The 58,916-nt window shown below is 43.2% G+C and overlaps 1 protein-coding gene across 3 annotated transcripts; it reads right to left on the bottom strand.

Moving 5' to 3' along the window:
• Nucleotides 1-17,581: 17,581 nt before the first annotated feature.
• Nucleotides 17,582-49,532, bottom strand: BEST3 (bestrophin 3). 3 transcript variants are annotated; one of them, XM_021678597.1, is made up of 9 exons: nt 49,381-49,532; nt 46,173-46,267; nt 45,474-45,707; nt 36,967-37,121; nt 35,666-35,743; nt 35,425-35,577; nt 32,108-32,188; nt 30,251-30,402; nt 17,582-18,623 (listed from the first exon to the last, which is right to left on the bottom strand). In XM_021678597.1, exons 1-9 carry the CDS (start codon nt 49,530-49,532, stop codon nt 17,684-17,686), a joined length of 2,040 nt encoding a protein of 679 aa, XP_021534272.1. In that variant the 3' UTR covers nt 17,582-17,683. The 3 variants fall into 3 exon arrangements, with proteins under 3 accessions (XP_021534272.1, XP_021534273.1, XP_021534275.1); XM_021678598.1 differs by lacking the exons at nt 35,425-35,577; nt 45,474-45,707; nt 46,173-46,267; nt 49,381-49,532 and having other exon boundaries at nt 36,967-37,116; XM_021678600.1 differs by lacking the exons at nt 17,582-18,623; nt 30,251-30,402; nt 32,108-32,188; ... (3 more) ...; nt 46,173-46,267; nt 49,381-49,532 and adding an exon at nt 39,946-40,001 and having other exon boundaries at nt 45,474-45,647.
• Between the last annotated feature and the right edge of the window lie 9,384 nt (nt 49,533-58,916).

The raw sequence follows: 58,916 nt of genomic DNA, 5'->3' as shown, positions 1-58,916 counted from the left end.
CTCACCACCTCACCCTAACCCTCACCGCCTCACCCTAACTAACCCTCACCCTAACCCTCACCGCCTCACTGCCTCACCCTAACTAACCTTCACCGCCTCACCGCCTCACCGCCTCACCCTAACCCTCACTGCCTCACTGCCTCACCGCCTCACCCTAACTAACCCTTACTGCCTCACCCTAACCCTCACCGCCTCCCCGCCTCCCCGCCTCCCCGCCTCCCGGGGTGGAGAGCCAGGGCAGGAGTGACCGGAAGTGGGCACGGCAGCCGCTTTACAGGCTGCAGGTGAGTGAAAGGACCCAGGTCGGGAAAACGGGCCTGGAGGGGATTCTGCCCGGCAACCCTTAGGAGCCAGCAGTGAGGGGACACCTCTTCTGAGGCGGGCTTTCTTGAAGACCGTTTCAGTGACCCTCCGAACCCTACTCTATGGAGGGGGGGATTTGCCACCAGAACACAGATCAGGACTTTCTACCTCACTGGAGTGTCTCGTGGCTCTGTCAGGTTTGGTGCAGCCCTGCGAGTCAATAGGTCCTCCCAACTTGTCAGCCTTTGCCTGTGGTTCTTATCTAGGGGTGGCCTTGCCCTTCAAGAGACAGTTGGCAATGTCTGAAGACATTTTTGTTGGTCACAACTCAGAGTGCTCCTGGATCTAGTGGATGGAGGCCAGGGAGGCCGCTAAGCATCCTACGGCGCACAGAGAGCCCCCACAACAAAGAATTGGCTGGCCCCTGCTGTCACCGCGAGGCTGAGACGTCGTGGGCTATATCCTCATGCCAGCAGCCCTCTCCAGGAAAAGCAGCACCGTATTTGTAAAATGCATACAGTAGCTAGTATTTTTTTTCTTCTAGCCTAGAATATCTTTTTTTTTTTTTTTTCCAGCCATGGGAAAGATTTTCTTTCAATTTAATAAGGTGGAGTAGGATGGTCTAGAAAGACCCACTGTATAGCTATACTTTCAAGAAATTCTTTGGCATTCTCGATATTCTTAGATCTTTCTGACAAGTAAAGGGTTGATAATGTGAAAGTAGCTTTGGAAATTGGAATTGCTTATAAACTTTATAAAGGACTCGTGAAGTCTCTTATAAGTTGCTGCGATTTTTTTTTCTTTGTTTTGTTTTTTTGCAGAGTAGGTAGGGGTCAAGAAGTGGTTGAATCTTTAATGCATTCTCCCGTAGAAACCATGCTATAAATGGTGGCATCCCAGGTTAATCTCCACGAATTGGCTTCATCCATAGAACAACAGAAGTACAGGGATGATACAGTGGTTGCATTCTTACTGACTTCCGTGTATAAGATGGTTTTCAGGAGGAAATGGATTCTAAGCTGCAGCTCAGGCATCAGGCCCAGTAGCCAGAGGGGCTTTCAGAGAATGGTTGATGCTACTGAATTCTGGGGCCACCTGGAGCTGGGCACATCGCTGCCTCATATGAGCAGGGTTCCATTAGCAAGGAAGAAAGGAGAGGTTAGGTGGGAAACCAGCAGTGCCTGCCATGGACGCGTCTAGCGTGTGTGGGTTGGTAGTTTGGTGGATCTGGGGTGGAATTGTAGTTCTAGCATTTCCTGCCTGGATGGCCTTGGAGACGTTGCTGGATCTCTTTGAAGGTCTTTCTACATTTGTAAAATAGAGATGATAAGAATGTCATGGTGAGGATTGAATGACAGTAAATGCCTGGAACGTAGTAGAAGCTTAATACAATGTCGGCTTTCCCCCTTCCCGCTGCATACGTTCTCTCTTATCAATCAATACTTGCTTGGTACGACATCACGTCTTTAAGGAATGTCAATATTTGCCCAAGGTCCAGCTACATCCTTAAAATTGCTGCTAACTTAGAACCTCCTGGGATGGATGGAGCAACCTCACAACTTTTGCAACCAGTGAGCTATCAAAAAGCCTGGTGCGTAGTGGGCAGCCACTGAACAAGGACAGTGAAGCTGATCTTGGGAGGCTCCACCGTGCCTTCAGCTCATCATGGTGTGGAGAGGTAAGGGAACATTGGCACAGCCAGAGGCTGTGACATCATCTCTCCTTGGCTGTCACCTGCCATCCCCTGCACACTGCTGAGCTAACACTGGGATGGGACACATTGAAACTAGAGATGTGCCTGGCCATGCAAGCTCACTCATCCCTCTTTACCTTGTCAGGATTTCTTTGATCCGAGTGAAGCCCAACAGGCATCATCCTGGAGAAGCAGGGACTCTGGAGGAGTTTGGGAAAGACCACCTGCCACAAGTTTTTGCTGGTAGCTTTCTGTGACCCTTCCTTACAAAGTGTATTTACATGAGAGAATGACAGAAGAGCAGTTAATGTGATTTACGGGAGTAGATTCCGTGAGTAGATTGGAGGTCTGGGGACATGAGCTCTGAAAGGCCACAAACTAACCCGAACTCCCCAGAGGCCTAGGACAAGCTGTGTTTTTCTCTTTTTCTCTTGTTGGAGAGTTTCTTCCATCTGCTTTTTTTTTTTTTAAGATTTATTTATTTAATTTTAGAGAGAGAGCATGAGCAGGAGGGGCAGAGGGAGAGGGAGAGAATCTGAAATAGACTTTGCACTGAGCGTGAGGCCCAGTGCCGGGCTCATTCTCACAACCCTGAGATCGGACCTGAACCAAAACCAAGAGTCGCACGCCTAACCGGCTGCACCACCCAGGTGCCCCTCTCCCATCTACTTTTGGAGGGAGGAGTAGCATTGGTTCAATATCGCCCCATCAAAGGTGTCGTTCCGATTGTGGGGCTCCGTTTGAATCCTGCCCAGTTAGAGTCACACTGATGGGAGGGGATGGTGCTGTAGGAAAGGCCCCTATTTGGACTCCAGGCATCTGTGTTGGAATTTCTCTAATTGCTGTGTGCCTGGGGGCAAGTTGTTTAACTTCTCACCCTCTCCTTTCCCTCATCTGGAGATGAGAGGGTTGGACCAGGTGGGCCGTAAGGTCCCATCAAGCTCGGCTGCAGACTCCCCACTGCGGGACTTCAGTGTCCCCACATGCTGTATCGTTCAGCGGGGCAAACGGAGGTAAGTGGGGGTGGGGACTGTGCTTGAGAAAAACATTGTTATTTTTGTTCTAGTTTAAATTCTGGGATACTAAGTTAAAATGGCAATGACCTTGACCCAGCCTTCCTTTTTTATTTTCCTTTCGCATATCTCTGCCATTCCCTTCTCTGAGCCTCAGTTCACTTACTTGTACAATTGGAGTAGTCACACCCACCGCATGGGGTTGTCACAAGATAATGTGTTTAAAGTATCTTGCACATTAGAAGGCACTTGAAAAATGGTTGATATTAGTATCCTTTTATTAGTGTTATGATTAGCTATTGGGCTGGGATTATTGCACGGAGTCCTAATGGTCAGCCCTGGGGCTGTTTCTCTCAGTTCCTGGGCCCCAGCTGGCTTCCTGATTCGGTGTTGGGAAGACCCAAAGCCCATTGAGCCAATTCTATATCCTTTTGGTCCACTATGCAGCACCCCCAATCCTCCCCCCACCATGGAATATTAAAACAAATTAATCCTATGGTCTCCCAGACAGATACTTTGTTTCCGTCCAGCAAGAAAAGCTTTGTATTGACTTTGAATGGTATTCTTTGATATGTTGGCAAGATGCTGTTGTTTGCATAGTATCTTACAATGGCTTCTGTCCCCCTTCCAGGGGGAGGAAGCAGTATACACCAGGTTCCCTCAGCTGGAGGAGGAGCGAGCATTTAATAAATCCTTTCGTTAAATGCTTTGGATGGCGGTCCACAAACTTGCAGAAAATGAGCCCTAAGTCAGGCAAACCAGTGGAAGTGATTTGATGGTCGCTGGCTGTACCTTGGGCAGAGCTGCCCTGCTCCTTTGTCAGAAGCGTGGCCCTGGAAAGAGTGTCTTTCTCTAAAAATAGAGCAGTTGGAGGTGTGGCTACCCCAGCAGATAGTCTTCCCGGCAGCTTTGCGAAAGGCCAGCTGATAAAACTTTCACTCCTGGTGCCCCAGATGACTCACAGCTGTTCTCCAGACCAAAGGGCCCTGGGGATGCTGGCCTCAAGCCACATGTCAGGTGCTTTTCATCAAACACGATGTGGGAGGCGGGAGTCGGCGTAATCAGCTGGGAAGTCTTGCCAGTCCTCTAGAAAGGATTAAGAAGGGTTGGCAGCCTGAGCTGGAAGCACATTCCAAAGCCCGGTGATCTCGTTTCACTTTACATGGACAACTTTTTTTTTCTTTTTTACTTCTACCAAAAATTGGATTTTTCTACCATCAGAAGTTGGGGGATAGTATAGTATAGTGGTTAAAGAGGTGCACTCTGGAGCCAAACTTCCTGGGTTTGAAGCCTGGTTTCTTTTTTTTTTTTTTTTCATTAGTAAACTTTATTTTTTTTGGAGCAGTTTTATGGTCATGGAAAAATTGAACAGAAAGTACAGAGAGTTTCTACATAGCCCTGTCCCCACACAGGCACAACCTCGCCCACTATGGACATCCCACACATGGTGGTACATTTGTTAAAATCAGTGAGCTCACACTGACACGTCATTGGTACCCAAAGTCCAGAGTCTGACTGGGATTCACTCCAGGGGTTGTACATTCTATGGGTTTGGACAAATATATAATGATGCATCCACTATTGTATCATACAGAGTAGTTTCACTGCCCTAAAAATGCTCTGTGCTCTGCCTACTCATCTCTCCCTCTCCCCTAACAGGGGACCACTAATCTTTTTTTATTCCTTTAATATTTATTTATTTATTTAAGAGAGAGCACGTGTGTGAGCAGAGGGAGGGGAGAGAAAGAATCTCAAGCAGACTCCCCACTGAGCATGGAGCCCCACTCGATGCTCGATCCTAGGACCCTGAGATCATGACCTGAGCTGAAATCAAGAGTTGGACTCTTAACTGACTGAGCCACCCAGGCACTCCAGGCAGCCACTAGTCTTTTTACTGTTTCCATAGTTTTGCCTTTTCCAGAGTGTCATATAGTTGGAATCATGGTCTGTTCAGATTGGCTTCTTTCACCTAGTAATATACCTTTGAATTTCCTCTATGCCTTTTCATGGCTTGATTGCTTATTTCTCTGTAGTACCAACTAATATTCCACTTTATTCATTCACCAATTGAAGGACATCTTGGTTCCTTCCAAGTTTTTGTATTTATTTTTTATTTTTGGCAATTATGAATAAAGTTTTCAACTTCTTTGTGTAAATGCCAAGGAGCATGATTGCTGGATCATATGGGAAGAGGATGCTTAGTTTTGTCAAAAACTGCCCACTGCCCAACGGTCTTCCAAAGTGGCTGTACCATTTTGCATTTGCACCAGCTATGAATGAGAGCGCCTGTTGCTCCACATCCTTGCCAGCATTTGTATTGTCAGTGTTCTAGATTTTTGAAACTTTTGATCACCTGAGGCAAGTCACTAAGCCTTGGTTTCCTAGTTTGTGAAATCTGGAAAACAGCACCTTTATTATTGGTTGTCGTGAGGATGAAATAAGGCCACCCACATAAGGTGTGGAGGACAGGGCCGGGGTATGTACACTCTCAATAAATATTAGCTGTGACGTCTGGATTAGGTCAGATTTCTGTTCTCAAAAGCCTTGAGATTCTTGGGCACAAAATGATGTTTATGTTGGGGGTGGATTGCACGTAACAAGAGTCAGCCCTGTGCTGTTTCCCACACTGAGGACTTCATGTTGGGTCTCATTCGAATACTACTACACAGTACATACCCGCCTTGTTCTCCATTTTCAGGTGAGGAAGTTACAGCCCAGAGAGGTTGAGCTGACTCAGCTAAAGTCACCCAGCTAAGAAGTAGAGTCAGGTGAGACTTCAACATGAGTTCATGGGACACCAAGGTCCAACAGTAAGCCCCTTGCGACACTGCCTCCCTCCCAACCTGGTCTCCCTGCCAACCTGCCCACACCTTTGGCTTGGAAATTTAGATTTACAGGGTCATAGTCTTTCCAGACCATTCTTTGGTTAAGTCAGAAGTCAGGTTCCCATGTGAGTATTAATTGCACCCCAAACTTGACACATCAAAATGATGATGTTGAAGTTCAGGTTGACTGTTCTGCTCTTCTGAGGGCTCGGCCAGTCTCTAGTGTTCGTCCATGTTGCTGCATGCTTTCCCTACCTCTTCATGTGGCCAGCTCCCACTCGCCCTCGGGGCTTGGCTACCACATTTAATGCAGTGAGACTTCTGGGTCAGGGGCCCTCTTTTGCTCTTTTAGTGCCTTGTCTTTTCCCCCATTGTAGCTCTTGTCACTCTGTATTACACTTTCATGTCTGGCTCCCCTACTAGGCTGAGCACCACGAGTGCAGAGACTCTAGTGGTCTTGCTCGCTGTTGTATGCCCAGCCCTCAGGACCGCACCGGGCACCCAAGGTGGGGTTAACAGGTATTAGTGCAATGAATGACTGAATGACTGGGCATAAGGGGTTGGTGCTGGACTGCAGCACTGGGTTTGGTGGTTTCTCTTTCCAGGCCCAGTCTGGGACATCGGCATTGACATCCCTCCTCAGACATTCATCATGGTGTTTGACTTGGGCTCATCCAACTTCTGGATCTCTTCTTCCTATTGCAACAGCAAGGCGTGCAGTGAGGAATGACGTGGGTAGGGGTGTTTTAACACTTAGGTAGACTCTTGAGCAGTACAGCTCTTCTCCCCAACTCACTCTGTGAGCAGGGCATGAACCCCAAATGGGCTTAATCCATTCTGTGGCCCCTTATATTCTTGGGAGGGGGTCCCAGAATGACTTTCCTGGGGTTTCAACTGGAGATAAATCAGTCGGTACATGGTGGTTTGGCCATATTTGTTGTTAAAATGTAAACATATTGCTATATCAGTTGGTAAAGAACCATTGCCCAGAGCCTGCTGAGGATTCTCCCCAATGCACCAGCTTCTCTGGCCCCTCTCCTGAGACCCCTTACCTCCCCACAATCCAGGAAATAGAGTGGTGTAACAAGAGACTCTCAAGACCCCGTTTCAGCTCCATGGCTGGTGTCATACTTCTTCAGTCTGAGTTTTTACATAATTTGAGTATTACTCCTGGTAGAGTCCTTCCTGTGTTCTTAGGAAATGGTACAGGGAGGAGGGGAGGAAGGGCCGGAAGAGCAGGAGAGGATTCAGACAGTAGGTCTATTTCCCCGGCATTTGCATAGAACTTAGGATGTGGGAATTTGGACATTCCACATGAATGATGAGTGGTCTCCTGCTGCCCTCTGTACAGACATCTGCTCTCCACGTTCCTTCAGGAGTCACCTATCTGGAGAAGGTTTCTAGAACAATAGCCACCATTTATTGAGCTTTTACTATGTGCTTGGTACTCAGATGAACGTCCACTGACCTCTCCTCACAACTCTGTGGGGAATCTGAACAGTTACCCTGATCTTCCAGATGAGGAAACAGGTCTGAGAAGTTCAGCAGTGCTCAGGTGATTGAGCTGGTCAGGGGCAGAGTTGGGAGTCTGACCGAAGATGCCACAGCTCCACAGGGACTGCCCTGGAGGGGAATAGCTTCGTTCTAAGGTAGAGAGAGGCACAGAGGCTTCTGGCAAGGAAGAGCCACTTTCCAGGAAACTGCAGAAAAGTGAAACAGGTTGATGGAAGAGGGCTGCCACACGGCCACATCCCTATGGTGGCCAGAGGGAAACTCGCCAAGAATCCCAGGCCCTGAGATGGCTGCCTGGGGGATCCCCCTGCTCAGAGCCTCCGTGCTAACCTCTGCTGGAAGTGAGCCAGGCACCAGTCCCCAAAGTTCACCCTCGACACCTGCCCTGAGGGCAGTGCCCTTGGCCGACTGGCCGTGTGACCTGTCCTGAGGTTTCCCACGCTCATTCTCCATAGCAACCCTGGCTCTCTGGGAAGCACACTTGGGCAGGCCAGGATATTATAGAACTCCTGGCCAGGAACTCTAGGTCAGATTCTTCCTGGAGGTCCAAGTACATACCTGTTGCTTTGACTAAGAAATGTGAAAATCTCATCTGAGAACAGAAAATTCTTGAAGAAAACAAATCTTTAAGAATCCTCTTCAGCGAAGAATTTACACTACACCTTGATTTCAGTTATTAAAAAAAAAAAGATGGAAAGGAGAAAAAAAAGGAAGCATGTTAAAATGCTAACAGTTGTTCTGATGTGGGGGGATGTATTTGTCTTTCCAATTTTTCCAAAATAATGTGTTTACTTTTACAAGGAAAAACATACGTGCTTAAATTCCCCCTTTCTTTCTGCGGTGGCTTATGTCTATCTTGAGGCATTTGAAGGGGATGACCAAGAGTAGAGCAGCCAACCAGCCAAACTTCCTCTTCGTGACTTTGAGAAAATCATCAATTTCCTCATTTGGAAAATGGGAAAACAGTAGAATAGTGGGCTTGGTAAGATTAGGATGAGCATTAAATGGGATTATCTGGGTAAAATTTTTATTAAAAGTCTGGCTCATGGTAAATGCTCATGATAAGTGGTAGTCATTATGCTCACTAATTGACTCCTGATGTTATTAGTTACTCTCAGGAGCATCAGTGTTACTGTGACCAGCAGAGGGCACTCCTGGCCCCGGGAGTCCTCTGGACGGTGGGGACGACAGCATTCCACTATCATGAGCCTGTCTTAGGTAGATGGATGTGAGGAGACAGCACACAAATGCCCCTGCCTTGCTCTCTGGTCTCGAAGTTCCCAGCCATGTGCTGAGATAGAAATTGGTGTTAGAGTTGGAAGTGGCTGACCTTCTCTAGCTGTAATAGAAACTGACCATGCTGCTCACAGAAATGCATATGTGATGGATTCCAATCTTTCCTGTGGAGTTCCCTTTGGCAAAGAGGGCAAGCATTTCCCCCTTCAGGACTGGAATCTCCCGGGGATAGTGGGGGTAGAAAGGGGCAGATGAGTGAGTTTGGGGGTTCTACTACTTGGGTTGAGTGGGGGGCAGAGGAGAGGCTGATGTTCTACTGGTCACTGTCTCCAGGAGGCCATGTAGAAAGAGGGCCACACTCTCTGTGAGTTAGTTGGTGACTCCACTATCTCTCTCCAGCCCTGACCTCTCCTCTAATCTCCAGACTTGTCTGATATCCAGTTGTCCACTTGATGTGTCTACTTAGATGGGATTAAATATTCCCCAAATATTCTATAATGTCCCATCCATTCAAGAAGAGAGGAGCAGTTGGATCTGAGGGGCCTGCAAGATGTGGTGAAGGCTGAAGCTCCCTAGCTCTGCTCAGGACAGTGTGTCAGACTTTTTTACTGGGGCAGCCTTGCCTTCTCTGTCCCCATCCTGATCTACCTCCTCACCCTGACTAACATCCCCTGGCACCGAGCACACACACCTGTGGAACTACCTCCTTGATCTCAGACAACACACTCATCTTTATTACATTGTTTTCCCTCCTGATAAGACACTTAGCTGCCAATTTCTTAGATTTTTCTCTTTGGTAAGCAACCCATTTGAAGAAATTTGAAATGTGAACCAAAGTTTTAAGAAACAAATTATGTGTGACTAGGCTGTCCTTAGTTCCAATCTGGTAATGCCCTTGGATTACAGGAGGGGGTGTTTGGTCTGCTATTCAGAATAAGGAGGAGGCAGGCACTGGGGTTATTGAGTGGGCCTGGGAGATTATGTGGGATACCCCTCTTTGTTTTTCCTTTTCCCCCACACCACCCCATACTTCCTTTATTTTCTCCTTTATCATCTTAGACCAGCAACCCCGGCCCCTAGTAAGCCTCCTTCCCACCCGAAGCCCTTCCATGCTTTGGAATGCCTTCCTCTGGTCTCTCATGTTCAAGGCCCTCCCTGGTGGCAGGACTGGGGTGAGGGTGGGGCTGGCAGTGCCATTGGGCAGGTGTCCTGAGGCTGATGGGGGTGTCCTGTGCCCTGTGACCAGGACCTGGTTTCAGGAAGGAACTGCCTGGCCAGTGGTCACTCTTGGGGTGAGTGTAATTTTCTTCTTCTTCTTCTTTTTGGCATAAGATTGGGCCTCCAGAAAGGGGCACACTGATTTGGGGTGACTCAAATTGTTTAAACAGAGAGGGGCCCCGCACATCCTAGTTGTGGCCCTGGTTACTCTCTAGTCCTATGTCCCAAACTTCCTCTCCCAGAGGCAATTTCTAGTGCGCCTGAGAAACTTCAGCAGCCCTCACAGGTAAACATCACGATGAGCCTTGGTTTAGGTGGGTGAAACTGGAGGGTCTGACCCGGGGCTTCCCGAAGTTCAACATGCTAAAATGCTGTCACCTGGAGGCAGGTCCAGGCCGCACTGTTGGAGAAACACCCCCCTTTTGTCCCCATCTTGGACCTTTGCCTCTGCAAGTGGAGTTTGCTGTATGCTTTTGTCAACTCAGTTTAAGGCAGGACACTGAAGAAATTTTGTACCTCTATTTTTGATTCAGGAAAGGAGTCCTTTTTATACCTTCGGGGAAAAAAACATTAAACGTTCTCACATCTTACTTTTGCTCTAAAGTCAGGCCCACTTCATTAAATAATAATAAAGACAGTTAGCAATTATGAAGCCATAACTTTGCATCAGGCCCCTTGTTAATTGCTTTACATCCACTATTTCATCTGATTTTTAAAACAACCCAGTGAAGAAGATACAGGCATCAACGCCATTTTATAGTTGTTGAAATAGAGGCTGGAGCAGGTCAGGTAACTTGACCTAGGTCACATAGCTAGGAAGTGTCTGGGCCTGCCTAGAACCTGTCCCCCAGCTCTTATTCACCATCCTATTTAATACTATGGATATAATAATGGCAGCAAACATTTATTATGTGCTTACTATATGACACACAATATACTAGGAGTTTTGTCTGTATCAACTCATTTAATACTAACAATAACAGGCATTACAATGATCCGCATTTTATCTCCGAGGAAACCAAGTCACAGAAAGGTTAAGTAACTTTGCACGAGCAGCGGTGGATCTAGAATTCGAACCCACACAATCTGCATCCAAAATTTCACATTCATCCCCTTTATGTTCTCTTCTTGACAAAAGGTGATTAGGCCACATTTGAAGTTGAGTTTTCTGAGTGGAACATGTAGTAAAAGCAAGAGCTCCCTTTGCCCCTGCACCCCTGGGGGAGACCACTGATTTGTCTCCCGTCACCTTCCCCGGGGACCAGCAGAAACATGCGTGTCCGCTGACACAGACACGGGAAAGGTGTGAGCCCTGGTTGTGGGGGCTGGGCAGCTGGGGTGCCCACGTGACCCCTGTCCGCTCCCTGGGATCCCTGGAGGCCCTGAGGGATGGGATTGGATACCAGCGGCTTGCAAGTTCTCCATGTCGCCGCCAACTCTGGACAGTTCTGGATCTTAGCAGCGTTGTTTATAGCAGAATTGCACTGCCCGTGTGTGTGTGGGGGGGGTAACAACAGAGTGGGGTTTGCAAAAGCCATGCGTGGGGGTGGCCTCAGGTAACAGAGGTGAGGCAGCTCAGAAAACCGCCCTGGTGGCTGGGGGGGCTGGACCCGACCCCAAATGTTGACGGGAAACAGGGAGAGGCTCCTTTCTAATCTGATGTTGGTCTTCTTACTCTTTGTTCTCCATCTCCTCAGGGCCCCCCACAGGCTCTCTGAGTGTCCCTTGAAGTATATTCTGAGGAAAGTGACTCTGGACTTGGTGTTAGCTGAACACAAAGCCAGTTCCTTATGGCTTTTAGAGGTTTCTTCTCGGCCATCCCTTCCCCACACCAACAGGATTTCCCAACTAGGGCTTAGCTGTTTATTCTTCTACAAGTAGGTAGACCTGCCCTTTTCCTTACAGGGGTGAATCCAGCTTTTAAAAATTACATATCCTGGGGGCGCCTGGGTGGCTCAATCGTTAAGCGTCTGCCTTTGGTTCGGGTCATGATCCCAGTGTCCTGGGATCGAGTCCCACATCGGGCTCCCTGCTCAGCAGGGAGTCTGCTTCTCCCTCTCCCACTCCCCCTGCTTGTGTTCCTGCTCTTGCTGTCTCTCTCTTTGTATAATAAATAAATAAAATCTTTAAAAATTACATATCCTGAGGCACCTGAGTGGCTCAGTCAGTTAAGCATCTGCCTTCGGCTCAGGTCATGATCCCAGAGTCCTGGGATCCAGCCCCGCATGGGGCTCCCTGCTCAGCAGCTTATCTCTCTCCCTTCTCCTTCTCCCTCTCCCTCTGCCTGCTGCTCGGCCTGCTTGTGCACACACTCTCTTTGTCAAATATATAAATAAATAAATAAATAAATCTTCAAAAATTACATATCCTTTTATCTGCCCTCTCTGTAGAGCTGCCCCCTGTTATTCCGTGTTCCATGCAGCTTGCTCGGGAGCTGACCTCAGACTGAGGTCAATGGCTGGAAATAGCAGGAGGGCTCCAGGCCGCCCCCACCCATGGCAAGAGACAGCCAGCCGGCCGGCTACTATGAACAGCAGCTAGAGTTTCTCCAGTGGGAATGACACACAAATGACATGCTATTCCTGGGTTGTCTGGATCTGACATCCATGCAAGGCCTGCTGCCAACGGGGCCTGGTCAAGCGCAGCCAGCTAGTGCCGGAATCCCTGTGGCTCAAGTGATTTGCCCTGTCAGTGAGCCAGGGGGAACACCAAGACTGTACAGTTCACCTGGAGAAGCAGGTCAGAAAGAGGACAGAATACAGGTTTATCATGTGTGGGTGGTAGGTTGGGGCTGCTGGAGTTTATAGTAATACGTAGGATGATGACTTGCTACCGTTGGCTTTGCATCTTCCTATTCTTTCCCTCTTTGCACAGATTAGGGAACTCACGTGGTTGAGGTCTCCGTGGAGCTGTGGATGCTTTAGTAAAAGAACTGCCAACCCAGGACACCCCCCAGGGCCAAATAGGCCACAACCAAGTGAAGCAGGCCCAGGGTGGGGCAGTCGGCAGTGGTGGAGACTGTGGTCAATCAGAGAATCCTGGACAAGAAAGAGCTGTAAGGAACTCAGATTCAGGCCACCGGCCACCAGTTTTCTGCTGCAGACCAAAGTCATATATCCAACTCTGGCTCAGACAATCACATTGTATTTTAAGTGCTTCTGCCCTTGCACTTTCCCTTCATTGGGCTTCTGGGATGCCCCCGCATCTATCCTTGGGTGATGAACGTCTCCCAGCGAGCATATGCAGAGGTGAGGCCCTAAATTCAGCACGTAATTCTCTTAGGGAGGGACCACGTTGGGCACTTTATTAGGTTCTTTGTCGGGAAGCCCATGTGCCCGGATGCTAAAAGTCAGCGGAACTGTTTCAGTGGAAGAGCAGATGATACTTGGTTGTGTTTAGGAGCCAAATTGAGGAATTCTAGTGTTGTGGCTTTACACGGGGACTCAGGACAGGGCTGAGGGTGGCCGTGAACACCCAGGATCCACCCATCTTTGAGCAAACCCTGTTCCAGGAGGGTGAAGACGATGGTGGAAAGCCCTGGAGGGCCCCCTGGGGGGGTGGACTTCCTGCTGCCTCCAGGGACGGTGGCCTCCCGCTGTAACACCTCCTCCTCCGCGGATCCCGCAGCTGGAACCTGGATCACAGTTTGATTGTGGACTCCGCCTCTCTGATTCCATCCTGCCTTCCTTTGAGCGTTGCGGGATCCTGAGCTATCCTTACAACACAGTCGCTGTATCTTCTTCAGCGAGAGCTCCTCATGTATCAGTCTTGGCTCTTATAGTTCAGTCTCAGCCTGTTGGAAGAGCTGGCTTATTTCTAGTGGATTTTTATGCAGTCTAGTGTAACAGGAGTTTACACCCTTCAGGTATTCAAACGGGCAAATCACTAGTCAAAAGACAACAGGAGGGGATGCATTTTGGAAACAGTTTGTATTTAGTGGGGAGGAGTTAGAATTTTATGGAGTTATGACTCAGCTTTCTCTTTTCCCGTTCATACCCTATCTTTCTCCTCTCTCAGATGCTACTTTTCTTCATACTAGTGTAACTGCTTTTCAAGAAATACATGGAACCGATAGACTGCTTGCTTAGCAGGAGGCAATGGGGGGAACCTGCCTCAGTCTATGGAGGAAAATAAAACTGGATACCTATGTACCACTGTAAAGATCATAGGAAAACCTAGGAGAGTAGGAGAGCATCATGACATAGGGGTGCGGAAGGATTTCTTATCCAAAACTGCAAAAGCATAAAACAAAAAACCTTGATGAACTTGATCATGTTAAAATTAAGGATTTCTAGTCAACAAATAATACCACGGGCTTCTCCCTCTCCCTCTGTCTCTCCCCCTGCTTGTGTTCAGTCTCTCTCTCTCTGACAAGTAAATAAATAAAAAATTTTTTCCCCTATATATATATTTTTTATTCTTATGTTAATCCCCATACATTACATCATTAGTTTTAGATGTAGTGTTCCATGATTCATTGTTTGTGCATAACACCCAGTGCTCCATGCAGAATGTGCCCTCCTCAATACCCATCACCGGGCTAACCCAACCTCCCACTCCTCTCCCCTCTAGAACCCTGTTTGTTTTTCAGAGTCCATCGTCTCTCATGGTTCGTCTACCCCTCCGATTTCCCCCGCTTCATTCTTCCCCTCCTGCTACCTTCTTCTTCTTTTTTTTTTCTTAACATATATTGCATTATTTGTTTCAGAGGTACAGATCTGTGATTCAACAGTCTTGCACAATTCACAGCACTTACCAGAGCACATACCCTCCCCAGTGTCTAAATTAAAAATCTTAAAAAAAAAAAAAAAAGAGGGTGTGTGAGTCTTTAAATGAATGGACAATTTTACATTTCTCCATTCCATTTAAAATGTGTTTTCCATGGCTTAGTTGAACCCAGCTGAAAGTGGATGGCTGGAGTGGCAGAGGCGGTGAGCCATGAAGTACACGAGACAATTAAAGAGGGGAGAGAACAGCCTTCTTTGTTTTGTGGGGGGCCGGCCATCCCTGAATTCTTGGACGACAGAGAAAAAGTTCACGGGCCTTTACCTTCCCTGACTTGTGAAAGGCATGAGGGCACAGCTAGCTCCAGAGGTCAGAGAGAAGGCCTCAGGGTGGGCTTGGCCTTGTTGCACTCTGGCTTTAAGGATTGCATCTGATGCACAGCGGAGCCTGTTCTGGGAATGGACAAGCCAAAAAGACTAAGCCACCAGGCCAGGTGGCCATTTAGGGGGTAGAAGTTTCCAGAGCTCAGGGAAAAATGGGCTAGGCAGGCAATGAAATCAGGCACCAGAGAAATCTTTTTTTTTTTGCAGCTTTGGTCTTTGTGGGTAAAAACTCATTTCAGAATGAATAGAGAATTTCTTCATATGATGTGGGCAATTGCTAGCTTGAATTTATAGCTGAATTCAACCACATGGGCTCATTGAATGAGTCATTATTCAGCTTCCAGTGCAAGGAGGAAATGGGAGGCCACCTCAGAGTCTGATGAAATCTTAAGGAAATTAAATAGTTTTCTAAACAAAGGTGCATAAGGGGTAGATGGAAGCAGAGATGAATGAATACTTTCCTAGTCTGGGAGAGTGGACTCCTAGAATCATACATTCTGTTTGTGTATAATTTATCACCTTGAATTTATGAACAAAAATTGGTTATATTTTGAAAGCAGCTAAGTAGAAACTTGTTTGAATTTGAGCAATAGTTAAAGCCAAAGAGAAGAGAATAGAGGGACTTAAGTTGAAACAGCCGAAAGAATAGCATTAAGAGGCTGGGGGAGGGTTAGGGTTCCTGGCTCTCAGCTGCATTACATCATATTATATGATATATACTTGATTGCATAGTCCGTACTAATGCTTTGGGAATATTGGTCCTTTCCCAGGGGCTAACACTCTTGACCCACATAGAGAACCATCAATGTATAGTATTTCTTCCAATGTTATTTCCTTTTAGTCTTTTGAGAAAACCCAGTTAAAGTAAATGTCACTGCTGTCACGCAGCTTGGGTGGCCCAGTTAGATGCAGTGTCTTATAAAAATGTGCTAATTATAACATTGCATGCTGGGAGAAGTTGGGGAGGAGGGTTCTGCCACCTTTGTTCTTTCAGAAAAATGAAGAGGACCATGGCTGGGCTCAAGGAGAGAGCAATGCCCTCCCTGTATGCATGCATGAAAGACCGGGTAGGGGCGCCCGGGTGGCTCAGTCAGTTGAGCGTCTCGTGAGCCTCATGAGTGGCTCAGGTCATGGTCTCAGGGTCATGAGATCGAGCCCCGCATTGGGCTCCATGCTGAGTTCGAAGTCTGCTTGAGATTCTCTCCCTCTGTCCTCCTCCACTCTCTCTCTCTCTCTCAAATAAATAAATAAATAAATAAATAAATAAATAAATAAATAAAATCAATCTTAAAAAAGGAAAAGACCAGGTAGACTCAGGCAGGGAGGACCCAGAGGGCCTGCCAAGGCTGGAGAAGTTCAGGCATGGCTTCCTTGGGGCATCCTCCAAAACTGTGGGCCAACTGCTGGCCGATTCAGGGCCTTATACGTGGCATGACACAGTGAGGGAGCGCACAGGTTAAGAGGTTGGACTCTTGGGTAAACCTGGGTTTTAATCCGAGCTCTACTACTTTCTGGCTGTGTGATTTAGTCACACTATTTTGCTTTTCCAAAGGCTCTGTTTTCTTCATCTTTAAAATGGATCTCTCCATAGCATTCCTGTGAGGATTAGTGAAATCCTCTGTGAACTTTACAGGCTGCTGCCTGGACCCGTGAGTACTAGATAAATGGTAGCAATTAGGGTTACTTTATTTGTTAAGTCATACATAGTCAAGCTTCATCATACAACGGAGATAGTGAGACACAGCATTCTCCACACAAAGTCAGAGGCCCCAACCAACCGCCATCTTCAACAACTCCTTGGAGGGAGTTGGTCAACGTCCTGTCTCCATCGTGCCATCCTGGATCCCCTTAACCTCCCAGCTCCAATATCCTACCTCATGCCAAACAACCTGGCAGACACAGTAACTGGTCCCATGTTGTGACATGATTGGGATTTTTGCTTAAGAGTTCGAGTTAAACCCACTCAAGCCTTGTTATTCTTTGGTTCCATAAGCACTTGGTTATGCAGGTTCCTTGTCCTCTTGGCTTCCGATTTCTCCAGTGTTCAAGGCCAGAGGGTGGCTACAGAAAGAATGGCAATGGCTGCCGTCAGCCCCCACGCACCTTCCACCGGGAGGCCTTAGTGTGTCAGGTTGGACTTTCGGTCATCTTTGATTGCCCTGTGGGAGGCACGGCCAATGCGTCATCGTTTGCAAACCAGGGCAAAAAGTAAGCAGCAGAGTTGGCAAGAGAAAATAGTACAACCTGAAAGGTGGGACAGAGTAGAAGGGAAAGATAAAAGGATGAGAGAATAAAAGAAAACAGAGAAAAAGAAATTGAAGGGAGATGGAGGTTGTGATGCTGATGAAGCTTAAGAATCAAGAAGTGATAACAGTTCTAGAAAGTGGGAGTGAGACGGTTAGAAAGCCTCAAAGAGTCAGTATCAGGAATGAGCTTTTGTGGCATTGTGTGACACATCTCCCTCTCTTTATGATTGAGGAGCCGAAGAAAAGAGAAAAAGTGGGGAGGAGAGCATCCTTTGTCTCCCGGTAGGCAAAACTGGGGAACTATCGTCTACAAGGCCCTTTCCAAATCTAACATAATCTCTGAATTGTAAGTCATATATATATTTTATTAAGATTCCCTGTTTGGTTAAGATATGTCACTGTGGTCTGTGTGACTTCTGTGAAAGTCACCTTGTAACAGTTCTCAGAAGCTAGGATCATAATGCCCTTCAGTTTTAAGTAGCTTATAAATTTTTTAAAAAGTTGACCAGTTCAAAAGTAAGAACCTCGGCTAGAACCAGGTCCTAGAGCTTTCTGGTCTTCCCTTGGGTGATTCTTCCACTGGCTCATTGTTAAAATCTATGATATCTGTTTCCTTGGTGTCCAGGTTTTCCATTAAATACAGCATATCAGGAGAGGCTCGAGAGCCAGCCACAATGTTGATTCCACTGGTCTCTGGGGATGCTTCTGTGTCAAGTAAAAGAACGGTTTCAGGGCTCACGGGGTCTGAACTAAGGCCTGCCGGTGAGGTGGGGCTGAACTCCAGGAACCCCGGAAGGCTCCACCTTTTCAGGAACTTGTCATCATTAGGGTCTTCCCCAGAGGCAAACGTGAGGACGTTTCCTTCATCTTTGGCTGAACTAATCTGGGGACTGGGGTCCCTAGGAGGTGTCCCTTTCTCTGTGGGGCATGAAATCAATCCCACAGGGACCGCCTGCTGTCCAGTCCTGCTTGGCTCTACCCCAGTAAAATCTGCACTCTGGATGGAGGTGGTGGAGCCATCTGACACGGGCACTGGTCCCTCAGCCATTGTGATCAGTACCTCGGGGACCTGCGGCATTTTGGTGGGGGAGACCCTCATGCCGGGCTGTGGACTCAGGCTCTGCAAAGTGCTCGTCTGGCTGGTCTCCCTGATGGTGGACAGCTCCCCCAGGCTGGAGTAGAGCTTACTGCTCCCCTCTGGGGAGCAGGGTTGCTTCTGGGTGCCTGAGGCACGGTGGGGGCTTCTCGAGGGCACATCTAGCAGATCCCTGGCTGGGCTGACCTCACCACTTGGGGGAAAGAACATGGAGCTGTCACTGGCCTGCCGGCCGTAGCTTCTCCTCTGGGGGCTGGAGGGGTGTTCGTGGGCACTCAGGAACCTCTTGACTCTCCTAATCACAGAACGGCGGTGGCCGTGCTTCTCGTAACTCCACAGCCACTCCTCGCCAGGGAAGTTGGACCCGGACAGTCTGAAACACACAAGGACACAAGGCAGGCAGCTCAGCTTCGGGTCCTCAACTCTCTGGGCAGCGCCTCAAAGTTAAGGGCAGAGTCTGGGGTTCGCATTCCAGATTTTGAAATGGAGGAGATTTTAATTTGAGAGAGTCCAGCAGAGATTCTCGGAACTCTTGGTCCCAGGACCTTTTTAAACTCTTAAAAATTACTGAATACCCCGAAGAGATTTGTTTATGTGGGTTATACCTATTGCCATTTATTGTATTGGAAATAACTGAGGAATATAAAAAAAGAAAACCCACACATACAAGAATGTGCAAGCTCACGTTCCATTAAATGTTAAGTGATGACATCATCACATAGCATGGAGCCTCTGGAAAATTCCACTCTACACTCAGGAAAGAATGAGACTGAAAAAGGTAAATAACATTTTAGTGTTGTTACAAAAATAGTTTTGACCTTAAGGACTTGGGTCTTGGGGGTCTTGGTTTCTGGGGAGTCCCAGCAGTTCCCAGACCACACTTTGAAAATCACTAATCTAGAGATTTGGACATTAAAAAAAAATAAAGATACAATGGGTGTTCCTTCACCCTTATTACAGGTGAACCAAGGCCATGAGCTAAGGATCCATAAAACCCTCCAAAATAATGGATCATAGTTAAATTCAAGACCATGCAAAACACAGCTGACATCTGCATTTATTTAAGTACCTTCCATGCATTAATTCACTTAATTATCATATTCATTGTGTGAGCTGGTACTATTATGATTCTCACTTTACAGATGAAGAAACCGAGGTCCAGAGAGATTCCTGAAGGCTGTGTAGCCAGTGGGGGCAGAACTCAGAAATCTGACTCCAAAACCTTTGTTCTTAATCCCTTTTATATACATGGGTATCGGGTAACAAGGGGGAGCCTGGGGGGGGTGCAGATTAATGAGTAAAACAGTCTTTGCCCACAGGTAATTTGTTATCATCACTGGTCTGCTCACCTAGGGTTAAGGAAGGAGAAATGTGAACTCTGTGGAGTGTGGCCTTGCAACGGGGCCTCGCAGTGTGACCGGGCTCCCCGCTGCTGAAGTTTGATTGATTTGGTAATGTTGAATTTTCAACATTTGAGACCTAAAACAAATAATCCTACCCTTTTGAATCTTCTCCTTCAAGGCTGGAAGAAAATGGATAATTGGGATGACAGTGAGGGCTATGGGGTGGTAAGACCAAGTCCTGCCAAGTACATGGTGCATGTACTGTCTTACTGAGGTTCGAGGAAGAGCTACTTAAGCCTTGCCCTTAAACTGCAAATGCTCACAACGGCTCTGGGAGCAACTGTTCTCCGTCCACCCCGGTGCAGGACTCATGTGGACATCCGTGGGGACAAGATGCCTACACAGTGCCAGGTGCACTTTCTGTGACCCAAAGGGGAAAGTTGGAACAGCACGATATTGGTGTAACCTGAAAGGGCAAAGTGAGCAGCAGAGAGAACGTTGTTCCTCCGTGTTTATGAATAAAAGATGGCTGGTTGAGAGGATTAACTGGCTAAATGTCCCCAAATGGCATCCGATTACAACCTCGTGCTGTTATTCTAAAGCCCCAGCAGGGCCCTTGGCTACCAGATAGTCTCTGCCTGCCACCCCCCGCCACCGCCCCCCCCCCCCCCCCCCCCCCCCCCACAGCTGGGCTGTGCACGGCTCCGATTCTGTTGCACGGACTGGGGAAATGCAGACTCATGCCTCAGCGGCCCCGGGCGCCCGGCTCGTTGGAGTTCATGAGGTCAGATCTGCAGTCACCCTTCAGGAGTGCACTCAGTTAAGGAGGGCACCAGGGGAGCAATGGCGCGGGTCGTTCATCAAGATCGCCACGCTGGGCATCTGAGGCGGAGCTGGCCATCTCCCTTCATAGGGTGAGCCTCTGTCCTCCATCTGGGATCTTGACTTTTTATATGGGATTTGTCTTCCTTGCCTTCTTCTAAACCACACAACAGTGTAAGAACGATAACATCTTCCAGGAAACCCAGTTGTACTATTAGTACTTCAAAACTTTGTAAATCCCAAGGACACAATTTTCTAACTATGCACTGATGTGATGGATGTGTATATTCAATGGGGGCAAGAGGATTAAGGCCCTGTGCCACAAATTAGAGAAAAACAGACCAGTTGCAAAGAACAAACTGCAAAAAGGACAATGCTCTTGCTCTTGTTCAATCAATACCGATTCACCAACTGACACCGGGCAGGGCTGCCAATGAGACCCCACTGCACCTTCCTGCCTCAGGAGACTGTGGTGTGGACGCATGAGATTTATCCACTTACCCGACTCAATCTATTGAGCACCAGCTACGAATAAATTAGCTGCATATGTACTGTATCGCATCATTTAAAAGGAGGGAGAAAGCATGTATATAAATAGCTACATTTGGGGCCAAGTTTTTGAGCTGGCTTTTGACATTGAGTAGGAATCGAATGCGCAGAGAAGGGACAGAGTATTCCAAGTGGAAGAAGTGACTTGAGCAAATAAGACAGGGGAAGCTCTAGGGTGTTTGTGAGGAATAGCAGGTACCTGAGTTGTATCAAGCACAGAATAGTTGAGGCAGACAGCTGAAAAGGCAGCCTTTATTGTGTTACAGAGTCTCACATACGAGGTCGAGGGATTTGGACTTTACGCAGAGGCAGTGGGCAGCTTTGGACTCTTCAAGAATGGAGGGCATAACTAGCCATGTGCTGTTTGGTAGTAGTGTGCAAGCTGGAAAAGCTACATGGAAAGCAAGGTTGATGAATGTTGTCATCTAGAAATGCTTTGGATGAGAAACATGATGTGGGAACTTTCCATGCTATTAGTCAGAAGGACCTGTTAGTGGGTCTTTGGAAGATCACTTGGCTGCCTGTGATCTGGGGGACTGACGTGGTGAAGGAGGCCCTCTGGGTGTTTATGCTATCAAAGAGCAGGAGTGAGACTCCCGAGCGTGATGAACCTAACAACCTTTTGTCCAAATGTTTCCGTGAGGGAACGTCTCACTGCCTGCACACGATCCCCATCTCCTTTCTCCCATAGTCATGGTTCCCAATATGACAGCAGAAACCATGGTCTAAGAACAAAATGGTTTAAAGCTTAGAGTACACGGAATAGAAAACATTAAAGGTTTTTCATTTCCCAGTTGGGAGGTTTGGATGTATCTTTTAGGTCCTTTTAGACTTTCTTCTCCTCCTTATTTGGTTTTTAAAGTGTACCTTTAGAGGGTATGTGCTCTGGTAAGCGCTATGAATTGTGCAAGACTGTTGAATCTCAGATCTGTACCTCTGAAACAAATAATGCAATATATGTTAAGAAAAAAAAAAGAAGAAGATAGCAGGAGGGGAAGAATGAAGGGGGAGAAATCGGAGGGGGAGACGAACCATGAGAGACGATGGACTCTGAAAAACAAACTGAGGGTTCTAGAGGGGAGGGGGGTGGGAGGATGGGTTAGCCTGGTGATGGGTATTAAAGAGGGCAAGTTCTGCATGGAGCACTGGGTGTTATGCACAAACAATGAATCATGGAACACTACATCTAAAACTAATGATGTAATGTATGGTGATTAACATAACAATAAAAAATTAAAAAAAAATAAAGTGTACCTTTAGAATGGGGTGAGTACAATCCTGAGGCCCCAGTATAACACCACTTAAAATGCCTCAAAACAATGATAGCAGAAACATTATATTGCTTTACATTAGAGAAGGTCAGCTGAAAAAGGTCTTACATTCTGGAATTCGCTTGGACTTAAATAGGCAGGTAATTAGAGCTAGGAGGACGTTCATGGAAAGTGCCATGCAGCCCTTAGTGTCCAGAAGACGGAATTTGAGAATTGTCTCTGTGGTGAGGAAAAGGATTGATTTCCGGGAGCTTGCAGAACCAGGATTTCTGCTGCCTGGGCTGACTCTAACCAGCTGTGTGACCTTAGGAGAGCCACTTAACCTTTCTGTGACTCAGCATCATACTCGATAAACTACTTCCTCCACCTGCCTCACAGGCTGTTTGGGAGTTCAAAAGGAGTAATAGATGTGGAAAAGCTTTGAAGGGTAGATGATATGAAAAGGTCTCTGTCAGGGACCGGCAGACTGTCAGAGGTGACTTCCAAGTCATTGTCGACTTCTCGCACCTGGTTGGAGGAAAGGATAGTGTCTGCCCGAAGGTGACTCCCTTTTCTCCTCCAAGAGTGTATTTTAAAAGTGTCACTACACCTTGGAGCTGCCAACTGACAATGAACTCCTTAGAAGGGAGGACTCTAACAGTCATTTCATGGTTAGACGAGGGCCCTGAGTGAATGGAGAGGAAGCATTGGGATGGGAGAAACTGGGTTCTTCCGGAGAAGGAAGATGGGGCTGCTCAGGTGGTTTTTGTGCCATTAGCAGACATGGCCGAATCCTGCAGGAAACACTGACTGCACAATGTAAATCATTAATATGGAAAAAATGAGAATGAGGAAGGTTGTGCCAAGTATTGGGCTCTTTTTGAGAAAGGGAGGTGGGACACAGAGAATAGATTATGTTAAGCCAGTCAGGCTAATTGGTGCAAGCCGAGCCTAGGAAGGAGAGCATGCATAATTTCTACAGGTCACACTGGCGCCAGGATTGGATGTGTTCTTATTTCAATCTCAGCTGTTAAAAAAGACCAACAACTCACATTTTCAAAACATCTATTGAGCACTTACAACACCATCGGGCCCACCGTCTCCCTTGCCAGTGACAGATATCTGAAGGCATGAGCAGTAGTGACTTAATTAAGGGCTTTCGAGAAGCTGCTTGAGCTGGTCAGGGCGCTGAAGAACACTTGTCACCTCCTGTTGCCATAATAAGAGGCAGGGGACCAGACTGCTGGAGATGGTGGTGACTTTCAGAATCCTTGGGGTGTGTCTGATATGAAAAGACCAAAACAGCCCTGATGACTTGAGAGATTTAATGCTTTTTTTTTTTTTTTTTTTTGGGGCAAGCTTTTTACAAAGCAACCCCTTTCTCATGTGTATGATAGGTAAATATAGAGCTTCAAAAGGTTGAAGGGTAAAAGTGGATGATGCTTGCCTTTTTTAGTCTGGGCCATGTTTTTTTGTTTTTTTTAATCTTCCCCCCAGGTTTATTGATATACAACTGACATAGAACATTCTGAAGTTTAATGTGTACGATGTGATGATTTGATACACGTGTGTATTGTGGCATGTTTGCCACAATAAGTTTAGCCAACATCATCACCTCACGTGGTCGCCATTTTGTTTTCTTGTTGTGCCACATTTAAAGCGGTATTTTGCCAACTTAAATTCAATTAATTTAGGTCATTTTAACCGACTTTTAATGAGGAATTTAGGAAATTGATGTTTAATATGATGAGTTCTACTTCTCACATCAGATTTATTGTTTTCAAATTGCTGGTGTTACTCAAAGTCAGGCAGCTGCCTTGGAGGGAGCTGATAATTTGCCTGAAAATCTCTCAGGGCAGCAGGAGCACGTGTGGAGGAGCATTTATTCATGGCAAAGCCATTAGAGGCGAAGGCGGTTATTTATAACCGTCTTCACTGCAGAAGCTTGTCAAAGCGGTAGCCCAGGACTTATGAGATGGGAAAGGTAACTCTTATTCTGTGCTGGGAGGTGCGGGGCCAAGCGTTGTGAGGAAAATCCAGCAGACAGAAGGCTGTACCCACCCAGCACTCCCTTGCTGGGGGACAGTTTCCAGAAGTGGAGCATCATGGGAGGTTTGCTTAGCCCAGAGAGGTGCACACGGAACTGGCCACCCTCCCGCTACCTCTCTCTTGCCTCTCTGCTAGTTTGGACCGAGGATTATGGCAAATCTGGTAAAAGAACAGGCATATCTAGCCTCGTGTTACCACTCTGGTTATGCTCACTTAGCCTCCGCTGGCTGAAACAAAAATAAATTGTGGTCCAAAGTGGGGGTTCACTTACAATCCCCCGCGTTTCCACACTGTCGTATTCTACGAGAGTTTTGCTAGAAAAGGAAATTAAGTCATCTATACCTCATATCTTTTAGAAGGTGAAAATTGAGTGCCAGTGGTGAACCTATGTCGGCATATGAAAGAAGCCCTGAGAAAGTTCTAAAATTACAAACTTAATGCCATCTCCTTGGGAGGTTCCATCTCTCCTTCCTTTCTGGTACATTAAGTGAAAATCAATGTTCCAAGAATACATTTTTGTTGAAGTTAGTGATTCAGAAATTGAGGTATTTTTGGTAGTTTATAACCAAGCATGCAATAGTATATATCAGACTGTGTATTTTTTTGTAAAGATAAATATTTGAATATAGTTACCTAAGAAAGGATTACTGACTAAAACATCCATCTAGAAGTATATTTAACCACAATTTAATAAAGTATTTGCTTGTTAAGTATATGTTTTGGTACATTTGAGCTAGTATCACTAAGAATACTTCTGACTGTACCATGCAATCCTAATGCTTTGTGCACGTTGAATATGTATGTATAATTGCAAAAAAGTAATTGTATTATCTCTACACATTCTTAGAAACTTTGGAATAAAGAGAGATAAGTAAAAGTCATTATTTCCGGGTAAAGTGGTTGCAGTTTTACAGTACCAAATAAATCTTAAATAAATCCCTCAGCTCTGAACCAGAAGGAACTCTTACAAAATGTTTATATTTCTCCTCTTTTCTAAGTGCGTCCTGAACTGACTTCTTAGACCCATTCCTTAAGATCACTCTAAATGTGAGGAAGTGGTGACATATTTGAATCCTGGCAGAAAGCCCAATAAAGCAGTGTTCTTTAAATGGTGCTGCAGCCAGAGGTTCAAGGTTCCCAAGCTGAGCGCATGCGTCTACATCAGCAGGACAGTGAGCGCGAGCACAGTCCCATGTGTATACACTAGCGTGATCCACTTCATAAGCAGCAACAGCCCCTCTTCTCCAGGATTTGGAATCCTTCAGCTGTTATGGATAGATATTTCATTTGGGTTTTTCCAATGCCTTTAAGGGATTATTGCTTCTTTACTCTTGGTGGTTTTGATTTTCAAGATAGGATTAAAGGGAGTTATGAGACTTCAGGTCTTTCATGTCCATGTGTTCCATTCCTTGGAGACTTTTAAATTTGTGCTAATGGATAATCCCGAGTATTTAAAAAATAATAAGGATTTTGGAGTGACTCATGATGGTATAATGTGAAAAGCATTCTACCTCCAGCTAGCTGTGGTAGGCTAGGCCTGGATCTTATTTTTTGTTTGTTTTAAAAAGAAGTTTATTTTCAGCAATGCTGGCATGAGTTTAAGCATTCTAGGTTTGTTTTGATAAAGTTTGGTTTATTAGACATAAGTGTTTAGTATTGCCCAAAGAAGACCCATTTGCATTTCTGGGCTTGGGCCGTGTTTTCTTTATGTGTGTCTTATGGACAACTCTTCTTATGGCTGCTTGCCTGTGTTCTCTTCGTCTTGGTTAATAGTGTCTCCACGGTAAAGACAATGCCAGGATACCTTAATTAAAACAGCAGATCACCGCAATGCATTTACCCTCTGCTGAATCCTTATTCCTATCTGTGCTAGCTCCTAATTTATTCTTAAAGATGCACATTAGACTTCTCAGCTCCAAGGAGTTTTGTCTGATTCCCCGGGCTGGGTGAGCATTTCTCTATTGCTGTGTTTACCACATTGTATTATAACCTGTCTCCTCATTATGTCTGTGAGCTTAAGATGTATTTGTTTTGTTTTGTTTTGTTTTGCCTCTGCCTAGCATTTGGTACATAACCTACCATATACCAGGCCCTGAAAGCATATTTTGCTTAGAATAAATGGATGAGTTTTTTGTGTACGTGAAGATACAAGGAAAAACATGATATTGTAAATTTGTACTTGAGATAAAAAATGGGGAAAAACTTACTTTATTTCACTAATGTACATTTGATAAATGTGTAGAAAATAGGGCAATATTTTGAACATGTTCCTGAATATAGAGAAGAGAGGAATTATCTCTAAGGAATTTCCTTTTTATGTGGAAATGAGCAGTGTATCAAATGTGAAGGAAAATATGAAGCAGAGTAATTTCTCAGGTTGCCCCTGGACAGTACTTTTGCTCAGTTATTGAAGGGAATCACCTTAATTTTTAGAATTTCTGGGTCATGGGAATTGTGATCATAAGCTTGAAACATTGATATGAAAAGATAAGGGAACTTTGATTTCTGAATTAAATATACTGGGAACATATATCCTCAATAGAATAAGAAAATAAAAAACTTACTCATCCAGGAAAGGATTTTATATGCACATCAAGCAGCAAACACTTGTCTGAAATGTTTGCATCCATACTCTTTTGACATCTGGTCTTTGTTCTAATGCAAAGGGCTCGTTGGCTCAGTCACATCATCAGTAAAATCACCTGTGCTAAAATAATCCTTACTCTTACCTTCCCTTTTCCCTGAGCCTCAGTCAGATGGCTCTCTTGATACTGACCTTGTATTTGGTGAGTGAACAATACAATGCTTAGGGAATTATCTTTTGTGATTTCAGAGGACATCTATTGCTTTTGTCAGCCTAGCAAACCATTCACCCTCTCCTGGTAATACCACCCTAATTTTCTTTTTCTTTTTTTAAAGATTTTGTCTATTTATTTGACAGAGAGAGACGGAACACAAGCAGGCGGAGTGGGAGAGGGAGAAGCAGGCTCCCTGATGAGCAGGGAGCCCGATGTGGGGCTCGATCCCAGGACCCTGGGATCATGACCTGAGCCGAAGGCAGACGCTTAACGACTGAGCCACCCAGGTGCCCCCACCACCCTAATTTTCTTAAGACATCATCTACTCCATATGGTTGGTTGGGGCTGGCCACACCCCTTAGTCCAAAGATGGACATGTGAACCAGCCTTGGCTAATCAAAACATCATGTCTCCCTGTTGATAGTGATTGGTTCAACAATGGGCATGTTAGCCAAGCCCAGCCAATTAATTCAGTACTTTAATTTTAAGAGTTGGAGAAGAGATGTACTCTTTCCATAGGATTTGCTGAGAAGATAGGTTGTAGGCCTAAAGCTTCTGGCTGCCATCTTGCCATTTTGCCATCAGGAGGGGAGAGCCTGCCTGAAACCTGAGCCAATGGAGAGAAAAGCGGGAACAGAGAGACAGGGCAAGAGTGAGTCCTGGTGACATTCTTTGAGCCTCTGGATCGAGCCACACTCAAAGTGAGGCTAGTCTCTAGATGTGACCCAAGAAACCTCTTTTTGCTTATGTTAGCTGGAGTTGGTTTTCCATCACAGGCAACCAGAAACAGCTTATCTAATAGCACAGTCCTGGAAGGAATCTACAGTGATGGATCAAAGAGGACATTTCTGTGAATTTTCCGAAAGCCTGCATTCTTGGAGCGACTTTTCCTGGGTTGTGAGGCTCCCCTTGAATGGTCCTCATTCATGCAGAAAATCAAGACCAAGTGAGCTTTTGCCTGATTGTTTATTTGATTAACTGGTTCTAGAGGAGTCCAGTTAAATGCCTCCCCTAATAGACTCTGGCCTTTACCTGTGCCTGTTCCCATCCTGCTAACAAACAGTCCGTCTTAATTACAGGAATTCTCTCTGACAGCTAAAAACTTTGCTGCATTCTTAAATATCATATCTCCTAGTTTTCTCTGAAGCATTTTATTTTCTGTCCTAAATTTCCCAGAACTAGCTTAATACAAATAACGGCTTAGACTTGTTTAATTTTTCTATGCCTCACTTTGACATCCACAAATGAGAGATTTACACAAGTCCATACTGACAACGCTTCTATGGTTATATCTGGAGTGTTTTAGGTTTATAATCTCGTTTAATCTTCTCAATAATTGTTTGGGGGTACATATTTTCTTTGAGATCTTGTAAATCCCTAATTCTGAGTTTCTATATTTAGAAATAGGAGAAATATATATCCTAATACTTTCTAAGGAACATGGACACTTACATGAGAATGTAAAATTATGATGATAGGGATGAATGTGCAGATCAAGATAAAAATCTTGAGACCAAAAATATATCATTTTAACAATCCTGTACGAACAACTACCCATGGACAACAGCAATGGAGTCCAAGGGCGCTGACAGTCTAAATAGCAGCACCACCATGATTCCCCGACCCTATCAAATGTGCTGCTTTCTTTTCTCTTACAAATTAGATCTTCAAACACTTTGCATTAATCAGGGATGGGAATGGAGGGAAAGGTTAAAGCCTACTGAGATGTCCAAAAACAAACGCACAGAAAAACATCAGTTACTTTTCAAAATTGAGAAGGATTTCAAAATCCATGAAACTGCCCCCAAAGAATGAATGACAAAAGGCTGAGAAGTGCAAACAACAGTGAATGACTCTTCCTGGAGCACGAGCAACCGGGTAGGGGGAGATGAGCACCCCAGGCTGGAGGAAGCCCTGGCCAGGAGAGTCCCGGCTTAGCAGGCCTTCTCTAGAAGCAGAGGCAAGCCTAGCCTGGAATGTGCAACCTTCTCTAAGGTGTGCTTTGAGGACAACAAGGCAACTCTCCTGGCTCCTAAATCATCTCATTATTTGCCACAACTCCTGAAATTCTACTTTGTCATCTTTTCCTTTGGATCTTGAAAGGCTTTTAGCCTCAGAGGCTCCTTTGGAGGAGGAGTGCCATAAACCATTATTTGTTAGGATTAAGAGACATTCTGCCAAGGTTAAAGCCTTATAGGAATATGGTGGAAGCTAGATATCCTGATGGTAGGGAAAGAGGAGGGCTGAACACTGTGGGGGAGAGGAAAGAAGGTACCAGGGGGCAACGACAGGACATGAACTCACCTCACAAATCTGCTGAGAGCTGGCCTCAAAGAACAGCAAAAGTTTTGCCAAAAGTTATAAGAAAAATCCTGCAAAAGTTTTTTGCCTTTTCTACAATTTTTTAGAGGGGTTCTTCTTATTTTTCTAAATTTGTCCACAGTCTTCTCTTTAAGTTACTTGGAAACTGTGGCATCTGCCTTCAGCAAATATACTTAAACTTCCCCCACATTCACACATTTCTCCAAAATCAAATACATTATCAGATTTAATAAAATTATTCAAAAACTGTGCATGATTTACTTCAGGCCTCGGCCCATTTATTTAAAGCTAAGTACACAGGGACAGATTGTTATGTTAAAACTGCAGAACAGAGACTGACTGGTCTACTAAACATAGTTGAATTAAAATCCTAGAGAAAACTTTTGATAAAACTTATCTCATTCCTTAAGATTTGCTTGTCTCCACATAGTCTAACACAGTGCCTGCACACGGTATACGCTCAATTAATACTTGTTACAAATACATTTAATTATGATAATCATAATTAAATGACTATATAATTGAATAATTAAACTACTTTTCAAATTGGAAGGAAAAAAAAGAGGATAGTTTCATAACTATTGGAAAAGTTTTCTGTGGTATAAAAACAAGGTAAAGTGCAAATTACCCCCAAATACACACACACACACACACACACACACCACATTTAAACCAGAAACTATAGTTTCTTTACTCTCAAACTTCCTTGGGCATATTAATTATATCTGAAAATTTGAAAAGGCTACCCTCCTAAGATATTAATAATTGAGAGCTGTCACGAAAATAAATTCAAGATCAGGACATAAAAAATCAGAACAGTGCCCTACTTATTTTCTAAATATTGATGATTTAAAAAAATGCACTTACCCCATTTCGACTGTTGACCCCAGAAATGAGGGTATGCAGTAGTCAGCAGCTGCCAGTGTATAAGGTGGTCGAGCAGCAGAATCGTCCCAGTAAATGTCCTTCTTCATCTTAGGTAAGCTCATGTGCATTTCATCCACAGCTAAAAGAGAGACCTAAAATCATCGTTTTATTGTTAGAATTAATTCGGTTGTGAGTTGTATTAAGAAAGTTCCAGTGGGTGGATGGGATTTGCAGGAGGATAGAACAGTCTGAAAGAGTAAATATACAAATGTCTATTGTTCAATATTTGTTGTAACCAGGGCTGCCACACAGTTGTACATGTTGTTTACTGCACAAGAGCACTTGGCAATGGGGGTTAAGTGGGGCTATAAAACTGCCCAGACTTGGTTTGTCAAGCCACATTCCCAGAATGGAGCAAGCTATGTTTTACCTGGAGGCAGGAGAGACACCTTTTTCTTCTTTGTTCAAAGTTACTGTGTTGTCTAATGGCTATCCTGACAGCAAACTTAAAGTTCCAGATATTATAGGAAGTTGAAGAGTCTCAATATCCCATTCTGTTGATTCCATAAACATACTTATACTTGATATCATTTCTTATGTGGGTTGATTTTTTGTTTGTTTTTTTTGGAAAACTATATCAGCAAGTCTACACTGCCTGGGGCTATATAGCGGTCTCTTCCTGACTTTGACACACTGATGCATGAATAAATTATTAATCTTCTGCAAATCCAATTTTTACAAAGAGCAAGTGGCCTAACCATTATGCTTCCTCCCTGACAGACTGACAGTGTGATTGTTGGAGAAGGTCAATGGAGAGGAAGTAACCTCTGTTGACCTGAGAGCTGAACCCAGGCAATCGTAGGTCCCTCACCCCCCACCCCTCCCCTGTCATTGGAATGTACATTCTGCTCACTGTTCCCACAATGGAGCCACTTCAAGGACACAGCCTTGGGAGAGCAATGTGTTGTTGAGACCATCTGGACTGAAAGTGTGGCTGAACCCAGTTAAGGCCTCTGTATAAACTTAGAAGATTCTGGCAGGTGGGCATGGAGATCTACCTGTCTTGCGGCCACCCAAGCCAAGTCTGGTCTCTCAGTCCCCTTGCTTAGTCAACCTGCCACCTACCAATCTGGAGTGGCCTTTCTTCCCTCTCTGCTGACCCTCCACGTTCGGGCCAGTTTGTGAACCAACAGTGATCTACGGTGAAACATTTGAACCTCTTTAGGAGCTGAGTAAGAGCCTGAAGCAAGTAGACAAATTGAAATTATTTTCTCAGCCTGTGAGAAAGAGAATGGTCTGAGGAGAGTCCTGCCAGAAAGGAAAATTCTCTCATGCTGGTTCTTCATGAAAAACCTCTCTGGAATAATGCTTTGGGGTCAGGGTCCTGGGGTCCATTTGGTTTAGTTCAGGCAGATTTGAGACACAAGTCGGTGTGGCCCACGTGCCCAGTGTCCAGCTGCATAGTCATCTGACCGCAGGCTCCTACATCACATGAATTCAGGAACTCACCTCACACCAGATCATGTCTGGCTGCCATTTTATGTCCCTGCTAACCTCACTTGGGTGGCAACAGAAAACAGATGAAAGAATGGATGAAAATATTGCTCTGTAGTAAGATGGAAGAGGCTGTGTAAAGCTAACAAAAAAACTTACAAAGAAAATTGGCTTGAAATTCTGCTTAAAAGGGACTAAACTTCACTGCAACGGATGTAAGACAACATACTGAAAAGCCAAACCTCTTTCATCTGTGACTAAAGCTCTGAAGTTCAGGGGCCTGTATTCAGAGTCTGTTCAGATTTGAAACATCACAAGTGATTCATTATTTATGTTTGCACAGGAAAGAGAAGCTCCTCTAACCTGCAAATTTCTGTCAATGCACCAGTTGGTTTCAAAATCATCATCATCTTCTCCAAATGGGTTGATAAGCTGCTCAGCTACCTGCAGTTGAGAACATAGAATAAGTCTATCATGATGCTTGTGAAGACTAAGAATGCAGGCTGAAGGTGATGAAGATGAAGATGATGCCTTTTGCTACTTTCATAATATGAAGCCCAGAGGGGAGTGGGTCGTTTCATGGACACCGATATTTATCCACAAGTGAGACTTGACTCTCAGACCATGAATGAAGCACCTGTATGGGTTTGCTCTCCAGTGGATCTGTCTGTTCAGCTGGGGACAGTGCAGGCCCTCCCCAGGAGAAGCTGTGTACCGTTCAGGAGCCAAATGATTGATGTTCAGGTACAAATCGAGCCAGTGAGAGTTGAAGGAGCGCTGACGAGGTGCAAGGCACTGTGCTGGGCACCTGCAGGGCTACGTTGCCTGTGATGTTAAGGAATTTACAAGGGCCCAGGTGATGAGACAAAATGTAACCACAGGGAAGATAAAACAGCAAAGAAAGACTTAAAGCACAATTAAAGAAAATAATACAAGGACTTTTCACATTTATTGGACATAACAGCTAAATGAACGAGTCAGAGAGCTAGCAAGTCATAAAGCTGGAATTTGTCTCACTTTGTTTTACTCTAAAGGATTTTCTGGTACCTGGTAAGTCAGTTTTCCCATGGAAAAGTTTAGGTAGCTCCTTATCGCATTTTTTTCCACATATTTTCTAATAGTTAATATGAAATGATCTACTGTGTTCCAGATTTGAAGAGACTTGATGAGAGATTTATATGCCAAATATGTAATGCTCCTTTTAAAATTATCCCTTTAAGGGGTGCCTGGGTGGCTCAGTTGGTTAAGCATCAACTCTTGGTTTCATCTCAGGTCATGATCTTGGGGTTGTGAGATTGAGCCCCACATGGGGCTCTGCGCTCAGTGCAAAATCTGCTTGGGATTCTCACTCCCTCTCCTTCTGCCCCTCCCCCCCCTCAAATAAATAAATAAATCTTAAAAAAATCCCTTTGATTTTTATTATCTAGATATGTCTGTATGTGTGTGTGTGTGAGAGAGAGAGATATTTTACATTGGGTCTGGATGGGAAAAACAAGTGTATAAAATAAAGGCACCATTGATTAGTTGAGTTTCTATATTCTCAGACTATTTGGTAGAAAATCTACCTACTTAATTTTTAGGATTTAAGTCTAACCACTAACCACTTAGACCAGCTGTTCTCAATCTTGGATGATCCAAATCACCTGGGGAACTTTAAAGGGCCTTGATGCCTGGGTCCCTCCCTCAGAGATTCTGATTTAATGGAGGTGAGGTTGAGTTGAGCTATCAGTACTGGATGAAGCTCCAGGAGATTTTAGTGTGTGGCTGGAGTTGAGAATCATCGACTTGGAGAGGCGCATCTCCCTTGTAAGTGACAAAACTGGGCAGCACCTGTGCCCCGAATCAGTCAGCTTCACAGCAATATCCATGTCAAAGTCCTTTACTGCAACTTCCAGGTGTTATCCACCCTTTCTGGCCCAGGGTTTTCCTTAACTGGGCCACTGGATAGACCCTAAAAATATTTTTGTTACATCCAGAATTTCACTTTTATGGGATCAGTCCTGTATATAGTATTAGAGTCTACATTTACCTACCCAAATGATAATTATGTTTCTGGATTGACTATCTCAAAAAATATCCTTTACTTTCTTAGAAGCTCCCTTTCCAGGAAATAACTGAGTAATATACTGTGTATAAGGTTAATATGGTTTTGTTTGTTTGTTTGTTTTTGTTTTTACACTTTGAAAAGATTTATAAATATTAGGATGGGAAAGATAAAACAGCTACTTAGAAAGTGAGATATAATACATTGGGTGGGAAAATACTTCTCTTCTTTTAGGGTTGTCTGTCTCTTAAAGGAGCTAAGATTGTATTTTCATGTTTTGCCTTTAAAAGTATTTTATAAAGGAACAGAATGTTAATATTTTAGAGAGCATTTCAGAAGGCAGGAACTGCTAACGGTTCCGAACACGCTGGGCAAACACCTCGCAGGGACACAAAGCAAAGAATAAAAAGCTCAGCACAACTCAGGGGACAGGACAATAAAAGACCAGAATGATCGAGCATTTGGGCCAGCGTGGTGATTTTCTAAGACTCGAGTCTTCTTTTTTCTCGAATGGGAGACGAGAGCTATTAGTTTCTCTTGCTCTTTCTCTGTCTTAAATGGGTAAAAATAATTAAGAATCACTGTCACCCGGCTGAAAATGTTTTTGCCAATTATAAGGGACACGCCTTTAGTTTTTGAAGTGCAGACATATTTATTTTCCCTGGTTACGATTCAAACCAAAAAGTAAAGGCACTGGCGGGGAAAATTTTGCCACAGCCTGGAAGGCTGCCTCAGTGCCCACATGCAACATGTGGCTGGCTGGAAGGTCAAACGTTGGACAATTGGATTTTATTCAAGTCATCTTCAAACTGTCATTAGATTTCAATTAACTTAATGGAGCTCTTTGTGTGTGTGTGTGTGTGTGTGTGTGTGTGTACTTCTCTTTCGGAGGTTCACAGAAGAGCTGGAAGACTCAGGCCAAGGTGTCTACGCATGTGTCCAGGGTGGAGGGGGGAGGGGACGGGAGGGGAGGGGAGGGGGGTGCTGAGGGTGGGGACAAGTGCAATTCTGCACTGATGGTGGGACAAGTCCTTCTCATGGCTCTGACCTGTTTTTAATTTCCTGGCAAACCGAATGTCGTCATAAATCCCGGTGTTTCTGGTTTTGATTCTGATGAATCATTTTCTGAGGCTCAGTTCTGGTTTTGAAAATGGGATGCATTTAATGTGAGACAGCTAGTGGGATTTCAGAGAGTCGCAGTTAACTACGGAGTTGAGCCGAACCAAGATAATAATACAATACTAATGCTTAAGGCTTCTTATTTACTCTCTTGTACTCTGCCTAGCTGCCTACTGTGGTATAAAATATCAAGTTACAGTTACAGTTATTACTTTAATTACATTACAGTTATTACTTTAATTACATTACTATAATCTTAATGGGAGCACACAAAGACTTAAAAATCAGTAGCCATGAAAGAGTGTTCTTGTAATCTCTTCGCTTCAGATTGATGTAATACGGTACTCACCACCTCTTGAATCCCTACTTTAAAAGTAATGACATCTCTGGGCGATTAAATGTTAAATCTACCTTTGAAGGGCTCCTGAATGAGTGACTCAGTAAAGGACCAGGGTGCAGAGTGTAGAACAGGACAGGGATTACAGAGCGGATCTCAGGCATGGAGACCGTGGACTACCTTGAGCCATCCTGCATAGAAGAAGAACTGCAGGAGAGTGAAGATTGGAATGTAAAGGTCTAAGTCATGCCCCGCGTAGCCTTTGGTGGGATCCAAAAACTGGCGTCCAATCAGGCAGGCGAAGAAGAAGGTGTAGACAGCCAGCGTGACAACCTGCGGTGGAGAGAAGCCTGAGTGAGAGCCCAGCGCCCGGCACCCACGGCAAGTAGCGAGGAAAAACCACGTGCAAAGTGTTTGATACCTGGGTGTAGACCAGTGGAATCCCAACCCAGTCATAGCCAAATAAGAGGCTGCACCAAGAGCGATATTTGTTCATTTCCTAAGCCAAAAACAGATAAAACACAGTTTACTACAATGATGGGTGTGGCAACAAATATTTCCTGGGATTCATAATATAGCCATGGCTTTTATGAATATGTCTGTAAATGATGAGGCTGACTTGGTAAGGCTGGTAATTGGTTCTGAAGGCAACTCCAAAAGGAAAATTCTGAAAATGACAATCAACATCATTCCACAATGCAAAAAGGATGACTACAGTTGGACATTTTAAAAAATATTAAATCAGCACTTTATAGAACTATCCCCTACTCTGTTGAATCCATAATTTCCAACATGTATATTGGCCCAAAGTGGTGATGGGAAGGCAGGGGTTAATATTTTAAATAAGGTTTATTTAACAATATTTTAAATAAGGTTTATTTAACAATATTTTAAATAAGTCATTTCTATCCATTTTGGTAAATTTCTGTGGAGAGCAGACTTTTTGTTGTTGTTGTTGTTTCCCTACCTCTTTTGAAAATATGCTTACTATAGATTTTAGAAAAAAAGAGGTGCACGCCCCCACCCTCTCAAATGAGGACTTTACAACACTTATATTAATAGAAAATATCTCTCTTTGGAGCAGGAAGGACTCGAATCCATTGATTTCCCCCCCCCCCCTTTATCATGTGTAAGTTATTATGTAAGACTGGGAAGAAGAGTTAATTTGGGAGTTATTTTTATAACATTCACTCCTTTTTGCCTAATTCAGGCAGAAGACTGTCATGGTACATGTCTATCTAGCCCTTCTGTAAATTTGTTTCTTAGATGAACTCAGGGTTATTTCATTTAATGAAAACATCATTTTGTTTCCTGGAGTATCTGAAAAGTTGGCTTAACCTCAGGAAATTCCAGTTTGCGGGAACTGACTGGGCAGGTTTATTTGTACTCCAGATTTTATTCTAGGATCCTGGAGCCAGGGATGGTAAATATGCCACGTGGGCACCAGATCATTCAGAACTCTTGGCAGCTATTGCTAATCGATTAAGGGACACTTTCTTACAGAGCCTATTACAAAGCCTAATTCTGTTTAGACAGAGTTTCCAAGCAACCACCACCAATCAATATGACTTAAAACCTGTGTATTATTCCTGTCCTGCATGTTGAGGGTTCTGATACTAGCCCAGTCTTTCTGGTTCCTTTGGAACCAGAACAACCTGTTACATCCAGATGCCTGTTGGTCTCTGATTAGCATCTTATACTGATGGTTTGTGATGTACTTACAGTCATCAATGATTGCAGATCAACGCTGTCTCTGATTCTACCTTCCTTTCGGGCTTTAGCTGCAAGATTTCCAAACCAGATGAATGGAACCCAGTATTTCAGATGAGGAGATTTGAGATGGTCAAATAATTTTCTTTCATCTGTTGTCATAAAACCTTTAGCACAAAACAAAAATAGTGCAATTATGCAGTATTAGTTTAGCACTAATACATTTACCATACATATTTTCATGGTTACTATGTGAGCATACAATGGGGAGATATTAAAAATGCATAAAATGAAGGTTCTTGCCTCAAGTAGTTTATACTTGTATTAGAGATAAGGAATGTGTATGTGTGAATGCACACAAGTTATCTAACAACAATATGTAAGGCAAGGCACGGTGGTAATCCCTCACAGAGATGGCCAGTAGGAAGTAAGGTGAATCTCAAGCAGACTCCCCACTGAGCACAGAGCCCCATGTGGGGCTGGATCCCATGACCCTGAGATCATGACCTGAGCCGAAATCAGGAGCTGGACATTCAACCAATTGAGCCACCCAGGCGCCCCTCAAGTATGTACTTTAAAAGCTTGCAGTTTACGCTTGACTTTCTATTTTTTTTCTTTCTTTTTTTTTTTTTAAAGATTTTATTTATTTATTTGAGAGAGAGAATGAGAGAGAGAGAGCACATGAGAGGGGGGAGGGTCAGAGGGAGAAGCAGACTCCCCGCCGAGCAGGGAGCCCGATGCGGGACTCGATCCCGGGACTCCAGGATCATGACCTGAGCTGAAGGCAGTCGCTTAACCAACTGAGCCACCCAGGCGCCCGACTTTCTATTTTTTTAAAAAATTTTTGAGTTATTCAAATGGTACAGAAACCCAAAAGGGCCAAAAGAATATTAATAAGAAGAGTCAGTCTCATTTTCCCAGCCACACAGTTTCCCTCTCTGAAGGAATCACTATGACCAGTGTATTGTGTATCTTTCCAGAGAAATATCGTACAGGCTTAATTTTTAAGAACACAAATGGCTTTACACTACATACATATCTGTCATTTGTTTCTATTTTTTGATTACATCTTGGAGATCTTTTTTTTGTTAATACATACAGAGCAACATCATTGTTTTTAATGGTTAATCGTATACAATGTTCTATTTAACTAGTCCTCTTTTGAACAGACATTTAAGTTGTTTTAAGTTTTTTGCTATTAAAAAATAATGATGCAGGTGCCTGGGTGGCTCAGTCAGTTAAGTGTCTGCCTTCGGCTCAAGTCATGATCCCAGGGTCCTGGGAGGGAGCCTCGTGTTCGTGTCCGGGCTCCCTGCTCAGTGGGAAGCCTGCTTCTCCCTCTCCCATCCCCCCCTGCTTGTGTTCCCTCTCTTGCTGTGTCTCTCTCTGTCAAATAAATAAATAAAATCTTAAAAAAAAAAAGAGAGAGAAAATCACTACCTCGCCAAATGAAGATTCTATTTCTTCAGTATTTGAAGTAAACCTAGCTATCAACGACAAAGCCAATATTTACCAACAGGAGACTCGTTTTAGATAATGCTCAGGTTATTTATATTAGCTTAGAAGGGTTCTGCCCGTGTCTGAGGAATTGGGCTTCCTCTGGATGTCAAAAATAATGAGCCTGATCATTCTCTTCTCGTTTCTCAGTGCATCTCAAAGTTGTTGCCTGATCCAGATACTCTGCTTTTTTTTTTTTTCTTTTTAAAGACTTGCAGAGCATGACTGAACCTTGTTACAAGAAGTTAATAAACTTGACCTGTCTTGGATCTATACTTAAAGATTTGCAGCAGTAGTTCATGCTTTACCTGCAAGCCTATTCTCATACATTTCATATCCATTGGCTAGCAGTTATATTCTTGGGATTTATACTGCAATTTTCAAAAATTATCCCATTTATATACTAGCTGCAATCTCTGTCATTTGACCAAAGAATAACTTTACCTCTGCTTATTTTTTGTTCAAGAGTATGGATCAGTTTGTGCTGGCAAGTTCTTGGCTTCTTAGCAGAACGCAACTATGCAGAGTGAGGGTTTATTCAGGGCAGACCCTAAAGCTAGAGTTAGCCCTCCCCTAGGTAGGACACCCACCAATTGGAAGGGGAAATGCAGAGCAAGGAAAGCTGGTGATTTTTAATTTTTCAGCCCAGAGGTACAGAGTACTTTGCTAGGCTCCATGGAAGATGGGTGACAAACCAGACATTAATGTGTCCTCCAAGAGTGCACAGGCATGGTGGTTTTGCTTTTCCCCGCAGGGTCACATGTCTTATCTAAACTAACCCTGTCTTTGGAAATCAAGTCATTGGTCGATTACAAGGAAATATATATAGATTGTTGGTCAAATCAGTTGAAAGAACGTTTAATGGAATGCTACCTTTATCAGGACTTCAGGCCACTGTAACCAGAGACCAGTGATCTTTCTCAGAATGTGGTCATTTCCCTCATCTCTAGGACTGTGTGATCCACAGGCACTGATCTGCCACAGTTTGGTAGTCCTGTCAATTGGGCTGGTCCTCACACGACCCTGTGACCTTGACCTGTCACTCTCCATGCCATGTACCCTTGGGCCCTATCCACAGCCCTGACATTGCTATTTTATCTTGCTGTTACATTTGCCCAGAGCTTCTTTTGCTTTCTCTTCCTTCTGGCTTTCTGGCCAGTTCAGCTTTGCTCAGCAATTTTCATACTTATCCCAAGAAACCTCCTTAATATTTCAAACCAGAGTTTAACACACCCACACGATGGCAACTTGAATTGTGATTTGATAAAGTAGGACCTCCTACTTTAAGGCAAAATGTTATTGCCCTCAAGCCAAAGGCCTAATTAAGTCCCCTGATAAACAATTATCCAGTCTTTATAGATTTTCATCTGCTGTACAGTTGGTCTATTTTGCCTCAGTTGAAGCTGAGGCAGATGTCTTTTGCTTCTGAGGCAGATGTCTTTTGCTTTTAAAGCAGAGTGTGCAAGTGCAAATGAGACTCTATTAGCAGAAGAACTAAAAGCTCGGCATCTCAGAACCTGAAGGCAGAATGGGTTTATTGCCAGTTCTTTCTAAAAGATAAAGTTGTGCATTCAGCATCTGAGCCCTTCTCAGAGAGATGACTTTTTCAGGAAGATTGCAGTGTGCTTGGCTCATTTTCGTCTCTGTACTGTACATTCAAAATGAGTGGAACAAAGCACTGATTCAACTACAGCGCTCCTTTAAACTTAACGGTAGAAGTTTAGAAATCCTTGTCAACTGGAAAAATCAAAGGGAGGTAAGAGAGGTTGAGGGAGAGAGATGGCATCACATTGTGAAAACGCTGTGCATGGGCAGGATGTCAGACTTCTTTTTTTTTTAAACATGAACCACAGGGGTTCCCAAACAATGATTGGTTCTTCCAGCTGGTGTGCTCTCTGATATTTTCTGATCGGTTCCATTCTATTCTCTTCCATTCCATTCCATTAAAAATGTTGGTTGCAAGCCATTAAAATGATTTAAGAACCCAATAATGAGGGGCGCCTGGCTGGCTCAGTCGTTAAGCGTCTGCCTTGGGCTCAGGTCATGATCCCAGGGTCCTGGGATCAAGCCCTGCATCATCAGGCTCCCTGCTCGGCGGGAAACCTGCTTCTCCCTCTCCCACTCCCCCTGCTTGTGTTCCCTCTCTTGCTGTGTCTCTCTCTGTCAAATAAATAAATAAACTCTTAAAAAAAAAAAAGAACCCAATAATGAGTTACAACCCATAGTTTGAAAAGCTTGAAATAGGATTTGGTCGAGTAAAATCAGTTTCTAGGATAGCAATGCTGACCAGAGACAGAGAACCTTCTCTCTTTTCCTGATATGGGTAAAACATCTCTACTCAGCCATATCCCTGTCCCCTTATATAGTTCACTGCCTTCTACACAGGACACAGAGGAAATAACACCCCCCAAATCAGTGCTCTTAATCCTCACCTGTCCAGGTGGCCCAGAATTTCATTTGCCCTGAGTGACTAGACCCGAGGTGACTTGCTGGTGAGGTTGGAGGAGTTAATAGTGTGCTCTATGCTCTGGTACAGTGCTTCCTAGACTCTGCTGCATATTAGAATGGTCGGGGGGGCTTTTAAAACTCCCGCTGCCCAGTTTGAAAAAAACACCTATTGAATCCCAATGTCTGGGGGTGGGAGCCAGGCATCAGTATTTTTAAAAGACCCCTAGTGATTTCAAATTGCAACAAAATTTAGGAACATCTACCCTAGTGCACAGAATGGCTGTGCCATTTTTAACATTCTCGGCGTGGATCAAACATCCTACAGTGTTTCCGGGAGCTTGTTTGAAATGGGGATTCTTAAGTGCTAAGCCCCAGATATTCCAATTCCACCAGCTGCCCAGGAACGTGCAATTTAAAGTACCCTTGATCCTGGCGCCTGGGTGGCTCAGTCGTTGGGCGTCTGCCTTCGGCTCAGGTCATGATCCCAGGGTCCTGGGATCGAGTCCCGCATCATCGGGCTCCCTTCCTGGCAGGAAGCCTCCTTCTCCCTCTCCCACTCCCCCTGCTTGTGTTCTCTCTCTCGCCGTGTCTCTCTCTGTCAAATAAATAAATAAAATCTTAAAAAAAAAAGTACCCTTGATAAATAAATGTACTCTACGATCATACTTTGAGAAACATTGAGTGGATGCCTTGATTTAACTTTTAGAACTGTGTGGGATCTTCAGGCACTGACCCGCTGAGACTACCCATCCATGGCATTAATTCAAGTAGAGCTAGCTCCGCCGTGCACTTTCTCTCCTGTGTAGAGCAAATGTGCATAAGTGAGTCAAGTTTCACTCACAGGATGACATTCTGTCTGTTCTGGGCACCTCATGTGAGACTATAGGGGTAACTGACTCAGGTTGTGAAAGTACAGCCAAGAATAAAAACTGGCACAGCCACCAACCCCTTGGTCATCTCTCTGGAGCTGAGTAGCTAGAGATTTCACGGAGACCAAGGAGCCCCAGCGCCATGGAATGTGTCCGAAAGAACTTGAACAGCAGACCACAGGGCAGAAAGTCAATACTATACAACATCCATTTGATTTCGCTTAGTGAGAGAAGATCACAGGTTATATGATCTAAGTACGGGGCTAGCCCTCCGGCCAGTGAATCTAAAGGTAGAATTTGTGTTTCAACGGCCATTTGACAACTGGGAGTTTGCTTAGTTGTATTAATGTCTGTTAACCCTAAGTGCCGATAAAAATTTTGATGGGGTCTCCTCAGGCTCTCTCATTATAGAAGAAGCTCCAGGAACTTCATGTTATGATTCTGGGGCTTTAAGAAAGCTGAACAGTGCCCTTTCCTCAGATTTTACTGTTTTTCTTTTCCTCTCTCTCTCTCTCTCTCTTTTAACTAGGTTTCACGCCTGAGCCCAATGTGGGACTTGAACTCATGACCGTGAGATTGAGACCTGAGCTGAGATCAAGAATCAGACACTTTACTGACTGAGCCACTCCAGCACCCCAAATTTTACAGTTTTCTAATCCCTCTTAGGGGCTACCAAGCACAGAAGGAAACGATTTTGGAGAAACAGAAATGCAATGTAGAGATATAAAGTTCAGCTGTAAATACAGTTGTGCTTGTCTCTGAAAATGATTCATGTGAGCAAAGATTTGTAGCAATTTTTACTGATCCTCGAGGCCAAGGACCAGATCTATTCTCACTTAGAGCTGTGCTCCCGTGCTCAGCACGGTGCCTGGCATATCATATACACCCAGAATAAGCAAATGCATGACAGATTTAGCAACAGCTTTAGTAACGTTTCTTTTAGAGGAATGTAGATAATTTCCCGTTACCTATTTTTGTGCTTCTGGTGAGTAATTTTGGGGAGAAATATTTTTTTCTCCTGATCACTGTGAAACACCAGATAAAATGTTTTGATTCAGTCTCATTCCATAATGCAAACACCCAATTAAGGCCATCCCTTGAATCGGCGAAGGTCTGGATTGTGCACCTGACTTGACTTAGATTGAGTGACATCTTCCAGGGCTGGTGATTGGAATGACTGGAATTTTCCAGGCCAGGTTTGTTGACAATAGGCAAAATAATAGAGATGCTTCTGTTACAGCTCCTCTGGTAAATAACTGGTAACAGACCAGTTTAGGGAATTTTTAGCATGGTGGATATTATTTTGCACTCTGTTATTTCTCTTTTCATGTGAGCAGAAATGAAACCATTTTATTTTTAATTTGAGAAATTTAACCTGTAACATCAGAGCATATGTATTACCCCCGTGGGTGCATTTGGTCCTTTTAATTTTCCAGACTATTGGAACTTGACTGTTGAACTTAAAAGCAAGGAGAGTTTGGGGGACTAGCAGGTGAGTGACCTTGCTCATCCAGCTCCGGTCAAGGGATTGCCGGATGCTTCAGAAGGAGATGCTGGTCTTCATTCTCTCTGCCCTCTCACTCAGTTCCTCCTGGCCAGTCCTGAATCTTTGTAGCGGGGACCCTCCGCGAAGCCAGGCGCAGAGGTTAGAGGGAAACTCTGATCGCCTTAAAACCCATTGTTTCTCAGAATGTGATCCAGGCACTCCTTGCCTCAAAGTGTCCAGGGGCTTGTTAAATCCATTTATTCCTGGACACCACCCCAGATCTGCTGAATCAGAATCTCTGGGGGTGGTATCTTGGATCTGCGTTTTTAGCAATATTGATTTTTAATAATATCTGATGTGCACTGAGGTTTGAGAACATGTACTTTTTCTGGGAGGGGATTTTATGTAGGAAAGTCACCTGACAGGAAGTAGGTTTTCTTGTGCTTTCAGCATTGCCTCCAGCCTTTGCCCCAGCCCCGGGGGCCCTGTGCTTTACTTACCAGCCCTCTCTGCCCTCAGGCGGAGCAGGTGCCCTGGCTCTGGGCTCAGGGGCTCTGCCAAACATTTTCCGCCATCCCTGAACTTCCTGTTCTTCCCAGAACCATTGGCACAGGCCAAGGACAGTCAGACAGTGGCGGAGGCATGTGTCCAGCTCGGGGAGCTTGGAAACTGAGCCCGTGTGCACACTGAGTCAGCCCTCTCTGTGGGGGAAAGGAACAAGAGGTCGGTGAGTCGGCTGCCAGTCCACAGAGTGGGTGACCCCTCAGTGTGGTGGGTCGTGGGCAGTCAGGAAGGACCCGGCCTCTGGAGTGGCTCCCCCAGCTTCAAGCGCAGTGGTTCGGAACCTTGGCCCCGCTGCCCAGTGCACAAACTTTATGTTCCTGGGGGCACAAGCTGTCCAACTACCGCCTTTTCTGCTTTTTGTGAGAAACTGAGGAGTGAACGAGAACAGGAGGGACATGTTCACTGTGATGTCAGCGGTGGCCACAGAGGAACCCACACAGGCTTTAGCCCCTCCTGGCTCCGTCAGTTCTGTCCTCCATCAGAGGCTCCACACAAACCAACTGAGTCACTGAAGTCAGAGGGAGGCTCGTTATGCCCATGCATAAAAACCTCCAAAAAGAGCCCCAGAATACTAATCTTTTTAAAAAAAATCTGTTTTCAAGGCCATTTCAGAAAAAGAGATGGGATACAGCAACCTAATTTGAGACTATACTCAATATAAAGGCAGAATCATCTCATGGTTTTTAAAAATGTATTCATTAATATATCCCAACAAACTCTCAGATTGACTAACAACAACCCAGCACAACAACCAACTTTTATTCAGTGCCTGCCAACAATGATCTCATTTAATCCGCATCCCATTGAGGGCTGCTTTAACAGCTTCTCTCCTAAATATTAACACACCAAAGAGAACCATCCTTCCAACATGATTTGTCCTCAGCATACTGTGTCCAGGAGCCCAGGTTGAATAACTGCATTTATTCCTTCTTTTAAGATTTTTTTTAAGTAATCTCCACACCCACCATGGGGCTTGAGCTCACAACCCCGTGACCAAGAGTTGCACCCTCTGTAGATTGAGCCAGCCAGGCGCCCCCAACTCCATCTACTTGGAGGAGTGAGAGAGAGAGAGACAACAGAGCTACAGTGCCTAGGTGAAAACTCACATTGCTGGTTCCTACTAGAATCTACTTAGGTTTTGGGAAAAATATTAACTTAGGAGTTCCAAGCCTGAATTATAATTCTGGCTCTTCCGCTAATTAGCTGTTGGTCCAAGGCAGGTCACAACCTCTCTGAATCTACTTCCTACCTTTCTCATGTTTTATTTATTTATTTTTTGAGGTCCAAATGAAATAATATTTATGAAAATGGATAAACTATACAGTGCTAGAAAAGGTCAGATAATATTAAAATGGTTCTAATAAATATGGTAATTATTATTATGGTATATTTACCTAAAAGCCATGTGACTCCTTGCCACTTAATTTGAAGTTGACTGTTTGCTACTTTCCCTCCTTTGCCCCCAAGTAAACTTCTTGAGAGCAGTAAGTATGTCTTACTCATTTTTGCCTCTTAAGACTGTTTTGGACACATAGTAGGTTATCAATAAATGTTTCTTGAATGAATGAATAAATAAAAGAAAATTTCAGAGGAATTTTGAGGGTTCCCATCCAGGCTGAGAGCAGTCCATGGAGGGCAAAGTCATTCAGAATTACCTGCTTCAACCACGTGGTCCATCGTTGGGAACCTTTTGTACACAGCGGTGCTCACAGAACGGAAGATGAGCAGAGACGTGAGATTTACGTAGCGCATCAATGTCCTTCTGAGCAGGCGCCCATGCTCGTCCCTTCCGTGAACACTGCTGGAGATGAGAAACATCAGCCTGTCTGGCCAGGGCAGATTCACAAACTGGTTCCACCATCGGTTCACTACCAGAGTAACATAAAACCCTGCAAAATAACAGGAAACTCTAAAGCAATTTCTTACAGCAGACATGTTGACCCTGATGCTTTTAGCAGAATTTCAGCCTTTTTAGGGATTGGGGTGTAAAAATACATTGTTATCCGTATCTTATGATTTTGCCCTCCAAAGAAAAAAATTAAGTAATTTGTGCCTGGCAATGCCATAAGCACCCAGTAAGTGGGTATTAGAGTTCAAATATTGACAGCAAAAATGGACAGTTAGTGAAGAGGAAGCTTGATTGTCCAATAACAAATGATGACCTCAAACTTGTTTGGTGTTAATTTAGCCAAAGCAGCCCTGAAGGCAAACCTTGCGGGTGGTTGGGGTTCTATTGCAAAGCAGTGTCTTTTCAGGCATGCCTCCCAGCTTGGACACACTCCCATGCAGAGTCATCCGTGTCATCCTAACGGAGACAGCTGTGTGGCTGCATTCTGCGTGTGACCTATACTTACCAAGCACAAAGGTTACTGGAATTTGTTCAGCATATCTGTCACAGTAAATTGATAATTTTTCAAAGTAACGTTTTTGGGCTCCTGTAAGTAACAATCTGGAGCAAAAATAAAATGCACAGCCCTTTATGATATTATACTTCTGCACCTGCTTTGCAAGTGATATTCAGTGCAAACAATTAAGCACAAATAATTGTAATTTTTTTTTTTAAGGAACAATAACGTTTTTTCCTACCTAAGCTGACGTATCTCAAAAGTTTTTAATTGCTGAATGGTTCAAGTACCAATGTTTTTAATACATAAATGTTATTGGCCATTAGACAGTGGGGTTTATTAACTTTTATTTTTAGATACTTTATATTTTAAGCTTTTATGTGATGAATACATTGGATTTAGAGCAAAATACCCCATGAAAGAGTCCAGTTTTCAATTATTCATCAGGTAGGCTTAAAAAAAGTGTCTTGATTAAGTGAATTACAGTTATTAGGTTAATTACTAAATAATAACCCTAAATTTGACATCTTGATCTTACTCTTTCCTGAATATGCTACTTAGCACATTCTTGATTATATGTGCTGTACTTCAAAGGATATAACTGTTTATTTTACAGCCTACAATTACTTAAAATATAAAACAACACAGATATAACTAGAAGTAAAAATTTTTATTACTATATTTGGTGGGTTTGTAGTTACATAATATAAATACAAAAATTTATATTACAGATCTGACCAAAACTCATTTTCTGGTATTGTTCAACAGAAATTCATTTAATGAAACTATTATTGATGTTTATATTATAGGGAGGGGATTCAGAGTCAGAAGAAAGGTCTCAAGGCAGGTTAATAGTAATGGCCAAGATCTAGAAAGAGAAGCAACACAGATGAATTTGCATGAAAGAATGAGAACAGCTGTTCTAAGGGAGGAAGAAATCCCTGGGAAATCCATTATAACATGTGCCAAAGGCCTGTTTGAGGCAGTAGAACTTGGATACAGGAAGCAGAGGGATAATGAGGTAATAGTGAGCCACCAATCAGTTGCAGATGAAGAGCTGGTGCTTACAGAGGGGCCTGCGGTGCAGGGTGGGCTTGGAGTTCCCACCTCGGCTTTGGAGGAAGTGTCAGAAGTTCTGAAGTCAGGAATGGGTTACACAGGCCCATCAGGGTCATGCCAATGACAAGTCACAGCCAGAACAGTTTCTGATACTCAAATATAAATGGTCAAAAAGGATTTAAATGTGGAAAGCACAGACCATAAGATCAGATGAAGCCAGGTTTGAATCCCAGACCTGCTACTTACAGATTTGGACTTGGAACATATTTTTAAATCTCTCTGAGCCTCAGTTTTCTCATTGGTAAATGGGGATAATAATACCTATATGTTAGGAATGTTATGAGGCTTAAAGAATATATTATATATACAACTACTTAACATATGGTGTCATACTTAATTGATAATAAAGGGGTTGTTATTATTAATAATTGGCCAGAGGAAAAAATATTCAGCTATTAGCTACATAGAAAGTTTACTAGCTAGAAAGTACTAAAATGATGATTTTGTCAAGTTCATCCAAAAGTAAAAAGAGATATAATCAAAGAAATGAATTCTGGCTTTGTCTTACGATTTTTGCTGAGTATAATTATTTGCTTATAGTAGAATTTTAAAACTTAGGATTATTAGTACACATGAGAATGACACTATGTCTATATTTTTCTACAAGTATGTTTGACTTTTTTTGGTAAATTCAGCCTATAGATCTTGGTATACCTTCAATCAAGATCAAACATCTATTTTAACAAGATTTTATAGTTGAACTTGAAAAAACAAAGAATGACTCGCATAATTGGTCATAGTTATAAATGTAAGCACTTTTGGTCTTTAGAAGGAATATATGCATACAATTTTGAGGGGTATAAATAAGATCCTGGAGCAAAAGTTGAGGCCCCATGGAGCATTTCTGGCTACTATGCAGCTGCTCTGAATGCTATTCTATCCTAAGCAGCAGTAGCAGCAGCAATAAACTCACATTAGTAAAAATAAACTAATGAGACAATTATCCTGAAACGTCATGTGCCTTCCACCATTTCATATTCTGAAGAATTAGGTGACACAAAAATAAATTGTCCAAATAATATTGTATTTATAAGACACATCTGAAAGATTATTAGAGGTTTGTAAATAAAACTTTCCTTTTACAGATATTTTTGATAGGCAGCAAAATAGCTCTTCCTATTCTACTTTTGATAATTATCAGCTGGCCAAATTACTATCCCTCTTCTTCAGATGGAGTCCTGCTGCTGCAAAGAAGGTAGGTAAGGGCAATGATAATACAAATTTGTTCATCTGTATGCAGGAAAGAACAAACTGAAGTACATAGAAAAGGTGGAAATACAGCCTCAAAAACCTTCAGCTTTTTTAAGTTTTAACTTCCCCAGAGTAGAAATGTATGCAGTTTTAATTTTAAAAACTCATAAAACTTCTCTTTGGTATTACTGATAAAATTTTATTAAGACTATAATTTTAGACATGAAAGTATTTCTTGGACATGATATTGCTCAAATTTTCTGTCAGTCTGACAGGCATAGCTTGTGATGTTATAAAGAATAAACATCTTCTGTTGTGAATGTAACATGCCCCGAACTCAGAAGATATAAATAAACTAGTTTTCAGGTTTAGTTGAGGCATTGGTAAGATTGGCAGGCACCATCCTGGATAAGATCTTGTCATTCCAGGCAAAAGAAAGTTGCCTGATATACACCATTCACGAACACGTTACTTGTGTCGGTAGTTGCTATAAGCTGTCAAATCATAAACTGAAATTATCAATGATATAGCAGATAGGCACAAATGGTTATTCATCCGTGGCCTTTGCCATTCAAAATCATCACTGAGTGACGATTTACGTATAAATCTTCCCTTTTGTACCTCTAGCAAAGCTCTGGCAGCATGACTAAACCCTCATTGTGATCGATTAACATGGGGCTGGAATGAGAGCCACCTGAATATGATAGTTAGAGTCTACTTAGCATCCTAAGCACGGTTAGGTGTGGATTAAAATACTCTGTCCTGAGTTGAAGAAGGCAAGAGAGGATCATGCAAAGGAGGAGGTTACATAGTGCAAAAGTCAGCGGCAACCAAAGGCTCAGATTTTTGAGACTGTATTCTTACATGATATTTGATGGCCATATAAGAGACATGCAAAGGAAGGTACCTGTACACCAAACTTATCGCCGTGTAAAAAACAGCAAAGACAATAAATTCCCTGTACAGTAGTTTGTAGATGCTGCCCCTCCACTTGAGGAGTAACCTATGAAATCCAAAAAAAGTGGCATTTGCTACTTTACTGGAGTACGTGACAGTCATCTTGGAGAGCTTTTTTTTTTCTAGAAGAGCAAGAAGACAAAACACAAGTAAAAAGCAATGTTTAAGATTCAGCGTTAAGTCTATGTCTCAAAGAAACGCAAGCCACTGACCAGCTATCTCCCCATTCTGCCTTTCTCTGTTTAAACGATTTGGAATTTGGAGATAAGCACCATCTCCACGCTAGATCTTTTAGTAGAAAAGGGGAGGAAAGTAGTCTCTGGAAAGGGTGATATTAGAACTTGCCTCGATTTCTAAATATTATTTTCAGGTTTTATAGTCATCACCCAGTAATATTTGAATGAACAAATATATATGAAATATATTGTGGTATCACCTGTCATATATTTTCTTAATTCATGGGAAGAGTTAGGGTATCGGTATGCTATATTAATTGACATTCTCAAAAGCACTGACCAAACTTGCTGTTTGGGTCTTTATTTGCTAAAGTATGCAAAGAAGTATTTATTTCATCCTTAAATTTCCTAAGGGGAACTTATGGCTCTCTTCTTAGAAGTCAGGAGATGTTGTTGAAAAGAAGAAAGCGTCTTCCGGGAATTTAATTCATGGGTCACTTTTGGTGGCTTTAGTTGGATGTGGGTACCTCTGTAGTGGGGCTCTGAGTGCACGGTGAGCACTGTGTGCACTTTACAAGGAAGGGCCACCGTTGTAGTAGGATAGGTGTGCTCTCCCCAAGGAAAAGTCATGCATAAAATACCGAGGGAGGTTCACTTTCCGTTTGGAGCTGACCAAAAGGAGGTCATTATTTGGGCTCTCTCTACTTGGATCTGTTCCATCGATGTGAGTAGGATGAGAATTAGACCCCAATGCCTAGTTCCAGTGAGTTCTCTGCAATTCCATTGCTTTTCAATGAGACAGTAAACATTCAAGCTCTGAGATGGCCCTGGCTAATCTTCGTTTGAAAATCCTGCCCCACTACTCTCTAACGTGGAGCATATACAGATAACATGAAATTTCTTTGAACTCTTTTTTGCTTCAAAAGAATCTATGAGGAGGGTCTTATAGAGCTACTTAGATGGAAATTATGGAGGTTTTAGGTAGAATTGGGCTGGGCACAGGAAATAAATCCTCTAGCAGATTTCTTACATGAAGTAGCCTGCAACACACGTTTTATCTAAACAAGAAAATTTCCTGTCTTTATTCAGAGGTGGGAAAACAATCCAACTCTAATTTGCCTTGTTTCCCTTAAAGAAATAAAACTCTGGCACTCTATTCACAAACTTAAGCCTTTGACATCACTGATGTTAGTAAAGAAACCGGGGCTTCCTGGCATAAGTAAGTGGCATTACAAGAGGACAGGAACCATGCCGCAAAACCAGTCTAATTTTCCCATCTTTACCTTGTCTATCTGTCTAATGTGAGTACAGCCAAAATTGGGGGAGAGGAGCATAATAAATTGAGCCCATTTCATAATTTGTTCTCACGGGCAGCCTTGTTTTAGATAACAGTCCTCCACTTTCTTTATCAGTTCACCCATCTGTTTCAGCCTTCTGAAAAATTAAGATCAGATAGAGTAGAGGTCAGAATGAAAATGCATGGGTACTCTTTGTGCACTAACCTATTTCTTGGGTTTGGAGTCTCCGACAGGAAAGAAAATCTTCCAATTTCAGGCTCCCCCTGAAGAGGAGCCTTCAGGTCGGTGTTGTGCTCGGTTTCACGCTTCGCTCATGCACACTCAGATTTTCTTTCCTTCTTTGGCCATCGAGAAGACCCGGAGTGTGACGAGTCCAGGAGTTAAAATGTTTTTCCACTTGTGGAGGGCTGTTTATGCCAGTTTGCCCACTGATGACAGTTATAGCCGGGAACAAACAGAAGCAACAGCTGCTGATGTAGCTTTTTTCTACTCTATAATTACAACTCCACCTGCCGCCCAAAGTACCCCTTTGAATGAGAAGTCGGAGGTGACGTGAAGGAGGTTGGGCCCTTGAAGTCTGTTATTTTCATTTTGGTTCTACCCTGGGATCAAGGAAGAAAGATCCATTGTCCCCTAAAGTGTTCTGAAGAGGCTTCACTGGCCAAAAAGGGGAATCGGGACAGTCTGTGTGTGCTTAGGATGAAGAGCGAGTTTTTGTGAGGCCATAAACTGGGGCAGACGAGAATATAAACAAGACTTTCACTCGTTTGAGAGGTACCGAGAATGCTCTTCCATTAAAAGCAACAAGCATGTATGTTTGTGTGAGTGTGTGTGCACATGTGCGTGCAAGTGCATATTTTAGAAGAGCATAGAAAATTATTATGTGTGATGGTTTAGTGTAGTGGAAAATAGCACACGGATTCATTACATTTGTTATCCTTCCGTGGGCAGCTAGGAAAATTTTTTAATAATTCAAAATGGCTTCCATAGTTTCCTTCTTGAGAGAGGTAGTTCATCAGCATTCTTTAAATAATGAAATAAATAATTTAGGGCCTTTGCAACCTTCTAAAGTAATGTGTGCACCAACCATTGCAACTTCAGCTTAACTGAAATGACTACAAAAAACATGTATTTTTTGTGAGGAAATTATAAAAAAATTCTTATTTTTAAATTGAGAAATATACATTGAAAAGGGTTTTTTTATAGCATTTTTAAGTTTTATGTGCATTTACCTGGTTTCTTTATCAAACTATAAGCACCCTAGAACAAAGACAGAGCATAGGTATCTGATTTCTTGCCCCCATCCCTGTTCATAGTTCCAGAACGAAGCCCTGTGTATAATGGATATTCAATATGCATCTGTTGTTTGATTATCATCTTATCGTCACTATGATACTTCTGTAGTACATTTGGGGGAATTTGTGAATGTTTTAAAGGCACATATATCATGCTGCACATTTTACATTTGGTTGCCATGAAAAGTGGTTGGATAGACCTGATGGTGCATTTATAAGGGTTTGCAAGACTATCAATGTTATAGAGTTTGAACAAATCTAAACCCAAGTGCTTGTGAAATAGAAACATGGGAGGTGTTTTGGGGCGCCTGAGTGGCTCAGTCGTTAAGCGTCTGCCTTCGGCTCAGGTCATGGTCCCTGGGTCCTGGGATCGAGCCCCGCATCGGGCTCCCTGCTCAGCGGAAGCCTGCTTCTCCCTCTCCCACTCCCCCTGCTTGTGTTTCCTCTCTCCCTGTGTCTCTCTCTGTCAAATAAATAAATAAAATCTTAAAAAAAAAAAAAGAAACATGGGAGGTGTTCTTAAAAAATTCTCACTTTTTTGTCTCCTACTAGATGTGTGGTGGTCCTGGAATGTGGCAGGATTCCCAGCAGTCATGACTGGGTAACCGGGGGAGTCGGCCTCCTCTGTGGGGCACGGTTGGCTGGTCTCACTTTTAAACAAGGTTAATGATTTTCCTCTTTCCCATCGCGCTGTTTTGAGGAATGACTAATTAATGGTTGAGATCGCATTCTAAATGCACATTAGTCAATAGTGATTAGACTAAATGAACAAACTCTCATTATTGAGCTCTGAGCCCACTGGCTATGTCTAACATGTCCCGAAAAACGCCTTTCAGAATTTAACTCATTAGAGGGGACAAGCCACTGTAGCTAATTTGAAAATATCCAACAAACACCAAATTGCACAGTTAACTGTTCATATGACTTTTTGAAGAAAACTTTAAAGTTTCTTGTTAAAAATAGACATTTTTCCAGATTCTGAAAGTAACACATGCTTATTAAAAAATAAAAAGTAAAACAACATATGAAGAACAGAGTCATACTCTATCATGCCACCCTAGAGGATTGGTAATCATTTGGCATGAAGTTCGTCTTTCTAAACTTTTGTAAAAAATATTTTAACTCCTATAATTAATAGCAAACAATATGATAGACATCTCTGTGTGTGTGTATATATATGTATATATGAACAATAAATATATATGTATGTATATATATGCATATATATATGCACATACCATTCCAGTCATATTTTCTTTTGACAGCAAACATCAGGTTATGTGATCCTGACACCCTGACTCTCAACAATCCTAATAAACACATTTGCTTTGATTCCAGTAAAGATCCAGTGACAGGAAAATTCATAAAGAAAGAACAACTGATCATTTCTAAGTGATGAGAATACTGATACTCATCCATAGGTGTCAGGGTAAATCACCCATTGTTTCTCAAAGGCAAACGAGAAAAAACTGAGGTAGCCCCTGCCACTTCCTCAAGGAGAACCAGCTATTTAAAAAGTCCCACATTCATTTTAAACCCTTCTACTTATTTCATTGATGTGAGAAATCTTTGCCAAATTTCTTCAGCGTGCTTGGTTGAACATGGTCACGTGCATGCAAAACTTTGCATTCAAATATTCACAGACCAGAAGTTGTATTTTGGAGAACTGGATTCTGACTCTAAGACTTTTGGACATTATTTTTTAATTTATTTTAAAAAATTTAAAAGATTTTATGTATTCATTTGAGAGAGAGAACATGAGTGGAGGCAGAGGGAGAAGGAGAAACAGATGCCCCGCTGAGCGGGGAGTGGGTACGGGACTCGATCCCTGGACCCTGGGATCATGACCTGAGCCAAAGGCAGACGTTTAACCAACTGAGCCACCCAGGTGCCCCACTTTTGGGCATTATTAAATGGGGAATAAGGAGTCATTAAATGTTTCTGAACAGGAAAAGGGCTTGAAAAAATCTGTGTTGCAGAAAGGTGAGTCTGTGAGCACAGAGTGTGATGGTTTTGAGTGGGCAGGGACTATAGGAAGGGAACCAGTTTGGAGTTATGGCTGTTCTGGTATGAGCTGGGGTGGTGGGTGAGTGGAATGCAGAGGAAGGGTGGTGAGAGAGAGCCCCGAGGAAAACTACTACCGGAGGCAGAAAAAGTTGCAGGGGCTACGGGGAGCGAAAGGAGGAGGAGGAAAGAGATGTCTGCTAGGACTCTCGCTTTGTCCTTTGAGCCCATTTGCTTATGAAGAACAAGAACTACAGAATATGATTTCAGATTTGCTCAAGTGACATGGTTCTCTGGAGGGCACCATGTACCTTTGGTGTTTTATTTGATCCTGCAAATAAGAAACATTTTATCAGAAAGAAATGGGTGCAAAGTAAATCACACTGGAGCTCATGTGCCCAGAAAAAGTCAAGTTGTCGAATTAGGTATGATTAGCTAATCCTCAGTTTTTCTATTAATAATTCTGTTAATAATTTTTCTGGCACTTACTCATTTTGCAATATGCTGGATCTCTCTAAAAAAGATAGTAGTCAGTGCTAAAGCCCAGGAAAAATTCATAGAGTAAACTTTCCACTGAGAACATTCATTCGTGCATTTCTTTTTTTCCCCCACAGCAGACCACCTTGGCTCAGTTGGTTTGAGAACCATGCACAGTGATATTTTTTCCCGCCAGATAATTTTTTGTTGGCTCAGAGGGACTGTAATCTTCTTGAGAACTCCTGCCTTACTCTTTCTTGTTTCTCTTTCTCTATTTACTGGTTGCTGTGAAGCATGCAATTGCTGCGTAGCGAGCAGCTGATTGGGACAAACCATGTGTCAGTCCGGATGTACGGAGGTTTCTGATACATGTTGTTGGCGATAGAACTCTGCCAAAAATCAAACCAAAGTGGGGTTAATTAATTTTTTTCTTTTTGACTTCAGGGGAGAAATAGAGAACTTCTAGGATTAGAAAGGCTATTGAATTTTATTACAGATGAAGCTCTAAGCTCATAAGAGACTGGATATTTGAGGAGTCATCATTACTTTCCTTACACTGAGTAATTGCCAGCTCAGCAAAACAAAATGCATTAGTTCAAATTCTGAAGGTTATCTTTTTCTAATGGAAGGTACAGAAACGTTGTTCTATTTTAGGTATGGAAGCTTAGAGTCTAGAGAATTATTACTGTGGTGCTTAAAGTGTATCCTGTGCTTTCTAATCAATGGTATTTCTTAAATGGATGGTACCGTTTAGCTCAGGTACATTCCTGATCACTAAAGAAAAAGAAGTCTGCAACACAGAGCCAACTAAAAAACAGTTTAGTTTTACATGAAAAAGCATGCAAATCCAAGTATGTTCCAAACAGCTGAGAAATTCTGTTACTTCACCACTGTAGTGGTAGAAGGTGGTCATTTGGAAATTATAGAACTATGTGGGCAAAGGGAAGATATAGGTAAACAGGAAAATTCTAAGCATAAATATCTGGAAACCTCTAAGACACCTTTCTGTCTGAGGTAAAATGCATGTGGAAATGAAAAACAGATGTTGGTTCTGGTTCTCTCATATGGTGCGTTGTTGCTTAATGGCTACTGTTGGGGAGGGTAGTGGGTTTGGAGTAAGAGAATGAAGGAGAAACTTCAGTTTGTGCTCCATATAATTTTGTATTTTTAAAATAACATCCATATTTTCATATTTAATCATATGCAATAAAAAAATCTTATTTGATATCACTTCCAAATCTATTCCTCCAGCTCAGATCTTTTCCCCAACTCCAGAATATTCGTCATATTCTCAACATCTCAAATCCAACATGCCTCAAACTGGACTCTGAATCTTTTCCCTAAAAAATACTCCACCTGCAACCTTTCATGACAGTTGATGAAACTTCCTTCCTTCCAAGAGGTAAAAACCTTGGAGTCACTCTCAGCTCCTCTCTTTCTTTCATACTACAGTCAGTCTTCCACAAATCCTCCACTGTCAAAATAGACTCAGAATCTGTCATCTCATTCTCTTCTCACATCCCTGTCTCTTCCTCTCCCACCTCCCCTGAGCCACCATCATCGCTCTCCCAGCTTATTCTAGCAGCTTCCCGGCATGCCTCCCTGCTCTCCACCTGCTCCCTTCAGTCTTTTGACAAGAAGGCAGAGTGCTCATACTGAAAGGTAAGTCAGGTGAGTGGTGTCACTCCTCTGCTCAAAGCCCCTCCATGGCTTGCTGTTAAAAGCCCAAGTCCTTAAACCGTCTGCAAGTTTCACGGCTTGCCCCATTTCCTCTCAGGCCTCATTTCCTATTATTCTCCTTTATCCTGTGGGTCACATTCGTCTCTTTTCTTTCTTGGAACATGTCTGGCATGGTCCCATCTTAAAGCCTTAGGAATGGCTCATCTTTGTGCCTGGAATGCCCTTCCTACAGGTATTTGAGGTGTTGTCTCCCTCACTCTTGCAAATCTTTGCTCAAATATTTTCTCAATGATCTGATAATCTTACTTAAAATTGCATACTGACCCAGCACACCTCTCTCCCCATTGCACTCCAGATCCCCTTTATTTTATCCTTTTGCTTTTTATCCATGCCATTTATGTCCTTTATTTTTTTTTAAAGATTTTATTTATTTATTTATTTGACAGAGAGAGAGAGAGAGTGAGCGCACAAGCAGGTGGAGTGGCAGGCAGAGGGAGAGGGAGAAGTAGGCTCCCCGCTGAGCAGGGAGCCATTTCTCCTTTAAATATACCATCTAATTCACACATTTATTGTGTTTATTGACTTACTCATCCCTACTAAATTGGAAGTTTCACGAGGGCAGGGGGCTGTCTGTTTTGCTCACTGATGAAAACAAAGTGTGTCCAATGCCTAGTTCAATAAATATTTATTGAATGAATACATTTAAAAAGAGACTAGAGAGGTTTCCACTTTTTCTCATGTAAATTTCTTGAGAACAGACTCCGTTATTTTGTTACTTGCTTTATATCTAACACCCAGAAAAGTGCCTGGCATCTAATAGGCACCCAATAAATATTTGTGAAATGAAAAAGAGAACATATATTTTTATTCAGATGTTTAGCCCATCTTTTTCATATGCTTTTTATAGAATGAAAATGAAGGGACTCAGTATTTTTCCTGCAGCAGTTTTATAGCACTCCAGAAAGCTAAAGACTGAGAGCGTTTAGGGACCTCTGAGTACTGACTTTGCATTCTCTCTGGACTGTGGAATGCTACACCTGCATTATGTGGTCACCTCTCTTCTGAATTTCTGTATCCTTAGCTAACTCAGGAATTTAGAGAGCAGGGGTGTGAATGGCCTCTTCCAGGCATCCATCTGTAACTCTGCCTCTTACATTTTTTTTTTTTTACTGACCTCAAGGAGATTCAGATGGGGATACCACTGTATATTAAATAGCTATAAGGAAAGAGGCAGGAATAAATTGATTCCTTCTACTTCCTATGTTACTCCATAACATCATTTTGTTCCAGGCATGGGACTGAGCACTCACTTTGCCAGTGACAAATGCATTGCACACCCATTAAAATAACAGGGTAATGAAAGGATGAATACAGTAAATGTTCTTTAATGATGGTTTAGGTGGTGGTGATATCATTCTTGTGGCGCATAAGGGGCCTCCAGGTTCTTGACCTCGAATGCCCTTCTGGGATAGGGGATATGATTCTTGGTAAAGATTAAATTACCGAAGACCTTTGGTGGAATTTTAATGACTAAATCCCAATAGCAGAGTAATAGTATATGAAGGGTGTACATATTCTGTTAAAGGGTATTTCAGAGCACATTCTGATATATTTTAATATTTCTGTGACATAAAAATGGAGGTAAATTGAGAATTAAGTCTTGTCTTCACTCCTTACCACCCTCTACATACCCTGATAGCTTTGGGATGACTCATATTCACTCATATCTGTTTTTCACATAGACTCATGATTAGACTAAATTAAAAGCACAAAAGTGAGTTGCGTAAAAGCAAACTCCTAGAATTCAGCTCATAGGCCTCATGGCATCCTATAAAAATATAAATCTTGCCTTTAGGAAAATGAGGTCTGCTTATGTGTGGACAAGGCTACTTTTCCCTTAGCATAGCATTATCTCGTTATAAGAAGACCAAAGAAAAAGGTAAGTTATATACAGTTTCCTTTCCCTCATGGAAAAACTAAGGGGTTGCTTCTTTCTCTTTGGCTTCCCTTCGCAAACCCATCTTTAAAAAGTTTAATTTTGTTGTATTTATCATTAGACTATTTAAGAGAACCAGGATTGTTCTTTGCAAACTTCATTAATATCTAACAAAATTACATATTAACTCACCTTTGACTCAGCAATCCCATTTCCAAAAATCCATCTTGAAGTATGCCTCCAATAATGCAAAAATGCATATGTACCAAGAAATCAATTGCAGCATTATTTGCAGCTGCAAAATGTTGGAAAGAACCTAAATGCCTATATGTAGGCAAGTGGTTGAATAAACTATGGTAATCCGCAAAATTGAGTACTACACAGATGCAAAAAGGAATAAGAATGATCTTTATAAATGGATAGGGAGTGACTTCCAGGGTGTATCGGGTGAAAAAAAACAAAATGCAAAAGAGTGCCTACAGCAATTAAGCATGTGGAAAGATATTTGACATCATTAGTCATTAGGAAAATGCACATCAAAACCACAATGAGGTACACTTCACACCCACTAGGACAGCTATAATTTAAAAATAAACAAACATGGCAAATAGCATGTGTAG

The sequence above is a fragment of the Neomonachus schauinslandi genome, chromosome 5 (assembly GCF_002201575.2).
Source record: "Neomonachus schauinslandi chromosome 5, ASM220157v2, whole genome shotgun sequence".
Classification (NCBI taxonomy): Eukaryota; Metazoa; Chordata; class Mammalia; order Carnivora; family Phocidae; genus Neomonachus; species Neomonachus schauinslandi.
Note: the sequence above shows the minus strand (reverse complement) of the source record. Positions and strands in the feature narration are given on the sequence as shown.

Excerpts from the sequence above, each read along its gene's own strand:
- BEST3 (XM_021678597.1), bottom strand. The coding sequence starts at position 49,532 with ATGACTGTCACGTACTCCAGTAAAGTAGCAAATGCCACTTTTTTTGGA. Across the intron at positions 35,578-35,665 it reads TTCCACTGGTCTACACCCAG|GTTGTCACGCTGGCTGTCTA; the intron begins GTATCAAACACT and ends TCTCCACCGCAG. Across the intron at positions 30,403-32,107 it reads GCATTGACAGAAATTTGCAG|GTCTCTCTTTTAGCTGTGGA; the intron begins GTTAGAGGAGCT and ends CGATGATTTTAG.